This window comes from Anopheles marshallii, chromosome 2 (genome assembly GCF_943734725.1).
Source record: "Anopheles marshallii chromosome 2, idAnoMarsDA_429_01, whole genome shotgun sequence".
NCBI lineage: Eukaryota > Metazoa > Arthropoda > Insecta > Diptera > Culicidae > Anopheles > Anopheles marshallii.
In genome coordinates, this window is record NC_071326.1 from 55181753 (window position 1) to 55253841 (window position 72089).

A 72089-nucleotide genomic window follows, 5' to 3' on the forward strand; every position below is an offset into this window, starting at 1 on the left:
ACGAAAGATAATTCATTTCAATTCCTATTTCATGTCAGACCTTGAAACTAACTATCATGACTGGTATGGTTCAAAAGAAATATTTGTTGTGGTGGTAGTATTAAATGGTAAAAATTTTGGAAGTGTACGAGTAGGAATAATATAGTGATAAAATTTTATTGGTTTAATCATTATCATTCGTGAACAATCAAGTTTGATGAAGTAACAGATCTAAACTAATGCGAATTTAAAAACAATAACAATATCATAGCACATGTTTCCATATCAAAGGAATAGTTTAGTGATCTTGTACAGAAATGTTATTTTACACGTGCCAGACTGGACAAATAACCGGAACATCATCTATGGAAAAGCCGGAATAGTAGCCGATCATTTGTTGCACTTGTTCTGCCATGGAGCTCTTATGCTGCTTCATGAGGGTTTGCGAAACAAATTGTTGGATTTCGACTATAGTGTGAGGTGTTTTTTTTACTTAGGGCCTTTATAAAATAAAACAAATAAAAATAAATAAATGATATAGTAAAACTGGTTTTATTAGTATTTTGAATAGTACATTCAAGTTGAAAATACCAAAAGTTACTCAACTTTAGCTGAAACTTTAAAATGTATGTTTAATAGTTTGTTCATGAGGATTCAAATTTATAATTGGAAAATATGGACTTCCATTATCCAAATATTGAAACATGGTGGACCGATCTTGTTAATATCTACGCTACCATCAACATACCAGTATCAGTGGAAGATTATGCGCGGAATGCCTTGAATGGTTACTCGTCATCCTACCGTTGTGATCCACTAAGGGGATAGTTTAGCATCCGTAAGTATATGTTTTTTACATAAGATTTTATTGCACTTGAAAGGAGGGACCCTTGTGGCTTGCGATTATAAACTACAGAGCTAAACATATACATGGATCAGTTGTTCTCAGTCAATCAGTGGTACTCGGAACGGACATGATTGGACTAGATGGAGTCTTGTTCTCTTGCATTCTGTGACTATTGAATGTCTATTCGATCTACGTGTGTACTTGTACACGTGTATTCGTTTGTCGCAGGACTGATTGTGATCATTATATACATACTAATGTTGGGTGGAAATTTTAGATCGGGCCCGGTTATTTAATTTAGCGACAATGGTTTAACACGTTAGGACCACTGCGAAATCCTATCCGGATCAATCTCTTGTAGCAAGGACTGACTAATCGTCCGCGGGTGCTAAAGAAAATCAGAAATGGTAGGCCCAACCCTCTTGAGGTTGTGATGTTGTTTAATAAAAACAACATATTTTTTATTCAAGAAGGACAGCGGGCCGCATTGCTTAATGGATATATTTCATTGTATAAAAAATTGGTCCATATAGGCTATGAAGAAAACAACCTAATTAGTCAAAAGCAACAGAAACAGTTGTTCAATAAAGTGATAAAGTGAACACGTCATATAATTTGGTAAGTAGCATTATCGAGATTTTGGGAAAGTTTACATGAATTCTGCTTATCTGGGCGAAAGCAAAAGCAAAGGATGAAAACAAAACTGCTTTGCATCGTCCGTCCAACTGGCGTTCCGCGTGAGATAAGAACAACTCAAATGGAAACGCATCGAAAAGGACACCACGCAGGAAATATACAACGATCGTTGCGGTTCACTTCGTTTCTTCACACGTGCACGTGCGTGGGGTCGGCTAGGGTTTACGGTCAGTGTCACCGGCGACGTAATTTACCGGAAGCGCTGCCGACAAGCATCAGCGCATAACTATCCTATGGCAAAAATGTTAACACAAAGTCCTATTCTGTCTAGCAACTTCCATTATTCTAGGCTGTACATATATGTATCACCAGCGTTTATTGACATCATTAGAACGGTGGAAACGCGTACAAGCCTTGGGTTGTGTTATTTTATTTTGGGAAAAGCGTTTCATCTTTCAACCATTTGTCAGCAGCGACTGGACGATTGATCTTAGAACGGTTGTTGGAAGTTGTTATGGGACATTTGAGATTATGCTTGAAGTAGGCCCACTACATCTTAACATAATTTTTACATGTGTTTGTCCAGGTTTACGTTAGTCAGCGAAAGGAGAATCTAAAAATCCGTATTCTGCGTATTATTAATCAATGTTTTTTTTTATTCTGTATCAACTAGTTGATCAATTAATAGCATTATCAGAACTTCAACAGCAATAAATCTTTAATTTGAAAGATATCAAACAAGTAAGTTATTGGATTTAATTTTAAATGTTGGAATACGGTAGATATTTTTGAGAACCAAATAAATGTATCTTTCTTGATAATTAAATCGATCAACTGGTACATTACCATTCGCAATCGCATTAGATTGAGTTATTTACTCAGTTTCCTTCTAGACATAACTCTCACAACCTAGCAATGGTGCAAATATTCTAGAGGAAAAGAAACTCTCTACTTAATAAACGCTATTGGTTCTTACTTTATGACCGAAACATGATTTCAATGCGTGATGTCTAATGCTCCACAGAAGGAGAAATTTTGTGAAAAACGGGTTGAAATAGGAGCTGTCGCTATAACTGTCGAGACCAATTGGTTCGAACAAGAGTGTACATTCAATGCGATGCAATACGAGAGTGTTAAGAAAGACGATCCTTTTTCGGACACGTGGGCTACTGATCGCATCGATCGATGACTGCCGGCCGAAACACAGATGTGCCCTTCGATGGTGGCATCTTTTTACAAGCGTTGTAGCTGTGTTTTTGAAACCATAAAATCGATGCAGTTGGTATTGAAGTACAACTATCTTTATACTTTTAATTTGGTATAATATTTACTCATAATTCGATCATTGTTTTAAACAACGATCTATAGAAAACAACCGAAACCGCACCTGTGGACATTTTAAGATATGTTAGTTATTTTGATATTAACATTTATAATTAAAATTAACTTAAAACTGCGTTTTTGTAAATCGTGTCATCGTGGCAAAGACATGGTTCATGCTGTAATCCTATCCACTGAAACACTGGAAATATGATGTCTCAAATTACAATATCAAGCAGAAAACTAATTAAAAACTCATAAAAGTCATTGAAGTGCTAAATTGCTATGACATTATGATATTGAGTGTACGTAAGTTACACTTAGGATGTTTCATTTTTGTACTGTTCTTACAAAGGATATTCAATCAAATAGTGAATTTATAAGTGTATTAAGTGTATTTGTGTTTGCTTACACATAACATTAAAAGGTCTATCAATTTTTTGCTTTTTATTTTATTTGTTTACGGACGGTATTTTGGACCCGTGCTGTCCTGTAAAAATTTTACAGACGCTTAAGTACGAATACAAATTATATTTCATATAAACTGTATTGAAAATAAAAAACGGTTGCTCAATGACGTACTGCTTAAAGGGAAAGTATATTCACTATGAGTGATCAACAATAATCGTAAGAGTGAAAATCATCTGCTCGTTGGATCTATATCAGTTACACCTATTCTTTACTGCCTAATTAATATAGCCGGATATGTGCAAGAGTACTGTGGATAGCTACAATATAGTTTCATCGGTGAAAGTAACATCTTTGCTACCATACCTTAAGCAAGGGGAACTCTACCCTTCCTATTGTTTACCGCAGTAGCATCAAGTTTAATTATCAGGGGACCGATCACCGACAAAAGAAGGAAATAAAATGCACCGGAAGACCTTGTATCGATTAGTCATAGTCGAATAATTCCCTGCAGAGCAGTAGCATTTTAAAGCCGGTTACTTACAACATGTGACATACGTGGAGCTGGCCACTTGACAACATTGCTTCATCTCCATTGTAGGTAACATGAGACAACTGTGTCTGTTCGCTGCCTAAACAGTGAAATTTGATAATACATCCCTACACAATTTCTTTTTACACAGCCTTCCCGATGCGAGTATCTCATCATGCTGTTCATGGTTTTGATACGTTCCGCGTAATCATCAATGTCGGAGGAAAAGGAAAAAAACAACGTCATAAAAGCGAGACGAGCCTTTTTCTTGGCCCCCAGAGCTCTATAATGTCTAGATTGATTTCTTCCCATTAGTAACGTTAGTAAATTGGAACAAGTGTTTTCCACTCATACGTGCGCAACTATGGGAAGTGTTGTTTGGTCGGGCTCTAACGAGCTTGTTGATAGGTAACTGTAGCTGAAGAATTTTATATCGCTAATGTTGCCGCCAGTTATGTTCCATCTTCCAAGATTTGTGGCCAATTTGAACATTTGCGAAAATCATTTGTATAAAATTGATGTATCATGCAGTCAGCGGGAAGCTGATTGTTGAAGAAGATCAAATACCATAGAAATATTATCTCACCAGGATGAAGGACAAGGTCAAGTAACTACCGCAAAGGCAAAGAAGCAGGACGGTTTGCCATTCGTCGTCGTTTAGAAACTATACCAGGTCGAAGTAACGATGTGGTGTTAGCAACGGTAGCTAAGCCTTGCACTAACGAAGTAATATTTTTTAATGCTCTTGTGTAAGCTATCAGCTATGGGTTCGTTTACGAATAATTGCAACATGAAATAAATTTTTTGAAAGACCATTACAGTTGGCGAGTAATTTTCGATTCGTTGACATTGTATAATATTATATACAAATGCTGATGCTTATGGTTCATTCATTTTCGACATTTTCGATCGAAAAGAAATATTTTTCGTAACTGTACTTATACAATAGAACGGAGTATCTGTCGTTAATCCAAATCATGCTAATGGTAGAAAATAATTAACTGATATTGAGTTTCACAGAAAATTGTCTATTTTTCTTATTTGTGCCAGCGGTCCCGGTTAATTGAAATATATTTAAAAAGAAGACAAATATTTCTAAGCAGAGCCTTCGTTTCTTAACGTTTACTCTTTTATGCTGGGGAAATGCAAATTACGTATGTAAGCCTCGCAATCATTTCATCCTTGTATAATTGTATCGTTACCAAGATGATCGGCAACTGAACAATGACCCAAAAAGATGTCTATTAATAACGGTACTATCACAATGTATTCATCAACCAAACCTATCAGGGAACGTTAACCCCGAAGGATGTTAACAAACCAAAAGGCGTCGACAGACTAGCACGGGTTCAAATACAGATCCAAAAACTGAACAATAATTTTTCCCGTTCGCTCTTTGTGGAAGATTGCTTTCGTTTTTCTTTCTTTTTCACATTACAGGGTCCTTTGGCCGGGCTTAGGAAAGGGTAGCACAAAACAGCAAACCAGTAGAAATCCATTGGTACAGTTAGGGGAGTTGGAGTTACTTCACCCTCTATATTTCCCATTCCGTTAACCGGTTCCTAAAGCTTTTTAGTTGGTTGACCGGCTGTATTCGTTTACACAAGTGCACTCGGTGGTCACCTGGCTCTGCAATACATGCTATTAAATGCCACTGCTACATAGCACGACCCTGTTCTGTAGGCAATAACCCATCAACAGATTGATATTCGATTTGGATGTATGTGTGTATGTAATGTGGCTGATGCCGACAGTGTTGAAACCCACATTCGGTAAGTAATCTTTTAGTCCACTAGACCGCTGCCCGAGTGGCATTGCAGTCCTGGTGTGTTACCAAGGGCAACGGTAGACTACCAAACAAACGCGGTACGTCGAATTATCTCTATGTTGCACAACTCTACAAATTCATCATGTTCAAATGGGGAGCTTTCGGTGTATCTTTACTTATGAACTCAGTAAACCGTTTTTTAGTTTTTTAGTCGAAACTAATTGGTCGTTATACTAATTGCAACTAATAGTTATGATAGTTTATAGAAGGATTACTGATCCAAAGCAATAATATTAAATTGTACAAATTTCCGGACATCCCTTCCATTTGAAACGGCAATTGAATCGACCAACAAAGTTCATAATTATCATGTGATAGTACTTTTCCGATTTGAAGATTCGAGGACAAAACAAACATTTCACTAAGTTGCTTATTTTAATTTTAAATTTTACCTTATGTACAATGCCGCACAAGAAAAAAAGCAAAACCGAAGTACGTAGAAAAAAATGTTTAAAAATACCGGGGTTAAAAACGTAACAAATCTTCTCAACAGATTGAATACAATTTAATATCATATTGGATTATTTATGATATTTATAATTTTATGATGCGCTACTTGCGCTACCCTACACCAACGAACGTTGAATACTTCTCTTTATGGTGTAACACCATAATGCCCGTAATTGAACATTTCGTCGCAGGAACAGTCTAGATGAGATTCGATTCGCGTGTTTTGGTGCGTTAGACCTTCCGACAAGGCATGAACCATCGACACTGCTGATTTACTTTACTTATAGATTTTCTGGTTTCAGTCGAAAACAAACGGGTTAGGCTCAAACAGACAATAAAAATTGGAAGACGTTATGGAATTTCGGCATTTCAGGACTGAATTGCTGATGAATACTTTGAACGCTGTATCCAAAACTAAATATTAAAAAAGCTATCCTATATGTATTTGAAATGAAAACAGTGAACTATCTTTAATGTTTGAAAATCATATTTATTAAATCAGTGAGATATCGTTTTTAACTTGTTTTCATAAAGTTTACCAAATGTCTCTCGTTTACGTAAGTGCGTTCAGGTTACGGCCTATATTTCAGATTTTATTGACTATTTTTCAAAGACGATTACGATTTTCAGTTAATACTGAATAGAAACGTGTGATCGAGCAATACGGCCTGACCGTTTCTTATAACACAAAAAAAGATAAGTGGTTTTTTTCGAATAGTTGCCAAAAATATAAACGTAATACAACAAATAGGAAGGACGAACACAGCAATACGGCCTGATTGATGATGCCGACTTATCTAAATCGAAATATGAGATTGAGAAGTTTCAAAACTAAAATCGAATGAACTATGTTTCGTCCTTAGAACACGAAACAAATTCAGGTTTGAATAAGCAGGAGAAACTGTTGCAAAAGTCAAGAATGTGTGATTTGTTTTACAAATGTATTAGTTGGAAGGTATATGCATTTATGGTTCTACCATGAAGTTTACCCCTTTTTAAGTGGAGACGGGTAAGAATGCTCTCGAAAAATGGAGCGAGAGATAAAAGGATAATGCTGAACGAGAGAAAATATTGCGTAAATATTGCGTCAGTATACTACTAGAACTAGAAGAGCGAGTAGGTGAAATTCCACGAGGCCACAAGAAAACAGTAACATTATTATTGATAATATACTGCAGAGAAGCAATAGTATCGTGAACTATCGTTTTATTTAACGCGTGTTGTAATGGTTGCAGAGTGGTTATGAAATGTTTCGGATAGAAAGGTGTCCCTATACGGAGTTATGTAAAAGTGCAGGAGGTCCCTTTAAACGAGGTGCCGTGTTTGAATGCCGAATCGGACATTATTGGCTCAACTTTCGTGAACTAATTCATAGGTTGCGCAGATATTCTAACACAGTGCAGATGTTTCGTCCTGACAAAATCATCCGACAGTCGATTGCAAGTTGAACTTTCAATAAGCTCTGATGAATCGCTCAACGAATTTTGTATTCATTGGCTTACTGTGTATCTCGTCATAGAACAGTATCGAATCGTACGATGAAAATTGAATTAATGTACCGGTGTTCCTGGAGTTTCAGTTCGTTTTTCACCACTTTTCCTCGTGTTGCGGCACAGTGGGCCAACGGTGGAGTGAAAATGTCTAAGTTTTGTTGACATACAGTTATAAAAAAAGCTCTCCGATTTAAATCAAGAAAGACCGCCCTGCTTAACATAAACTTCATCTTATAATTAAGATGAAATATGAATTTCGCTAAATAATCCAGGAATTTGTACCAAAAGTCAAATTATTGATTTATTTAACAGTATAGCAACTTGTAACTGCGATAACGTAGAGGGTGACATATTATTACAATTGAAATTAATAGATTAAAAATCATTATCTCAACATAGGTTTAATGAAAACTATTCAATATGACAAGGTGAACAAAGGTACTGAACTTACCAACCTCCTATTTCACTATTTACTCCTATGTTTTAATTACTACAATAATCTTTAGATGGGGAGCAAGGAGTAAAGTACGGGTGTCAAGGTACAAACGGTTTCCAGTACGATTGAGTCTGATTACAATTTAACGGTTAACCGTTGTAAAGACATTCAAACAATATTACCAAGTATCACGTTCATATTCATATGATATAGAAGACTATGCAAAGTGAAGTGTTCCATGTAGTCAGCAACTTTTTGATTCTTACTGTTCAGTGATTTGTTTGATTAATACGGATTTTTTGTGTGTCAAATGCTGACTAGAGCACTAGTAATAGATCCTCAAATACTTTCCATTTGGGATTTTAAACCAAATATAGTAAACCAATTTTAATGTTAACGATACAGATTTGGATAACAAACTTACTTTCTTAAATCTGGTTAAAACTTTTAATCAAACAGGGTTTTGTACGACAATCGACCATTGTTCTTGTTCGATTTCCAGGCGAAAAGTGTATATCTGAGCGTCGAGCAACAAAAGAGAAAAAATCTTAGTGAGGAGCGAATTTACTCTTGAATTTCGTTTGGAAAAACCGAACACATTCCGAAAGAGAAAATGACAGCTCTCTCTCTTTATTTATTTTCATACCGCGAGGAGCAAAAGACGAGAGAATTTGATGTTGATTTCGTTCAAAAAGGGGGGAAACGAATAAGCACGCACGAGCGAGAACGCATTTCATTGGAATCGTCCATTTCGGTCTTTCTAGAGGACATTCGCACTATGGGCATGGTTTGCAGCTGGTCAAACTAGTCTCGAGTGAAATGGCAGCAGCGATATTTAGCGAACGATGATGTTTTCTCTCATTTCGGCGAGAGGTATGTTTTATAGGAGAAACAGGGAAAAAGGACAGATAAAAGAAGAGAGAAACTAACCCGACCCGACCGGGATCCGACTTGTCGCGGTGATGTTGCTTGCGTATGAAATGCGTTTGGCGCAAGAATTTCGTTCACTTCGTCGTTCTGAGAAGACCTGTCGCACCGCGTAGCGTTGCGTATCGAAGGCGATTGGCGCAAGAATTTTATCCTGCGCGGTATACGTAAGCGTTAACGAAGGTTTCAGCAGTAACGTGAACGATAAGATAATTGCGAAAGTGTTGGGGAACTTTGCAAAACAGTGAGCTGAAAAGTTTTGCTTAATTGAGTGAAAGTGAAATTTTACACAAACTCGTGCAGCCGCTGTAGTGTGCCGATGTTTAAGAACCAAGTAGGCCATCGAGAGGTTTCCTTGTGAGTGGTGAGCATGAAAAAATCAATTTTTGTGCTAGTTGCCACAGTGGTATCGACATTTTCTGCTATGTGCAGACACATTAAACGTATAAGTAATACACCGTAAAATAACGCTGGTACAGGCTAAACGTTGAAGCCTTTGATAGCATCGGGAGGGAGTCGTTTTGCATGTTAATTATATAAGCAGATTTGCATGATGCCGGACAGGCTTTTCCAAAATTTCGGTCGCAAACATTTTACAGGCTGAGAAGACTCCGATGTGTTGGACAGTGAAATATTTTGAATGGTTGAAAACATGTGCATTTTCCTAAAGCCTAGCTACGGTACAGCGAACAAGAACTCTTGGTAGTTTTCTTACATTTTTTTTCATTTTCCATTTATGCATGAAAGAAGGTTATTCTTTTGCAGAAAAATGTTCCAAATCTTAATTACCTTCAGCGATGTTCCTTAGTGCTAAAAATAGGAATGTAGTTTTGAACCAAAAGATAATAAATCGATTATTTGTGAGCAAATTGTTATACACGCGTGTATTGGCAGTGCACTAGTAAACATTGAATTGAAGGACTCTTTGCAATTAATGGCTGCGACCCAACCAACAAATGAACTAGTTTTTATAAATGTTCAATACTGCGATTTGTCATTAACGCATGTGAATAAGTATATTCAATTTTTATCAGCTGTGCCTGTGGAAAAGTGATTACAATTTCTGTTCTGTTTGAATTCAACGTCGCAAGACGTTCCCTTTGAAGCATCGTATGTTATGAAGAAACTCAACCGGCGTTTGAGAATGAAAATGAAAAAGAACAAAACACCAAAAAAATTTACCCAAAACTGGTTTTTGTAAGGTATGAAAACTCAGAATTCAGAAACTAAACCTGCATGTACCTCGGGGCTGATCTTCGAGGGCGCCATTGAAGAGGGTTATTCGTGCAAATTATCCAGCGGCACCGTTTGTCCCATCTCACAGCAAACCACCGCCAAACGCCGAACTAGGTAGGAAGCGGTTTTGACTGCATCGACGTATCCGTGTAGCGTTTTATGTGTGTGTGTGTGTATATATATATATACATATACACACGCAAACGGCATAGCAGCGAAGACTGCGGGAAAAATTAGATGAAAAAACTCGAAAAAATAAAATCCACACGAAAAGGCTGGCCCGTTCTTTAAATTGTTCGATCCAAATTGTCCAAGAAGAAAGGCCGAGAAACAAGTACGCTAATCTTATTTTCGCATGTGTTATTCCGGTTCCGCAGAAGTTCGTCGTTCGGCCAGAGAGAAGCAGATTTTGCAGCATAAGCATCGACCAGTAACATAATCGAGACGCAGAAAAGGACTGCGTAAGAGAGTTTCGAGAGGATAATGAAAATCGATCTAATAATAATAAAAAAAGAAACAGCAGAACAAATCTACAGCACCGTGCCCAAACCACCCTCCTGCATTGGATTCGATGTGATTGTTTAAGTGTGTTAGCAGTGCTCACGATTTAATTAGCTGATTTTTATTGTTTGTCCCGTGTTGCTATGTTTCAATCGGTTTCATATCGTCGAAGAATTATGATATGTGTACGGTGATGAAGTTGAAACCAATGATTAAATCAATGTGTTTGTGTTGTTGTTCCTTGCAATTCCGTGCATCAGCCAAGTGCTTCATGCCATAAAATCGGTGTCTTATTAAAATGTGCGATCAGCGTGTTACGCTTGTGAGGTGAGGTGATAGTATGTGTGCAGGGTTTTTTTTCCTTCGTTTAAGTTGAAAGATTTTCGGCGCCGTGGATTACATTTCTAACGCAATCCGTTTCGGAATCGACGTCGGTCGACAGATCCGTTTACATTGCCGTAAAGTGTGCAGGACGTCGAAGGGTGTCGAATGGTTTTGCATCAATTTCTACGGAATCGGTTCGTACGACACGAAAGGAGGATAGACGCGCAATACAGAAAGCAATTAATTTATAACGCACCGTTGAACTGTGATGGTGCTCGACGTGCAGAATTTCTATCGTAAGGAGCCCGACCGGCTGAGGCAGCCGCGATTCGTGTAGCTCTGCCATGACCAAGCAGCTCTGGAACTGCGATACATCCTGGCGATGTGTCCAGGCATTGGCAGTGATCCTGACCATCCTGCTATTGCCCGGTACAGGTAAGTGTCTCGCTTCTCTTTCGCTTTTCTCGTTCGCTAACTTGATCGTCGATCGCTCCATGTCTCAATTTTGCTCTGCTTAATCCTGGCGATAAATCATTTGTCACCGAAGTGAAATGCTAACTTCAAGCTAGCTAGGGGAAAACGAAACACCATACTCTACGATGCGTATGCCTATTAATATTAGCAGGTGATATTTCTCCAAACGAAATCATCCAAATGAGAAATTTATGAATGATAAACAAGACCTTTGCAAAGTTTTTTTTTGTTAAAGCACACAATTTTTTCTTATATCCAACATGGCATTCGTCGCTCTACCAATGCTCATTGTAGACGATTTTTTTTATTATTAGTTCTATTGCACGTCGAATGAAACCATCATGACGCACGCTTGAAACGTAAATAATTCAAAACCAAAGTCAGGTGTATTTTGTGGACAGCTTTATAGATTTCGTCTATGTAGATATATTCCTTAATTAAGCTGACCTACACTCCAATCCTCAATGTTTTCTGCGCTTCCATAATCTCCAAAAAGATTATGTACGTATTTTCGTTCATAATAAGATTTTCGTAAAATGGCTGTGATGTGTAAGGATTTTTAAACCTATCGTCAAATAACTCTAGGCCGAAAACCGTATATTAGTATGCATACGCGTTTTCGTTTGGAACGCGTTTGCGTAAAAACACTGTGCAATGCCTTACTTATCGAAAAGTCTTCAAAATCCTGCATTGGTTTGCATAAATAGGCTGATGAGCTTTATCATCAATTAAATTTCACTCGGGCCCAGGGAACGGGTGGAAGAACTTTCGGGAGGAAAAAAAGCAGCTCACCATTCTCAGCCGCCCGTTAAGCTTTTGATATGGAGAAGCAGTGGCTGGATTGAAACTGCCCAAATTATTTGGCTTCATTCGGTTTCGGTTACGGTCTGGACTTTGGCGTTTCAGCATTCGGTGCTTGTGCATCGGTTTTTAGTCGAAATGCCTTGTGCCAGCAGTATTTGTGGCAGGCACAGCAACATAGCCGTAGCACAGGGCCGTAAAGCATGGAACTAACAGTACGCGAACGTATCATTCATGAACAACCTTGGATATGTATGGGTTGTATTTGGTCTTTTTCTTTTTTTTTTGCTTGAAATGTGACCACGTGTTTGCGAAGGAAATCGAATCGCAACATGCTATGAGTCAAGCAGATACGAGGGTACGGAACATAAAATCGAGCATGAACATAACCAGAGCATAATATTGGAAAGAAGCGAGACAGGAAATGCGACCAGAACAGAAGCAACCGGGAGAGGATATGAAATACGAGAAACGAGACGACAGCTATGCTGAAAGAGCGTACGTTTGGATTTTCTCGGCTTTAAATTTTCGCGACATCTACCTAAAATTCTTCCGAGTCGACTCGCGCATTAAAACCGCCACGAACATGGTGGTGGCTTGCCTTGGCTGGAATAAAAGAAAACCAGAGCCATCAGCCTATAAGGAAGTGACTGACAATATGAACATTATATGAAGATGAGACTGGAACACAAAAAAGGGACGATGGAGAAGAACACTGTATGGTGAAGACAAGAACACGTGATGTGATGCGTTTTTTCTTCCAGCGAATCTCTTTGCACCGTTTCAGATGCTTTCGGCACCGAACGGAACGGATGGCTAGAGTGGAAGGAATTTGCAGCACGGCACGACCGCAAAACGTAAAAAAAAACGAAAGAATTCGTCCTAAGAACGTTATACGAAATCAGAAAAGAGTGCAAAACGGAGGAATTTCATCATCGCTTGAATAAATAAACGAACGACAGAGTGGCAAGGGAAAATTATACAACGAGTTTTCTAAATCAGACGGCTTCGTACCACTAGCGGAACGCATACTTAGCTACATATAAACAGTCCTGAACTGAATATAAACGTTCTCTTTTATTATACTTTAGTATGATTTCACATAGCGAGCATACAAAACTACGTCCGGGTGTCGGAAATGGATAGTGAAATATTAGGTAAAACAATACCTGGTGTATCAGCACCGGAAAGTTCTCCCTTCCAAATTTGAAATCTCATCACCGGCTTTATAATACAGCCGACAACAACCCGATCCGGAAGCGCAACATCTCGGCGAAAGCACTGAAGAGCCTTTCACACACACTTCCATATAGGAACTTATGTGTTTCAGCATTTACAATAGGGGGCTACACAATGTACAACCACACCTGTCGATGCTGACGCTAAAGGTCGATAGATATTGCACATGTACAAGGAAGGCACCTTCCAAGGCTCGAGTTGCGTCTAACCTGACGAGTCCGTTGGGCACAAACAGGCCCGATTGAAGGGTCTTCCCGTGCGTCTTGTTTTTAATACTTCCAACACCCTCACCCCCCTTAGCGGCGGAAACGACATTGAGTATTACTATTAATTGATTTTTTATTGAATTCTTATGTCTCGCTTCCTGCAGGACCAAACATCAGTTTTAAGGGTTATTTGTAAGGGCATTGTATCGTAGCGTACGTGGCGTGGGTGCTCGTTATTGAACGCCTGTGCTATGTACCATGGCAGCGGACCTTGCGTTGCTCAGGGTATTGTTAGTTGTTCTATCTTGTTTAGTTTTATCAATAAATTGCTGCGCCTTATAAAAACATAAAAATACTTATCATGTTGCTATCGATTTGACATTTTTGTATGTTACCAATTTGATTGTTATTTGGTTATGTTCTAAGGTCATCCCTTATGGACCTTGTTTTACAGCCAAATACTTTCCTTTTATTCATTTTTATCAGTTTTACAAATGTAATTCATCTCGCATCAGTAACGGAACTTATTTAGTTGTGGTATTTCACGTAGCTACAGGACAGGACATTTAAAATATTATGTTTAGCATACTTTTCCCAATAGTTTAACTAAACATAATTCAAATAGTAGTTTCACTTATAGCATTCAAGTAGCATAATCCTACCAAAAGGGGAAAGAGTTGTAAATATTGGTTTCATATTTGCACCTTAGTTTGGGTTGGTTTGGTATTTGGTCTTAATTGATACCTGATCTGACTGACGACAGTTCAATCACGGGAAATTAAAAATCACATACAGTCAAATAATTCGATAAAAAATCACACAAAGTATCGCAATTCGATATCGCAACTCCCAATCGGACGGGGGATTGAACCGTATGGGATTTTGTACCGGTCCTGTCGAGTGGCACCGGCGCTTCTAAAATAAGTATAATAAACCGTACATGGCAAGTATGAGTTACAAGTAGGTCGTTACGTAGGTCGTTAATTGATATACTAACTACTGCTGTTGGCAGTCCTGCATACGTGGGAATATTTGTGCCTGGATTTGCCCACATCTACAAAGATAGTCGAGCTTATAGCAGAAAATACTGTTTTCATTCAAACGAAAATCAATTTTTCAATCACTTAGTATTTTTGTAATAATATGATTTCTAGTTTCGTGTGCAGCAGCATGTATACTACATATTACCGAATTTACTTGAGCATGGATTAGAAGAAACCCATGTTTGTAATAAATCGTCTTTTAAATATGAAAATTAAACATCACAAGTGCCTATTACATAACCATCTAATCGTACAGATGCTGAATGCTCAAATCAATCAATCACTTCGTCGATGTGTCATTCTATGTTTTGTTGCTGAATACTTAACAACGAAAACAAATAATAATACTAACACGTAAGCAATAATATAAAAGTTTGACATTGAGATCAACATTGTTTGTTTTATAAATTTCAGAACAAAATGAATGGTTAATGTTGCAGATTTATAACCACTACCACGATATAATCTTATAATAAATTACTCTCGAAAAATTCAATTAGCAATGTACGACGGAAAATATAATACATCGCCTTCAATTAATGTTGCGAATACTTCCATAGATCATTTTTCTCTTACAGTCGCCGAATTTTGTTTCGATGTTAAAGCTGATGAAATGGGTGTTGAGTGTAAAAATTGTCGCTGCGCGATTACGTTTTTTTTTGCCCCACAACGTGAGCGTGGTGCGTTTGTGCGACCAACGAATATATGAGCGATAATTCAGAATCATGCAGAACAGCCAAAGATATCTCCCACGTTGTAGTGCTAGACTAGCCTAGAGTGATGACAGTCGCGTTAAAATGATGAAATATTTTAACCACTTTCCGAGCTGAATGAAACAAATTGGATTTGAATGAAAGTATTGAATGTTTATAAAATCAAATGACTGAATTTGGTAGAGGGTGCATAGTAAAGGAAGTACATGTGTCAGAAAGAAACTTAAACGCATGGCCATAATTTGCGTTGTTTCGCAGCTAGCAGAAGTGCGGCACCAATCGGTCATCCTTCAAATGGGGATTGATTTATCGGACACCAATTATGATGCTGAAAGGTATACTGTGTACATTTTCAACATGACAATTATGAAAACCATTGAATCTTCTTCTTCCTGCGCTCATTGGATCGAAACCGTTTGATATTTTCACACATATCGTTAGCAGAAGCTTATGAATATTCGATTGTTGAGGGGATTGATTTGAATCGTTTGTCGTGCATCGTATCAAAACGAGCCGGCTCATCAAAAAGTATCTCAGAGAACGAGACGATGCGCACTATTGTAGCGGGGGTATCATAGTTGTGTTACCACCGATTGGTCAAAAATCATTGGAGCTTTAGTATGCTAATCGGTTGAGATGTTATCTCCGCCTTTTGATTTCATACCGGGGATCGCTAACGCAGCCGCTTAATAGCTTTTTCTAAGGCTACTCTCATTCACCCGCAACCTAAGACATTTATGCCACGCATTATCCAATCGCGACAAGTTTACGTATCATTGCTGTTCAGTTATCTAGACCGGTTCCGTAGACTAGAACAAGTGTTCGAGTCTTCCTTTGCTGTGTTCGATCTGTTTTCCCTTTTTGGTTTTAGAATCCATGAACGTGACTGCAGTCATGTGTGTGTGTGTGTTTTTTTTAATAACGTATTTATAGCACGTATATTTCTAAACCTAATGGGACAATAATTCCAGAAGGTAAACACTTTCTTATACATCCATTTCATCTTCATTCATAAATACGCGTAAATGGAATTCGTTAGTTCCGACAGTGTTGCCCGAAAAACTGTTTCTTTTTTATTTATTATATTGGCACAACAACCTCAAGAGGTTTAGGCCTGCCATTTCTGGCTATTATAGATTTTACTTACCCGTAGCCTGATAGTCAGTCCAGCGTACGGAAGATTGGTCCATGTGGGATTTTGGACCGGTCCTGTGGTGTGAAGACCGGCGCCGCAACGAATAAATCACCACGCCCCACCGTAAACTACTACTACGTAAATTTTATTTCCGTTACTTACTCTCCTCTTAGGCAGTTGTTGTTCATATTCTCCCCTCTGTTTTTTATTGATCAAAGTTTTTATCCCTTCGATAAAATGAAATGAATTCCTATCGCATTATTCTAATCGATTTGCAGCAGGATGACGATTTCAAACTTTATTAATGTGTACACGAAAGGAAACTTTGCGGATTTTTGGAATATGATTCTTTAAACTATATTTCAATTAAGTTTTGATATGACAATGGCGAGATATGTATCACTTGTGTTGGCAAAATTTTTGTAGGAGGAGTTTTATATTTAAAAATTTAAATTGGAACGGTTGTGTTTACTACTCTTTGTTGTCCATTTTAATACACTACAATACAATACAATACAATACAATACACACATAATACATCGTCACGCAAAAAAAAAGGAAAAAAAATCATAAATACACTTATCCTTAAGTTATACCTCTCGAGTCACACAGAAATACACAAATAAACGCTTGGGCACAAGGGAGAGCATTTAAATAACATAATTTTACAATGAGAAACAGCGTCTAGCTAGGCTAGGATTTTTCGTTCGAGGGGAAATCAAACGAGACTTGTCAGGCACGCGATTTGCCATACGATTGAAGAAAAAAAATCCATTGAACCATAATCCAAGAATACTACAAGAATCGATACTGCTGTTTTGTTATGTCATTGTTCATTTGGTACATGTGTGTATGTGGTGAGCGCGATCCGTATGACAACCGTAAGATAAGGGGCTTTTCTCTGTATTTTATATAATCAATCGGAGAACGAAAAGTGAAAACCTTTGTTTTAATTATTGTATTCGATAAGTAAATATACAACAAATGTTCATCAAATTGTAACATAAATTTTCTGGAACGTTGCTCCGCTTGGCAACGCGCCTTTTTAGATGCAATACAAACGTTAAAATTGGACATTTTATTTAGTAGAAAAAGTAGCAAACTAAATTCTAAACCACCCGTACCAAGGCATTCATTTACAAAACTCCAAGCAATTGAGCTGAAAGTCTACCAACGACAACGGTTTGGTAATTGAAAAAAAAAAATAATGAAAGCTGCACCAAGTGGGGATCCATTTTTGTGGGATGTCTGTTTTATTCAACCGTCTGAGCGATACGAAGCTTTTTGAAAGCGCTGCTGTTACATAGCGCTGCTGGTTGCTTATCTCTATACGAGTGAACGAATAGTCAGAGAGACGTTAAGGTGAGATGCGTCGTGGTGGTTTCACTAATCCTGTTCGATGCTATTTCGTTGAGGAAGATTTTGAAACTGGCCGAATATTTAAATAATGGGTTTCGGGTAAAATCGGATCACCTTAAAACGTATTCGCAGAAGGTACCAGGGTGTGGAAAGAAAACAAAAGATACTGAAACAAAAAAAAATTAACAGGAAGAGCGACAAATTTAATTATCCCATACTCTTCCCTTGGTGTTCAGTGTTTTTAGTTTAGTTTTATATCTTGTCACACAACATCCAGATTGAGGACGATTTATTGTCCTCAGTAGATAAAGTTCACATTGACTGAAGCGTTTTTATTGTATTTTTCTCATTGCCTTTGCGTGTAGGGTGGCATGTAGGGAAATAATGCTACAAATGTGTGTATTAGCTGGTATGTAAATAACCCTCACCCAAACAACCCACAATTTTCCAAAAGTCGTGTGTTTCCGTGGTAGAGGAATTCCATTGCCCAAAAACAAAAGTAAAGCATAAACTCAACGTGCTCCAATTAGGAAGATCTCATCGATGAATTTCACAAGTATGTAAATGAGGCATCCCACCCAAACAGCGTTGAATGAACATGAAAAAGGTTTGTTCAGTTATTGACCACTTGGAATGAAACGTTGTTAGTAGTTGATTGTGGCGTGACGTTCTATGGATCACGCGTTTTAATCTCAACCACCAGATGGCGTAATGTATAATAATGTTGTGAAATTCAAATATAACTTTATGAACTTGCTACGTCTATCCGCAGAATAAAATGGTAAATTTATGGTGTGACTACACTTAGTCGCTTGGACAATGCAACTGTAAAATATCTATGGAATTGGAATAAATAATCATAATTTATGATGATTAATCAACAATAACCAAGCATGTATAGAAATACAAACATACATTTAGTATATGTGTTAGCGAGGAAGGGATTGCATGTTTATGCGTCTGAGCATGTGATGTTGTTACATAAAGTTGCTTGAGACATAATGCATGTGTACTTGAACAACAAAAAACTTATCAATCAGCATTATCTGTTTTACGTTTTTCATTTTTGCCAAAGAGCTCAGATTTTGTGCAAAGCAGTGCGAAGCGGAAGGAAATGCTAACAAAGTTCAATCGATTTCGTTAACGAAAAATGTTGTCATCAGAATGTGACAGTAAAAATCGAAGAACACAACCGCAACGGTGGTCTCATTTTGAGTCTCTTAGCAAAAGTTTTTCAGTTGGTTACTGTGCAAAAAGTTGCACCGCGCTGCATAAAACAATCGTGAAGTGGAAATTAAACCATATGCTCTTTTGACGATCACATAGTGCATGCCAATAAAAGGCATTTATCATTATTCAACGTCACCATGCAACGGGTACATGTTGGAAAATAGAAGATAAGCGCCAAAAGAAGCGCCATTCGCTTGCACTTTTGAATTTGATTTATGTAGGCAAAAAGATAAGCAGATTAATAATGCACCAACAATGGACAATCGAAAAATAACACGAGCTACATACAACCCAGATAAGCTTTATCTTTAGATATCATCTGTAACTTGCAATCTGTATTACCTATGTACTATTCACATCTACGGTTGATCATTTAATCCTTTGAATGATTTGAAAATTTAATAAAAAACAATCCTCGTCATATGCGGAAACTTTACGTACATTGCGTAGTCATAATAATAAAGACTAATTCCGTTTTTCGTAAACATTGTGGGCAAAAAGTGTTAAAATAAAATATCAGCTTCTTCATATGTCATTTCTATTCCAAAAGCTGCCAAAACATTTATGTTTTCATGTAATGTCGTTATTGATGATTGAATTGAATGATATGCGAATTTCGTAATTATGATATATTTATTGATATAGATATCATATTCGCAATATATTTCAATCTAACTGTCTAACTATATCCAATTGTTTTAAAATTACTTGTTCAATAGCACCTTTCATTCTTAATAAAACGTGCAGCATCGTTTGAGTGAACAACGCACTAGCAAGCATAATGATATCATCACGGAAAACTGAAACTCGAAAATTGAAATTGGGACCTTAACCAAAATTAAGTTACAATAAAAAAACTCGCCTTCAAAACGTGGACAAGAACTATAGTGTGCGTGGCCTATATAATGACACTACCATATCTCGCTGAAAGTTTTACGGTTATGCAGCTCTATTCATCAGAAGCCTTAGCCGACACCTACCGAAGCAAAGGGGGCAACTTTATCCCGAACTCTTTTTGACCGGTTTGGAACGAATAGTAAAATCTCCGACGGAAGCATAAATTCTTCCTCATTAATAAAGAGAGCTTTAAAAATCGTGCATCGTTTCAGGCTCTTCTTTGCTTTTTTGTTCGTTGTTTTGAGGCGACTTTGTTGGTGGCCTTGGGATTCCATTTTCTAGTCAAGATTTTCATTGCCAAAGATTCAAATTATTGCAATGCGAGTTTTGTGCAAAATTTCACTCCTCATTAAAAACACTTGGCCAAATAAGTTAGTTAGTTAGCCCTAATTGTTATGTAACAAACCACCCGCTGTACAACATTATCTATATTTTAAGGCCCGATTCTACACTCAGGGCGAAGTCCACTACATATTTGTAATTTGTATTAAACAATTTAAAATACCATAAATAGCTATAAAACGCTATCTCACTTAAGTCTTGTAGTTAACTAATATGCAGTCGAAAATTATTCCCAAATCGCTGCGAGTGTTTTACGATGCAATTAAATATATAAAACAATTTCAATGCTTATATAAACAAATATTTAAATACAAATATTACAAATGAATTAATAAAACAATTAATTTAATAACTAAACGATTAATTAATTGCCAACTTAAACATATTTTAAAAATATATAATTTTGAACTTATATTTCCGTTAATCTCTATGGTTTTTTTTCATTTCTAAACAAAAATTGGAAGTTGTTCATTAAAAGCTTATTCAGCTAGTCATCTGAGCCACGATGAACTATCGCACTAAGTACACCTTTTCCTTTTCAGTATTTTCATTGTAATAACAACATGCGTCTTCCCATTTTGTCTACTGCTACTCATCTAGCATTTCTAACAGGATTTCCCAATATTTGTTATGCAAATGATTTAGGAGCTACATGTATTTATGAAGCATAATGTGTCTCGATTTCCAAAGGCATTTGTTGAGTGTACTTTCCTTTCCCATTGGCACATGCACAATTATTGTGCGTTCTTTGCACATATAAATGCCCAGTCTGCTGACAGCATTGTGCCGCTTGACAAATTTCTCTATTTTTCTTAATCTTGAGGAAAAGGTGATTCAGGCAAACAATGACATTCATCGATTGTGTTTTTCAATAGGCGTATATGATTGCTAAGTCAAGCCTCGTCAACTTAATTTAAACCCTACAGTTGGCCGGCGTAAACAAGTGGAGAGAGAGAAAGATACTTCTTATGCAGAATGATTGATGTGGTTATTTTATATGACAGCATATGTGTGTTCGCGACAGACGTCTTTGCAAATACTTCGATTGGTCATTAGCACCACACAGCGACGCTGCCGTTGGCATAAGAAACCAGAGTACGACGTATCTTGCTCATTCCAGATTCGTCAATAGTTAACGGTTGGAAAGAACATGTACGATCTCAGGAAGACTCTTGGGTGATTTGTTAGTCTCATAGACTACGGGCAAATCGCCGTGTCAAGATTTATCATATACACTCTGAGTCGTGTTGTGGTCACCTATGAAGTGGTTGGATTTTTTCAAACCGTTTTCATTGGCATTTCTCTTGGTATTGAAATTTTACTGCCTCTAGAGAAGTGTGCTCAAAAACATGTTGCGAGCAATAAGAAAAACCTCAGCTTGTGCATATCTAATCGTGTCGCACATGAGTAATTGCTGGATATAATAATGGATTTTAGCGCCCGTGAACGTTTTCCTGGGAAAATGATCAGTTTCCCCAATGCGTGTCAACAAAGGTTTGTGTTTACTTTTCGTTCAGCACCTTATGGTCATTCCCTTTCTAGACGCCATTAGCATGACAAAGTATATGTGAAGTGCAACTAGTTAAGCTATCTCAAAGTATCAGTTTTTGGTTTACTTAACTATGCCTATTACGGCTATATCGGGTTAAAATGTATATTAAATAATATAATAAAGTTTAAGTGTAAAAATCGTAAAATGCAAGGCCTGCATACAAGAATAATGGATTATCTTTGGTTCCTACAAATAATTTAGAATGGATAATTAATTAAAATACAAACAGAAACTTAAAACATCATTGCATTACCCATTCTTAAGGGTTCATTACGATTGCTAATTACGCAAATTTAAAAATCTACGATTTATGATGGTTAATTGCAAAATAATGACACAACACGACAGTACACCGATGACAGCTATCGCATTGCACTAATCGATATATAATTGATTTATGTCTTCTTTACGTTAAGACACATGTGAACCGAAACATAACTCCCTTCGCTGGTGCTACAGTTTCATGGCGGAACAGATAAACAGGTTACTTTACCTGCGTTGTGCATTTTCATGCTGCATTTACAGGTGTATCCATTATTTTGTTTACAATTGCTGCCAGTAGTTAGTGAAAGCTTTTAGTATGTTAAATATTGATTTCATTGTAACAGTTTTAATTAACAAAAAGGTATATACAGACAGACGATGTTAATTTATGTACAGGAAAAGCTCCTCCCCGATGGAATATTCATGTTTTTAAATATTTTTTTTTATTAAATAAGAACGGGTCTAGCCGTATTGCCAAATTTTTTGTGTTATTTGGTAGAAAATATAACAAATTTTGTCCTGGAGATATTTTTTTACAGTATAAATCATGCTTATAAATTTAAAAAAATCTATCTACAGCTTCTCAGCAAACAACAACAAACAGTTGCTCTCAGCAAAACAATAGGAATTGTGAGGCTTTTTGGTAAAAGTTGATTATTTTACAATATTAAGAAATCAGTTTGAAATTAATGATTCGAAGGTCTTAAGAAAAGTCGATATTTAATGATCAAATAGCTTTATAATTTTAGAATGAGCATATTTTTATTTCAGATGTATAAGAAGTGAGTATAAAGCCGATCATATTCACAATAGGAACTAAAGCCTTAATTAAGCCATTTACCGTATACAAATAGGGGTTCGTACAAAATCAAATGTCTTTTTATTTTAAAATGTTGCAATTTTGTGGGTAAATGTACCCTTAAGTACCAAAACCATCAGAGTTACGCTATGTTACCAATCGGTTTGTTTGACGGTCTACTGCAAATGAGTAGCACATTCTTAGGCACGATAATGTCCATAGGTCACGTGATGTCTGGTTATAAATTTGTCCACGCCACAAAAATCAACTGATAAAAGTAATAGAAACAATTTCTCATACCATGTCTGCTGTACCATTTCTGTCAGAAAGAAATAGAATATGTGTACAGTATTGGTTCTGTATGTTTGCTAAATGTTTTAATTCACCTACCCGTTATCAATTCTGTTGGAATCTTTATTCTGGAAAAAGTGAGCATATGTTTCCTTTGGGCGAAAGTTTAACCAGACAAGTTCATTTGATAGGGAAAAAGCAAAACTGAAAGGAAAGTTGTTTGCTATCGACGACATTTTAGGGGAAACCCTATTTTAGGAGCGTAACAGGTACGATTGTGTGCCGATCTGAATGAGTCTCCAGAGGCTCATCGATATTCCCTAGCATAAATTCCCGTATCGGCTATCAATGGACCCAGGTACCGTTTCTGTTTACGAGACGGCGAATAAAAATTTAATTAAGAGAATTAACCAATATCAATAAATCTTATTTTTTATTGATTGACTTCGGTTCTTAATAGTTTGGCACATGTCCGAATCGATGTTGAATATTTCCTATGGGGATTAGAGCCATAACAATATCAACCTGTGGAGTGTAATAAGAAGCGGTTGACTTATTGTATAGTGTCAATATTGTATAGGTTGAGTTTGAAAACGCTTCACGATTGTCACTATTGTCGTCTATTGTTCCATCTATTGTTATCCAACTTGTTACAGTTGGAATATTAACTTGTTACATTATCTTTTCCTCGTAGTTTCGTTTAACTAAAGTATTTTTCTGGAATTTATCCATTTTGGCATTTATCGAAATTAATAATAAACTTGCATTACCTTATTGGCTGCATTGTTAAACAGCCATTAATTGTTTTCAGAACACTTAAGAAATTTACGATTTTATCGTTGTCTTTAGCTGAGCCGTTTAGCCTTTAGCTTTTAAGATTTGAATAAAGGTGGTCCATTATCAAAAGTGGAGTGATAATTAAAACATAAAAAAAAATACTTGAAGAGCATGGATTAAGAAAATATAAGAGAAGATGTCAGATTATGATAATCTTTAAATCAGCAAGCCAGCTCAAAACTTCCTTCATTCTCATTGAGCACATTTTTAATATGGAGATCAAATTCATTTTCGGTAGTTTGTTGAGCTATTGTTCAGTTTTGTGCGGGAAAAGTTATATGACATGTATTTTTACGGCGTTTATCGCTTAATTGGTGAATGAAGGTTTGATATGTTAGCCGGTATTCCACATTACCACTAATCCACCTGGATGTAATGGGATATCGTAAAAATCATTTACGATATTTAAACGGATGAGTGTGAAAGCAAGAGTTGTAAACTAACCACATTAAAGCCACCTCTGAATAAACAAATTCATTGGATGTGACACAGAAGTGAGCCGATTTTGGGACAATTATTTTCACATACATTTCGCAAACTTGCCGCTAACCATATTTAAATCAGTCAGCAAAAACAATGAATATTCATATGTTTTAAACGTATGCATAAAATACACAAAGACAACCCTAAGACTAAGGTGGTTAAACTTGGTGGAGCCTTAAGGTGGAGACAAAAAAATCTGAGAGCATTAATTAGGTTGGATTTGATTTTACGAAGTTACAATTCAGAATAGTTTTACCAAGTAGACGTGGCACGGTGAAGATGTATCTAATATGCTATTCCTTTGGCAAAATAAGCAATGCCAATAAAGTGAGTTCCTGTAGTCCCATTTTGAATAAGCTGTAGCCGAACCAGTTTACCTTGCCCTCTAGAGGGGATTTGAACCAACGACAGATTCATTATCTAGCATTTTAGTACTATACTGAATTGGATTACGGTAAAGTTGATGTTGCTTTACATAAAGGTATTACGACCTACTAACACACAGTGCAATGAAGCGGAAAATAAAACTGAAGATCGAGCAGCTATTGCAAAATTGCATGCTTATAAAGATTGTGACTTGGCTCAGACCGCTTTCTTCCAGCTAAATAAGATAGGTATCCAACTTAATACTGCGATAATTATGGTATCATAAATCAGAATCTTAGCTTCTTAGAGTCTCTGCTTTTGTTAAGCCTCTGCTAAACTAGTAAGAATGTGTGGATAAAATAAGCAATAAGAAAACGTATAAACGAAAGCAACAGAGGTGAAGTTTGAGAAGATATCGATGCGAGGAAATCAAGATTGTCTTCGTTGTTTGCTTTGCTAAAAGGCTCAACGATGCTGGATACTTTTTGTTTGTTATCGATCGTGTGTTGTTTTATGTGAAACCCTGAAACTGAGCAAGGCATGTCATCAACATCAGATTGCTTCTGAAGGTAGAAAGAGCAAGATTGTTTTTTTTTTCACTAAATTAAATGGTAAACCAGCAACAACAAAAAACCCAAACTGATGAAGATGGTCTGCATTGGGACGATCGCACTCAACAGTGCGAGCGTCTGGATCTGTTGTCAGGTTTTGGTGCCCTTTTTTACATAAGTTAACGGTGCGTTAGGCTGTCGAATGGAATCCGGACGAATCCTTATCTCTACTGCCGTCGAGCTGTTATTTTATGGCGCTATACTACGTTGTCGGTGACTTGTGAGAATAAATGTTGACGGTGGACCTAGCGGAAACAGCAACAAATAACTAAGTGGTAAACTATCTAAACCGCAACGAAATGATGATCCACAGACTCTGGTGCGAGATCTGCTCTAACAGGTAGATGCGTTACTTGTCCGAATGCTGTCCTGTAAAGCGATGTTGGAAGCGCGGTTTTGAAAATGGAAAGAAATATGATATGATCACAAATTAGCACCCTTGTGCGTCATTTTATGTGCCGCCCAACAAACGGCATAGGGGATTGCCCTTCTTTGCCTTGCGTTTGGTTGATCGCTGAGCGACGATTGATGATCGTATTTTATAGTCCAATCGAGGACACCTGCTGTGCTTGCTGAAATGCTTGAGCACAAAGTTGAAATATGTTCCATCATGTTTACATTCAAGTTGCGAATAATGACTTATAATTCATTGAAATACTGAACATTTGCATTATAACTAAGTGATACGATTGCTTTATCACGTATCGAAGCATTTAATAGATTTCTCATACCACAGAGCCACGTGATTTGCTCCCATGGCGTTATGACCAAGAATCAATAAACAAATGTATAGCTCCGGACTGCATGCAATTCAAACATGCAACATGCAATGATAATTTTGAACCCACAAAATTGAACTTACTTATCTATCAGGTCAGATTGGGGAATCCCGGTGGTGGTGTATTTGTTAGCGGTGACGGACTTCTCACGATAGAACCGGTCCAAAATCCCATCCAGACCCAGAACCTACGCAGGGCTGAGTATACAGCTAATTAATAAATAAATCAAAGAAAGCCAGAAATGACAGGCCTACACCTCCGAGATGTCGCTAAAAAGAAGAAGAATCTATCAAATTGTTAAAAGTTTGATTATCACATAGCACGGTTTTAATAAGGTGTTTTATGCGTAATGGTTGTTTTTTTTTTAGTTTATACTTATGACAAAACTTCTCAAATGGGTTTACAAAATATTACCAATCCAAAGGCATGATTTTCAATCTTGAACAGTAACGAAGCACTTATTATGAATAATTTTTAAACGCAAACTTTTATAGGACGAGATCGTAATGTCGAGGATAAAGAAAATTAATATCGTAAAGCCCAAACTGGACCATTTCATTTCGAGTTTTGCTTTTCTCACCAATAAAATAGTATGGTCGCTTCATTAACGCAGTTCATAATTAAAAGATTAACGAACTTTTCAAGTCTATTACGTTTTATAATCTACATAAAATGCAATAGTCTGAACTCGTGAAAGGTATAAATAGATGCAAAAAATAATAATAATGGCTTAATGTGCTGATTGAAGTTGATCCGTTTTGATGATATTGCATAAACAAGTTGTTTATATATACATTGAAACCATACTACTGGCTACTGACCTCACCGCATGATAGTTAACTTTCTGTAGAGTTGAATACTTTTAACTTTACCTTTAAAATGAAGTCTCCCATTCAATTGTTGTATTTGACCCGTGTTGGATTTAGCTGGATAGCCAGTCCATATTACGGATTGGAGCATGCCGTGTATAAGCATGAATGTTTAGCATGACGAAAAGGTGTTATGGATTCCTCCGTATTCCAACATCGTTTGCGCCAAGTTGTAAAGTTTATTCCTCGTGGGAAAGAAACCTGTCCACTTCTAGAAATACTGCTTCGTTTTAAAATACTTGTTATTCAACTATTTAATGAGATGGCTTACGAGAAGCCTCACCTTGCATGACTGCAAATGAGGTATTGATATGAAAGGTAGTTAGTGACAAATAAGTTTATTGGTACAACCGCAAATTCAACCGATGCTATGGTACGCTTTATATAAAAAAAAAGAATAATTAACGCTGTTAAACTATTACGACTACTTCAAACTGCATAACGATAAATAAGATAGATAAGAGAGATAGATAGAAGCTTAGATTTGTTTTTTGTTTGTTTCTCTACACTAATAATGCGGGTTTTTATATCATATTTTTCCCCGCGCAACTAATCGTGAGAACGCCTGAACTAAAACCTGCATCGATAGGCTCAGATTAAATTTTTTAGGAATAAAAACAAATGACAGATTCGAACCCGTCAAAAATTATAATTAAAATTGTACACTACACTAAAAAATGTCGCATTCAAATATATTATTTTTCTACTTCTCACTTCAAACTGCCGGTGATGGCATATGCTCCATATATGGCATATATGGTCATGGCATAAGGTTACCGGTAAAGCAGTACACAAAATCAAGATTTCGTAAGCGATAGTAAGTAAAGTCCTTTTGGCCAATCAAACATATATGGTGAATAAACTAAGCCGCCAAATTAGATTGTTATAGAGTACAGAATAAATGACGAATAGTTGAGATATAAAAATTACAGGTAAGCTCAAACTCGTTATAATTATTTTTAACTTTTGTTTAATACTACATTTCCAAAAGTTTGCTGCTAAATATATTTTATTTAGGTTAAATATTGAATGACGACTTTTTAATTCCTATTAATAAAGAAAATTTCCTGTACTTTCAGCTACGGTGTATGAGTTCAAGGCGAATGATATCCAAAACAAATTTGGATAAATTTTTGCTTTTTGCTACATATGAAATGATTTACGATTGGGGCGATCCGGAAGCATGATGGTAGCGGCGTCGGTCTTCACACGAACTGACCGGACCAAAATCCCATCCGGACAAATCCCCCGTACGCAGGATAGACTATCCAGCTGTGGATAAATAAAGTCACACAAAGCCCAGAAATGGCAGGCCTAGACCTCTGGAAGTTGTTGGAAATTGCCGTGTTGTTCCAGAATGAATATGACTCTTGCTCCAGAATATAGATGTATGAGGTTCGGACTCATAACTCTAGTGACAGAGATCTCACAAATATTCATTTAGGATATCGTAATATATTACGTCATTGCCGTGTGAACAACTTACTTGTAAGCATGTATTTGCATCAAGAAATACACGGTGAAAATGGGACAAAATGTTATTACCTCAGGCAAACACAAATCCGATAGTTACAATTACTAGAAACATGTTCGAACAGGGACTTTCAAAAAAGTAAAAGTAAAAAAAGTAAAGTAAAAGATACACTGATTGTTAAATAACCCATTTGATAGCAAAATAATACATGGCTAGACAAGCTTAAAAGCAACTGGAGTCTGAATTAACGTTGCAAAGTTTTTCCCAATGTTATGGTTATTGCTATGCACAATAAGATCTCTGAAGGATAAGCATCATCAACACAGAAAGTCTTTCGTTGGCGGAAACTACTGCAAAGTAGCTACATCATGAGGTATCAGTAACACAAATTGGCGCCCCAAGGGCGACCATAAACCGATTTATTGTAGTGTTGGGAGTTTTCTTTTGCCTCTGTTGATTCTACTTTTACTTATTTCCTGTTTGAATCATCATTGCATTATTAAATGTTCTGTTTGTAGTGTGACAAGGACTGGCTAAGGCTCTGTGGTTAGATTTTTTTTCCATCGCATTGAATCTAACGTAGATACGTGGTATGTCCAAAAACAGATTTGCAACGAAGGAATTGAAACTTCACTAGAAAGTATTTGTGCATAAGCGTAATTTAGGTTTAGGTGATGTTTTTGCTTTAAATAAACGGAAAACAAAGCAAAAATATAAATATAATTACCGTTATGGAACTATGAAGCACAAGGGTCAAACGCTACACTATGATTTTCAATTATCTGGAAGTTCTATCTTTTCCATTAGCTTAGCCTTAAAGGTTATATGTAATAACTCTGTGTGTTCAATGTGATCTGATAATTTTTGATAAACATTCTTCTGACTAGACATATCATAAGCATGTCTGCAAAACAAGGGAACGCCGAACGACATAAATCATAACAATAACAACACGGAAGTGATATAAGCTTGTGTAGGATACGCATTTTGGCGAGACCGTTTACGATCGCGATGGCGTCATTGTCGATATGCTTCAGAATCCTCAAGTCTTTGTGCCTACCATATTCTTGCTATCTTTAGCGAAATGTTATCCGTTTTTCGTTAATCTTCGCTTGTTGCACATTCCTGCCACTTGTTTATTGATAAGAATACGTGTGTTTTTCTTGTTTTTTTGTAATATTGAAAATGTTACTCTGATAAATATATTCAGCACTACTTTATTGTTCGAACAGAATAGGTAAATATAGGTAAAAGATTACATAAGGCCAACTTCACCTTGCTTTAAAGTTTGCGAGTTTCAGTAGGACGACCAGGCACACACTATCAATTGCTGAAAAAGCTATGATACAATCACATATAGCTACAATCTTTGTGTGACAGATTTAATTGATTTATTAACAATGTCTAGAATCTGAGCCCAATGATGTCATTGTTTAATTTTCATTTTGATTTGCGTACATGTTTGTATACGTGTGTGCTGTACACAGGTTCAATTATTTTATCATGTTTGTATCATGTTAGCCAAGCATTTATCCATTGTACCATCACCACGCTGGGAATGCATTGGGTGACATGTAATAAATATAGCAATTGATAAAACCTGGAAACGATTGTACAAGATGGGTATGATATGGCCTTTCGCCTATCTCCCGTGACTTTATTTGATTGATATGATTGTTAAATGTATCTTTTATTTATACCAGAAAATATCTTCCTTGGAATTATCATAATTCAGTTATACGCTAACAGCTCATGTTGATTATTTCAGATCGTACGTAATGATTTGTTAGTTTTATTTCTTTATGTTCTGTCCATATATCCAGTTCTTAGGTTCTTGTATCTAAAAAATCCAAAAAGCAAAAAGCAATCTTTGACAAGAGAGTAAACCAAAGTATTTAACTATATTTAACTATATGACAATCGTATTGTTTTTATATTTCATGAAGTTTGCAACTTACACTTAAATTTTTTTTCTTACAGGTGGTGCGCTGGATCCCGGCATCGATTTATTGGACGCTTTAAATCTACACTCAAACTTGTCCCAATACCCAGGTGTAACGATTACACCTTCCAGAGTTTTTCATTTGTCAGGTAAGATCTCATTATATGATTTTAGCCTCAATGATCTATCAAGAGCCAATAAAAAAAAATAATCTATTAATTATGTAAATATTTACACCTGATTGTTGTTGAGTTGTGTAATGGAAATTAAGACCATTGGTCGGCAAAGTGTGGCCCGTGGACCAAATACAGCCCGCCAATAGATTTTATCCGGCCCGATAGTTAACCATCGTTAATTCAATCAGGTTCTTCGGGAAATGCTGGTTCTTGGGGCCGCATAAAACTCTGCCCTCCCCCCCTGTCATAATGTAACGATTATCGATTATCGATCGATGTGATGGGAATTTAGAACCTCGGAGTTTAGTTAATGATTTCAAAATCTGGTTGAACGGCCTCACTTTATTTTTCGAACTCTAACGATTATAAGCCAAGCAGTTTTGAAACGAAAAGCAAGTATAACACATTCAGTAGTTTGTAATTAACATTTGTTCAGTACGATCACGAAGAAAACCGATGCAGCTTGAATAATTTATACGACGATTTTTACAATGGTTATATGATATCATCTATGTCGAACTTCAACTTCAGAATTGTTTCTACTAACTGGTCGTATTCGTGAAATGTATGCCGATCCCGTTGCTTGAGCCGATGTTTTACGCGAAAAACATAGTACCTCGAAAACGGACCATTGATTGTTTATGCACGTACTTACCGGTAAGCATAATAGAGATTGATTTGGGAAGATTTAAGTTCAAGCACATTCGTCTCTTGACAGTAAAAACAAATGCGAACACATAACAAAATTCCACCTACAACATATAATTAAACAGCTCAATCAATTAAACAGCTAAGCTTACCATTCGTTTGGCATACCTATTTCGCTAGCCGAGGGCGGCATAAAAGTATCGGCCAGAACATTCATATCAGCCGAGTTTTGCAACAGATATTTTTCCGTGGTTTATGTATATTATATTGACCGGCACTGGCGTCCATACCTCTATACTTCCAGGAAGAAGTCTAGACAATGACACCACTACGCTTGTGCACTTTGCGATCACGTCTAGACTTCGTCTATGTTTTTTGCCGCATATACTAGTGATTCTGCGACATTTTTTCTATGCGTTGGCGACACGTTGCTCACGTAAGATGCGTTGCAAAATATGTACGTAGCGAAGTAGGATTGTTGATATAGTTTACAATTACCAACGTATCGGTGGGTAGCATGTTTGCTTGATAAAAAAAGCTACTTTACCGATAAACCAAGGAATAATAATCAACTATTGGGGTGATACCGATTTTGTCTAGCTAAAACTATCAACGATGTATATCAGATAATATATTTGAATGGGCCTTGTCGTTAAAGCAACATCGCGAAAACAACTCGCGAAATTTCATTTTAAAATCTGTATATTTCACTTTAGGAAAAATACTTGCAGATCTAAGTTTTGTTTGTATATCAATGTTAACAAACATCACAAAATAAACAGAAAAGTTCAGCATTCAACCATACCACAACCGCAAAATATCATAATATCCATCAGCAGTAAACATTAGTTATATAATTTCCTATGGAGGCGATCATACTGTACGAAAATTGGTTTTTGATTTAGTTTGTGATAAATGTATGTTCCAAGAATTGTGGACATACTAAATTATACTCATTTTCATTATCCTTGGTACACATATAAACAGAAATTGAATTTAGTTTTTAACAAAAAACTTGCTGGTTTTCAAATATTTTTAAAGTAATACCCACTGTTGTCCAAAGTCTAATGTACTTTTTGATTAAAACAACTCAATACATTCGAACTTCACAGTCGAGATGTTGTGTTGATGCCGACTAGGAAATGGTACCGTTTGCATTGCTGCCTTAATAAATCATCACGGTGACAGTTGCGACCGATTTGGGACCATTACGGGAATTATCAATATAAACACTACAGTGCGTGTCATAACAGTAAAGAGGTCCATTGTTTGTTGAATTGAGTCGATTGTTGAAACCTGAAACAAGTTTAGCAACAATGCCTGAAACAATACAAAACTGTACTCGAACTTATTTGGATTTAAAGTTAGTTTAAAACAACATGAAGACACATAACAACAACCTTTTTTTTCAACCTTCACATTTGGTGCTAGGTTGTTTATTGAATCTGATTAATTCATCATGCAGAGAATAATGCTAATTCATCACAATGCCTTTTTTAAACAGTTTGTTTGTGACAAACCCGGGGCTTTGAATATTTTGTTACATTTTATACTTTCTGTTTATTGGTTTCTTGTCTGTCGCAACTTTTATGTTATGAAATTAAATGTATTTATTTTCTATTATGACGGCTCTTTGCTGTATTGTGCCGCAACCTTCAAAATTCTAAATCAGTTATTTAGTATGAAACACTAATTTTAAAAACATCGCTGTTATCGTGAACTTAAAACTTTATCCCAAACCGTCAACTATCACTTCACCTCAATCAACGTTAGCTAAACCGGAGCAATGCTCGGACGCATTAGCTCATACAAGACTAGTTAATCTGTCTCCCTTCCATCAACTTGGTCAGTATTCTTGTACTCCTCGACTGGGCTTGACGATGATTTTGATTTAGTGTAGAGAAGCACCGCTTACAAATGAGAAAATTATGGCACATTGTGATGATATTTATCACATTTTTGATAACCGTGTGGCGTGTGGCAGCTCCCAGCAGTTTGCAGCTCAACAACATTCTCTATATAAGTGCCGTTGCATCGCCGAGTCATTTTCTATGGTAAGAGCTAATTAGAGTGCAAACATACTTTACATTGTGTTACAGTGCATTTAATACCTTTGTAGGAGTCAACAGTTATCGAAAATTCTTGCCAATACTGGACATAACGTTAGCTTACTGAGCATTTACAAAGAAGGAAAAGAACATAATCTGCACTTTCTTAAGCTGGACGGAGTTGATGAAGCACTATCGAAGGATCATACCGTCGATTATCTTTCAATGCACTCGATGTCCCCTGCGGAACTGTTGACATCATTTGTTGAACTAGAGCATTTGGTTTGCAGACATGCAATAACATCGAAACAATTGCTGAACTTGCTCAACTATCCGAAGAACTTCACATTTCATCTGGTTATTCACGACCATCTTGCAGGTCCGTGTTTGCTTTTGCTTCTAGAACGATTCCAGTTCCCGCCTTTAGTGATGGCAACTGCATCTAATGTTTTTGCGAGTGTGGAATGCATCTTAGGATCGCCCGTGTATCCTGGGTTTATTCCTAATTATCTGCTAGATACGCCACCGTCGTTTGGATATTTCCACAGACTGCATAGCTTCATGTTAAAAGTGTACGAAATGTTGATCAAACGATATTATAGCAATCCCCAAATTGACCTTTTAGTCAAAAGCCACTTTCAAACTGTATCTTCCGTTTCACGCTTGGAATCAAAAGCTATAATTGTTTTGATGAATTCCATAGATCTTTTTGATCCACCGGAACCTCGTGTTTGGCGTGTAGCAAACGTAGGAGGATTACATATAAGTGATCCGAAGCCTTTGCGTGCGCTGTTCTTTCCATATCGAAATACAACATACGATAAGTGTGTTTATATATCATTTGGAAGCAATGTGAAGATGTATGATTTGAAAAATCACCTAGCTCAAAGCATAATTACCACAGCACGATTGTTGCCACATATAAAATTTTTGTGGAAAGTTGATACTTCTTCAGATAATGAAATCATCCCAGGAAATGTGATAACCTTCGATTGGTTTCCTCAAAACGATCTTCTAGGCAGTGGAACGATCGATGCATTTATCACACATGGTGGGCTTCTAAGTGTGCAAGAGGCAATTTGGTACGGAATACCTATGCTGGGTATTCCTAATTATGGAGACCAATACCAAAACGTTCGGCGAATCGAACGGATGGGAATCGGCAAAAAGTTACTTCTTGAAGATGTCAACCAAGATTCATTAAAGAAGCATTTGCTGGACGTGATAAACGAGGAAAGGTATGTACATTTTCAAATATATTACCTACATTGAACTGCGCACATACTCATTCCAATTCCATTCGAATTTTTGTTATAGGTTCAAACAGAGTGCAGCAGCGGTGTCACGAATCATTCGTGACAAACATATAACACCGCAGATGAAGGCACTTTGGGTTGTGGACTGGGTGCTAAGAAATCACAATAAAACTTTAAACATGCTTGATGACCTTAATGATGTGGGATACATACAAAAGTATTCGATTGACGTATTATCCACCATCATACTGATGACTTGTTTGGTCATTTCATTGGCATATCGAGCCACGGTGGGATTCGTTTGTTTTCTGCTTGTCAAAAATCCTAGGAAAAGCAAAACTGATTAATTTACAAAACATTGCTAATGAATTAAATCTAATATTATGTAGTAACATTAAAGAAAATAACTATACATGACAATAAACTGAGGTACAATCAAAGGCTAACATTTCCTTGTAGTTTTCAATTTCTAATATTCTTCCCGGATATGACAAAAATTACACATTATGTAAAGCTGTAGTAAGCGAACCGTTAAACATACTTTCTGTGTCCATGGCACCGTGAAGTGAAAGACATAATTCATTTCTACCAAACGTGCTAGAAGTGTTATAAATCCTCTCACGTTTAATTTCCTGAAGCTGACTATTCATTGTGACATCGCCATGTTTTGCTCGTTTCAACGGTTAGATTTTACATTGCTAGCCATGCTTTGTCGAATGAGGATTTTGTTAAGGACGTGAGATTTTAAAATTGTTTTGTTATGTTACTATTGCTATACATAAAGTTACCGAATGTTACCGTACGAGGTTCATGCCCACATGGTTGTTGCAAAATAACAGCAGCAAAATTCCACAGCCATTGACATTTTACCTTTTTAGTTCACGTGAATGTCAGACTACCGCTAAATCGTTCAACTAAAACTATGTTTATCAAATCGTTTATCACTGACTTGTCATACATACTTATTTATATATATATTGCATGTTAGTAAGTCGTTTCGGTCGTAGTACATTATGCGCTCTAGCAGCTTTTAAGCTATATAGCGTCAAAAATTGGAAACGAATGCTAGGTGGTGATGTTTGTTTGCTAAAATTTGCAGCTTATTTTATTTGTTTATTTGATACGAATTTTGCAGAATACTTCAAACCCCTGCCACATCAATATGTTGGGCACGGAACACTTAGACGAAAAGGCATTCTGTTAAAACACTAAACACCCGCGTATAGTACCTCTGTACAGGTTGATGTGCTACTGTTAATTATTCATGGTCAATGAACACATCAGAGTGACCTTTTAACAGCTTAACTTAGTCTTGGTGAATATCTTAAAGTACCAATTACATTAAAGGGTGACAGTTTTCTAGCTACTATTTATTTTTAAGATAACACAATCCGGTCGCGTCCGGTGTAAAAATGTCAAATCTTGGTTATATCTATTCCGTAATTCTGTGGCGCACAATGCCATCACAAAGCTGGCAAACGAATGGACTGGACACTAATAAATAATATCGCGTGAATAATGTCCGTCTATGTTGTGGACATTATTTGCGGCACCGTTGTATTGTTTACCGTTTAGTCACCTATGCTAGCGACATATGGCACAGGTTTATTGCGTTTATCATGCATTTAAAACTAAAATAGGACAGCACTGGACATGAGAGTGCGGGCATGAATATATTGCATGTGCGGAAGCAATTCGTTTGAATGTATACACCTTTTCGTACTGTCCTTAGAGCTACCTAATATTATCTATGGTGGCATTTCACGTCAAAATCAATTTGATGTTATCACCGAACCGTTGTATACTTTGCCGGTCGGTTGTACTGTTATTTTAACAGTAAATTATTGTAATTTACAAATGATGTTTCGATAACTTTTCAATACGGTATCCATGATGTAAACCTCTTTACCATGAAATTATGAAAATATCAGCATTTTTCTTTAACACATTTGTTTTTTATGTTTCTACATTATGTTTCATGTTACATTTCTCGATTACAGGTCTCGATCGAAATCTTGTTCTTCCGGCTGCGGTTTTTCACCGGGCAGTCGAGCAGATGAAAAAATCACCAGAGTTCACCTTTTCCGTTGTCCTCAAACAAGAGCAGTCAAACTCTGGGACCATAATATCATTTTCCAACGGAATTAATAGGTAGGTTTCAAAGTTCAAAGTTACAGTTTTTTCCTATCCTTTGTTTTTTCCCCTCTATGTCCCTATTACAACTCACCTTACCTAATGCGTTCATGGCAAAAAATATCCAAAGTTTTGCAAAGTAAAAAATTTTCACATTTCGAACAAGGTAACATATTCCGAAAAGCATAAGTAATTTTCAATTGTTTATTTTTTATTGCAGTGTGTTTTTGTGTCACCGCTTTGAGTGATTTATATTTTTATTTATTTATTCTACATTACACTGCTATGTTAGAAAAAATCAATAGTTTTCCTTTTCTGTTATGGCCTTAAAACACTTACATTTGTTGCACACTGCTATATCACTCAAGGATATGCATTTTGTTGAATATTCTTTGTTTTCCTTTTGTTTATTATTTTGACGCAAACATACATCCCAGATCCTTTTATTCTGTTTTGTCCAGTTTTTTCTCCATGTACTTTTCATCTTCTTTTTCTCTAATCCTAATCGAAACATTGTAATAATTAATATTAATGTTAAGGTATTTAGAATTACAATCAAGTGGAAGACGTGACGAAATACGTTTTCATTACACACACATAACAGCAGCGGGTGCAACGCAGATTCTAACGGAAACGTTTCCGTATCGACTAGCGGACGATATCGAGCACAAGGTGTCGCTTACAGTCAGCGGCACTGAAATGCAACTATTCATCGACTGCCATCCACTGTATAAAAGAGTGACACATTTTTTACCAGATAGAAATTTTAGTGCTTCCAATATGCAATTATTCGTCGGACAAAGAAACTCAAATAGTCATTATTTATTTAAGGTAAGCAATAGTAAACCAGAGTGCGGATCTACAGCAGATACTAACTTACTGTTTTGATTTTGGCATTGTAACCTAACGTTCGTTTCATCAACACAGGGAGAAATAAAAGATTTACGTCTTATCACTGGGTCTTATGGTTATTTATCTCAATGCGAGTTGATGGACGCACAATGTCCTACCTGTGGACAGTTCTTAGAGTTAGAAAATGCTTTATTAGAATTAAAACAAACAATGTCGCTGTTAACAAAAAGGGTAAGTCTTTTTACTGCAATGTTCGTCTCACCGAATCTTTTGCTAATTCTCATTTACGTCTGTTGCAGCTAGTGGAAGCAGAGAAGCGCGTCTCATATATTGAGGAATGTGATTGTAAAAAATCATGCTTAATAAATGGTACAACTAAAAATGATGGTGATGCCTGGGATATTGGGTGCAGTCGATGTGAATGCAAACAAGGCATAGTCAAATGTGGTCCAAGACCATGTCCAGAAGTTAAATGTAAACATCCAGTATTAAAAGAGGGCGAATGTTGTCCTGTCTGTTTGAGTAAGTATTTACTAATCCTAAAACCTTGTTGTTCTATAAATTAGATCTTTTAATGCCGTTATTTGATTGAGATGAAAAGGATAAGAAGTTATTTAATGTATAATAATGAAAACAGTTGGACTTGAGCATTACTGAGGTGCAACAAGCCTAGAGTAAAAAAGAAAAACCTGTTAAAAAGAGTAGAGTAAAAATGAAAGTGATATCACTTGTTTCTTTTTGAACGTCCTGTACCCCGTTCTGAGATTGTTAACGCTCGTAATAATCATGCGTTTATCACTGGTCTCGAAGGAACAGGTTACCATTATATGAAGGTAACTTATGGCTGAAGTCTATCATTGTTACGGCTGTTATTGATATGGAGCTAAATCTGTAATAAATTGTTCATGGACACATCACGGAACGGTATTCTCGGTTTGTGCAATGGCTTCATTAACTAGTGTAACGTGTCTACCGGTAGTGGCAGAATCAAGTTAATTCATACAATGACACAAAACAAGGAAATATTCTTCAATGGATGAAAAACCGGTTGCATACACATCACTTTCGAGCTATGTATCGTAGATTATTATTCAGTAACTTCGTAAGCATTTTTCTTCATAAATTGCTAGTATGTATTATTTTTGAAACATAATTCGTCATTTTTTTTTGTTTGAATACTTTATACGTAAACAAACATCAGAACAATCGATTCTGAATAAGTAAAGCTCTCGATACTGTAGACCACTACAGAATATGATAAAACATTAGAAACGAAACTTAGTATTACGCAACATCATGAGATCAACATAAGACGTGCAAACGGGACACTAGGACTAATCTTTAAAACAACCAGAGATTTTGATGATCTTCTATTTAAAGATCGCTTTACTGTGCGCTAATCAGACCGATCGTAGAATATGATGCGATTATATCTTGTCCTTACTCAGAACGATGAAATAAGTTTACAAGATACGCGATTCCGCGCTTGCCCTGGAGAATAATCCTGTCGTGTTTAATATAAAACAATAAAGAAATAAGTAAATGGAGTAATGAATGTGTCAGTAAATAAATGAATTAATTATATCACTTATTTATTTATTTATCAATTCTTCTTCCACTGTTTTATTTGCAGAATCTTGTTACATTACTAAGAAAGACTTTGAGCATGGCGAAATCCAAATCCTTGGTTGTAGAAACTGTTCGTGCGTTGATGGTAACATGCACTGCGAATTCCTGCAATGTCCCGAGCTAAAATGTCCACCGGAGCAACAAATGTCTGTGACGGATGAATGCTGCAAATTTTGTCAAGGTATTTCGTCGTTCCCATTAATAGTACCATCTCAAGATCACATTTTCTTGGGAGACCATCATCAGCAGCCCCGGCAACAGCATCAACCCCAGCATCATCAGGGAACTATTAACCGTCACAGAGACCAAGAGCAGAATTCCTTTCAAGTGAACCATTTTCAACAGCATGAACACAACGAACGTGCAAACTTCCATAACTCATCCGACAAAACAGAATTCAACGGGAATGTTAATTCCCTTGCAGAAAATGACAATGATGGAAGAACGATGGCCGATGGCTTCGATGTTGACAGTAATTCTCAATTTATTAGGGAATTTCTCATCGATCAGAAAAACAGCAATGGAAAAACTGATCATGAAGAAACTGTCGACAAAACTGTGACTGATGCAGATCAACCTATAAACAAGGATGATCAAATTCTCTCAATGCTAATCATCACTAATGATCGCTCGCATGCTCAGATGGATTTCCTTAATGATCAACGTGATCAAATACAGCGGCAGGATAAGCACTTGGCTTTGGCACAAAAAAAGAAGGAAACGGAAATTGAAAAAAGCGACAATTTACATTTGGGAAAATTCACAAGAGAGTCCGACGCATTTCGATGACTACTAACACTGATGCAAACGTTATTTGTGTATTGTGCTCTAGTCGAATGTAATCTCTTGGAGATGAAATACCTCACAACTGTCTGGAAGTTTATGTACTCAGTATTAACACTAAAAACAACATCGTACGACAATGGCTGGAAGAAACCCACCCTACCCATAGCACCATAGTTTTACAAATTTTCATTCAAACCGTCAATTTTGCGCTTCCCATCATCGCGTATATTTCATTAACGTGAACACCGAAGAAATACGAAAAGCATTAGCTGTACGTAGCTGTTAATATGCTAAACGTTCACAAGCGATAATCATCCGTACATTGCATTCATTTACCAATCAAACAGGAAACACAGCTGTACTTGGTTTAGTTGTATCTAATACTGCTTCTCAACTGGTCTCCTCTACTACTTGCTGCTCTCTAATGCTCTAAAACTCTTGTGCTGTGTAATTCATTCTATGATCTATTTGCTTTTGACGTTGAATCAGTTTAAAAAATGAACATCCTTGATGTCTTTGGTGCCATATAAGCACTTTCTTTTCTGCAGCTGATAAAGGCAAATGTTTAAAGAAATCTAATCTATTACTATCAAACATTTCTTTTTTTCTTTTCATGTCTGACCTAAAAATCATTTCGAATCCTTTCTGATCGAATCTGCAACAATTTACTTTCTTTGCCTTTGAACCCGGCTGTGAATAATTACTGCTTGGAATCTGGAACTAACATTCATCAATATAACTCATTACTACTTTACGACGCTTTACTAATGATACTTGGCAAATGTAATGCTTTCCATCCAACTTTCTACTTCACCCGTTATACGCCCTAACATACATGCCAGGTGTGGATTACTGTTCAAAGGGCCATGCATGTCATAATAACGCTACGTGTCTTAACCTTAACACCAAGTACACGTGTACCTGTCGTTCGGGCTTCCACGGAGATGGGTATCAATGTTTCGGTAAGTAGTGGTTTAATCACCTAACAATCTTATCATATCCATTCATTCATACAAACGCAACATGAAAAATATGTGATACTCTAGGTAACGCTTAGATATTTTACTTCTATTTTTGTTGTGCAGTATAATTGCAAAACCTTTCGTTAATCAACTAGTTTGGGGACAGAATCAAATTTCTGCCTTCATCGCTCGTGTGAGGTAGTCGTTTTAAATGAAACATACAAATGTAAATATTTTTAAATATTAATGTCACACCACCGTTAATGTGTGAGTGAATGTTATTGTTTGTGCCTTTCGTCCTATCTCAAATTCATTTTTTTTTGTTTTTTTTAGAGTTTAATAATATGCACAGCATGTTCACATTAGAAAAGTCCTACCATTGCTATTTCGCCTCTGTACATCAATCGTTAAATCTGTTTTCATCGTTTAATATTATATATTTCTCATACTGTACATCAATCTATTACTGTTGCAGTTTTTTTTTCATAAATAACGTGTGCTATAACATATATTATTGCAACATGCCTTGGTTCATAGGTATAATTTGAAACGAATGAAGTTTAAAAAGAATCATTTTTACTATGCATAAAAAAACAATTGCGTCTGTTAGAAATTTCATTTATGCAATACCGTCCTTGACTTTCAAACCTATCATTAATTGGATGCAGTCCAAAGTTACGATGCAGCCCATACGAATTAACACTATTAATGAACACATTATCATATAGCACAAATATACTAGAAAATTTTTCTGTTTTGCAATTTCGATTCTCGGTCAATTGCTGCCACAAAATAGAAACATTTGATATGTGGCCAATAAATTGGAAAAAGGGGTCTTATGTCTTAATCTCAAAACAAGAGCGACACTTTTTTTTTTTTTTTTTTCGTTAGAACGGCCTGGCCGTATCGACTTATTTTACCACGTAGCCGGATAGTCAGTCCTTGCTACGGGGGATTGGCCCGGATGGGATTTTGGTCCGGTCCGTTCGTGTGAAGACCGGCTCCGCTACCATCACGCCACCGGGCCGCCCTTCAAGAGCGACACTTGCCAGCAGGAGCGACACTTGCCAGCAGAGGATTGAGGCGATTTGTTGGCGCATGTTTGGTCCAATCCAATCCAATCCATTCAATTGGTTAATGAATTGGTTTATAACTCGATAAGACAATCAATTGGAAGACGTTGTTAACTGCATAAGTTTACCATATCCATCACTATCACAACCATTATTACAGTCAGTCGATGCTGGGTTTCTAGATGTAAGTGATTAGAAACAGTTTAATGCATGCTTGATTGAAGAAACATTTAGTCAAATCAAGTATACTCGACGTCCTTAAGTGTTTTAGACAACGTTTAACTAATTACTCAATATTGTGATCAACAAACAAGCTGCTAATGACCGACAACAGTTTATTTCACTCCTCCTGAACTTTATTTTCGTCATAAGAAAATTCAATAAATAAATTCAATAATTTAGATACTCCACATAGGCGAAAAGTACGGCCACACAAGCGACCGCATGGCGGTGGTGGTGGCGGCGGCGGTGGTAATAGGAGACAACACCACAAGAATTCTACTCACAGAAACAAACATTCAAAGAAAAAGAAGCACGAACAAGCATTACAGTTGCAAACAACCGAAGGTGAAATATTGTGTCTTTTGTTTGATTTTAAGTTCTAATATAAATGATCTAATTACGTTTTTTATTCATACACATGATTTTTTAACATATAGTTGAGCACATGTACACAGGCGTTAAAGAGGCCCATTCTAACAAATAATACAGTACATTGTCATTTAACAGCAATACACATAAACACGAGCTTAACCATGAGGAAGATAACTCACAGCAACAGTCACACGGCACACCTTAAGAAAGCTTTACTAATAGCATTTTTGTTGTTGTTATGGTTTAGATATTTCATTGTGAATTTTTGAACTCTTCACAATTGGTTGAAAACATTGTTGCATTTCATATTTCAAATTATAACTGTTTAAAAGCAATTATACCATTTCGTCTTAAGACGTTTGTGACTAAAAAAGGAAACAACAAAATCCACATAATGCACTAACGATAGGAATCGGGATTGGATGGATATGACGTTTGAGTGATTAATGTGTTTGCAAAAAACTAGAACATTTGCCAAAACTGATTTTCTATTTTCACTATATTTCCTTTGATATTGCCAACACCAATCAGATGTGGATGAGTGCACTCAGCAGGGTGGTCTTAATGGTAACCACTGTCATCTGAACACGCGATGTGTGAACACGTTTGGTTCGTATATTTGCGAATGTTTACCTGGCTACCGAAGACAAGACAAGTTTAACTGCGTGGAGATGGACGAATGCAAATCTGGCGAGCACAATTGCCACGAGAATGCCGATTGCATTAACACATTAGGTTCTTACCATTGCCAATGTAAGGAGGGCTACACAGGCAACGGACGCGATTGTAAACGTAAGTCAATGAGCCAACGAGTCTATGGTTGATGGACTCGGAAATGAGATTTGAAAATACATTTATCATCTTTGTCATTTTAGCCATGTGCAATCAAACTTGCTTGAATGGTGGCGAATGCCGCTCACCTAATGTCTGTACATGTCGCACGGGATACATTGGTGAATCGTGTGAAAAAGACCTGGACGAGTGTGCAACAGGTCTGCATCGATGTAAGGACACGACGGATTGTGTAAATATGCCGGGCTGGTGAGTATGTGAAAAAGTAAAACACATCAAAATGTACTACTTAAACTTTCTCATTACTCACTTCAATACCACTAGTTATATTCAGGAAATATTTTTCACTGTAAAAAAAATGCTATGCAACGTGTTTGGCCATTTGTTAACTAGTGTCACACATTTAAAATGTTCAACCATAAAATATGTTACTATCTTATTCACATTCGTTCATGCTACGAATCTGCATACGTTTAAGATTTGTCTTGATCCACAATATTGTCTTTTGGCCATTCAAACGTTCCTTATTCTGCATGAAATTTAATCTAACCGTAACTTATCTGCCATTTCAGGTATTTCTGCAAGTGCAAGGCTGGATTCGAAACCAAAGGCAAAGAATGTGTAGATATAGATGAGTGTTACCTCAATACGCATAGCTGTCATCCGACAGCCCGGTGCGTTAACACACCGGGACATTTCAAATGTGAATGTCCGTCCGAAGGCGATCCGGAATGTAGATTAAGTTGTATGTTCGAAGACCGTGAACTGCGAGATGGTGACAAAGTATCACCCAGTAACGCGCCATGCAAAATCTGTACCTGCTCAAAAGGTGTGATCAGCTGTGTGGAGCCTCCGTGCAACTGTTCTTCATGGCACCCAGGGGTCGTCAGTGAGTTATGTTGCCCACAATGCGATCCAAAACAATCTTGCCAGCATCAGGAGCTACAGCATGTCACGTTTCGCAGTGGCGAGCAGTGGATATATCAATGTCAAACATGTGAATGTTTGGTAATTATAAAGCAAAACACTCCTGACAAATGCGTGCGTAAATGTTCAATATCTTCGTTTTCTTTCAACGTTTTAGTATGGCGAATTTGACTGTTGGAAACTTGATTGTCCTCCACTCACATGTGATAATCCGATGCCGGCCGGACCGGCAGACTGCTGTCCACGATGTCCAGATGACAGGTGTGGGTTTGAGAACCTTACCAAACTAATCGCGAGCAATAGCGCTGAAGAAGTCGGTGTCGGAACAACATGCTTGTACGGAAATCACGTATACCCGCCTGGACCATTTAAATATCCGTCCAGAGAATGTACCACCTGTTCCTGTAAGGTAAGTGTCCGTTACTTTGCCGAGACGTATTACATATTGGTAGCACCGCAGAAACCACAGCAATTAGAACTTTTTAATATTTTCAGTTGCTTTATACAGTTAGAAAAGATCAAGTCAGGGTTCAGCAAAAGTTTATCATTTGTTCCAAAAATAAAGTCTGAACCCAATCGCAAATGTGTACCTATTAGAACAAAATATTACATTTTACTGTATTTGTTGTGGAGTCAACATTCTCGTATTACTATTAAGGTGGCTTAACCCTACTTGTGAATGGGCAAGATTCTACTGTTTGGTAATCTAATTGATGCTTGACGTTTCACCTAACAATACTAAAGTCGCCGAACTTGCAGAGTTATTCGGAAATGTTACTAAGAAACCACGATATGCGAAAAAATACAAAGGTCGATGTTTTTTTTTATTCTATGAATTACTCTAAAGGTCTAGACATATCAATTGAATCGAATTGAATCATGCTTAATAACACGTTTTTATTTCTTTTTGCATGAAATTCTAGTATTTCTTGTGACATTACATCATGTGTATTGCTTGTAACACATGTTGGACGATGTTCGATCCAATACATGTTTAATCATTAAAAATACTTCGTCAGTATAAGATGCGAATATTCTATAGTTCACAACTTTCATTTACAATGATTTTACAACGATCGTCGAAACATGTTTTATATGAAATAATCCAATATTTTAGGCAAATATGTTTTACCTTTTAAGAACTTTATATACGAAGCTTACGTATTGTATTGTAAAATATTGCTTTCATTTATTGTTTCGTTGGCAACAGTTACATTGAAACGATTATGGATGTTGTAATTTTTTGAACTTTTTTTAGCTAGTAGTAATATTTTAGGATAACAGAATTTTGGTTTATCCGACGATAGCAAGATACAAACTGTATCCAATTTGTGTGTCATGTGGCACTTGTTTGAAGTTTCAATGTTACGGTAATGTGAAATAATGTTATTATGTTTACTGAATAATGTGAACATCACATAGTGCCAAAGCGATTAATTTACTTAGCAACTTCCGAACTCGAATCTGCACGTGTGTCAATGAAGTACTTCTTAATAATTGACTGCAAATGTTTAATTGTTAGCTTTGCTGCTAACTAATACAGTGTTTATTTTTTTCTAATTTTGGGAAAAAAGTCTGTCCTAACATTAACTGCTAATTATACGCTTGACTCCATTGACATTCATAACAGTAGAACTAGTAATGATTTGACAAACATTGATATTATTTCCATTTTTTACTTTTTATATATAGCGTTCAAACGTCTTTATGTACTTTCTTGTAACTAGTGCTGCTATTTTTCACAGCTCTTTAGTCGATGTTAACATTACAACCATAATAAACTACATGACTTAACTAATTTAACCCTGTAACCTGCGAACAAATTACATTCCAGGTCCCCTACTGTGCCCTACTGGTGAGCAATTCCGCGTGTTGTGTGCATCGGTAAAAAATCACTCTTTAAATACACTAACATTCGAGTTAATCGTATGATTTCGGTTATTTCTTTTGTCGATGATATTTGTTTGAATTTGTGTTAATTTTTTGACAATCGTTGTGTTTTTCATTTAATTTTTTTCAATGTATTTATTGTTGATTATTGCTGTCCTTGTTTGCCAACAGTATTTTGTTTATATTTTGGCTAAACTATATTTTTTATTTTTTAATAACGTTTTTTTCACAGTTAATGTGAATTTGCCATATACTATAAGAACAAAACATCATCAGATGTAATCAAATATAATAAAAATACACATGCTGAAGTGAATCGAAGCAATAGCTTGCAAGCCCTTAGCTAGTCTTCAAAATAAAGCAAAAACCAATCGTTGAAAGTATTATTCGAATACCACTCAGTACCACTCAACTCAATTCTTTGTCAAGCAAATAGATTTTAGGACAATAGGCTGTTTTTTAAGCTCTCATTGTAATATCTATACAAGAGTTTGCAAGTTATGTCTTTTCAGTCACATATCGAACATGTATGCGCATAATGCCGATCATGCAGTAGTACATTACCCGCACTTCATTTACCCCTCCGCATTACTCTGCAAATATGCTCATGTATGGATTTACATACTCAATCGTAAGAACTTGTGCTAATGTATAATCTTTAAATCTTCGTTTCACCGTTTTCATACAACAAAACCTTGTTCATATTCGTTAAACTCTGCAATACCTTTTATGTTCAATGCAACTACAAGGCAACTTACCTAAACATTAACATTGTTCTTAATATTGTAACAAAAAATATTCGTATTTGGGTGTATAGGGTTTTCCTCTATACAATGTGCATACACCTATTACAGAATGAGCTCATGTTTACTTAAGTTTATAAAAGTCATTATGCTATGTTTCAATTAAACCTCAATTAATTTTATTACCACATATGGTTTGATTAAGTTAAGTTAAACAAAAACATTCCGCACCAATCACGTATAGCAATTTTGTAATTGGGAAAACACATTACTTTCCTTCAAAACATATATTCTATTCCACTTCGATTATCTTACTGTTGTGGGCACTATTTACTATTTTATATGCACTTATTGCAATCCCTTTGAGGTTACTGTTCCTGTACCACTGTTCACATGTACATTAAAACTTTTACTCAATATTTCTGTAACCTAATTGCCATCTGTATTCGTATTTGAGTGCACAATTTAGTTAGTCCAACTTTACGTTACACGTTATGACTTCCTTCATGATATGGATGTTGTAGCAACCCGTTTGGAAAAGTAACATACATATATTGATTGGTTTGTAATTTGAAACATGGTGCACAAATGGTTTGAATGAGATTGATTTTAATGCAAATTCGCTTAACATCGTACAATCTTTCAAGTACAAATTATCACGCATCATTGGTATTTTTAATGAGCTTAGTTTACAATTATGCTACACATGTTTCTTTAGACAAACATGCGTTTTGTAGTTTGCATATCAATGAACTACAAAAACCATAAAATTTAATAATTTTTAGATTTATAACCCAGCATATATTGTATGTTTAGGGTGATTTGCAACTATGTTTTTATTTATAGTTTCCGTTTTTTCTGACTTTTTTTCGTTTCAGTATTACCTAATGCACCATTTGTTTGATGTTTTCGTAGTTGAATTCCGTTAGATGCCTCAAGCTAATAGTGATTATAATTTGTGTTTAAGTAGAACAGAAAAAGAGCATGTTGTAATCGTTTTTGCACGCCTAGTAAATGATTGTTCACTCCATTCGATGCAATGAAATGTATAACTTTATAGTTACATTACGATACATACGTTTATAGCAATCTATCCGTATGAAACTATTAGAATATTCAAGAACTCAATTTCTAAATCTAATATAGCCACGGAAACATTAAGATTCTGAAAATGTACAATAGGAAACACCATATAAATATGTTATATTTATACATAAAAATTTATTTACCAACAATATATATATATCTATATATACCAAAATGCATGCAACATATCAAATGAAAGAATATCAAACGCACAATTAATTCCAAACAAATTACTTTGACAAAAGAAAAGACAGAAAAGTTGCTATGTATGATATGTTGCAAAAAAAAGTTCTTAAATATTGCAAAATCAAAGTTTGTACTAGCAAATATGTTTCTTTTTTGCCAATAAGTTTGTAGGATAAGTAGTAGTTACGAGTGTACACATAATACTAGTGTATTTAATATAATTCTGTCTTTTTTTATTTTATTCTTTCCCTTTTCAAACGCTACATCGTCGCGCGTGTTTCACATTTCTGGGTTTTATCTACACAATCGATACATGCACGCACATCGGTGATCAACACCATCAACATGACCACTTAAATTATGCCCAACACAATACACGAACATACATGTGAACAACGATATGGAAACTTTTACTAAAACTACTTGCCAACCTTACAACGCTAACGTCTTCTTTTCAAAACGGATGCGCGTGCACTTGCTACACTTCCTTTGGTACTTTCATGGACTGAAATGCACCAATATTTGCACCTGTTCCACACAAAAAAAAAACGAATTCATAATATTAATGAATTATTGCACCCGAATTTCATACCAACCTTCAACTCAACCGATGCACACATTTTTAATCAATACGAAATTAACTGCATCATGCGCTACATGCACTTGTTGATCCTAACATCGTTTCGCTTTTAAACAATTTAAACAATATCAAACATACCAACTCAATCATCAATCCTTCGTTCTCCAATACGTGCTACATTACGGGAAACTGTTGATCGCGTGGCGCTACTTATACCCGGGAAACTCGCATTTCTGGTGTTGAAAATGCAGAACGGCAAAATCACCTGTCATTACGACGATAACTGCAGTATTGCTGACAATCGTGGTGCACTACGAATGGTGGAAGAGCTTAATGCGAACAATAGGCTCAACCCTAGCTCTTCTAATTATAAATCATCGCAAGCAGCGACCCCAAAGATGTTGGTGCACTCACAACAGCAGCATCATCATTTGCCACACAGGACTGCAGCGATCAATAGTTTATCAAAAGCAGCTAGCCGGCCTGGCAGAAGCAACAAAGCAATGCCAACAGAAGCAGCAAAGGCAGGAGATGCAACTTCAACTAGTACGGCAACAACATTTGAAAGAAGCACAATTAGTAGTAAACAACATTTTAATCACGCATCAGATGAAACATCAATTGCGCGGACTTTCGCTATCGGCTGGTCTAAGATCAATGCAGATTTCAGTGCAGAACCAGTCGAATCACAGTATGCCGCAGGATCCATTACAGTTCCAGCAGCAACCAGCGGTTCTGGACATTCTACTAAAGCAGATGTACCATCGGGCGACGAAAACATACTGCTCACGGCACCGGCAAAAACGAATCATATACAACATAATCCTGACAATGGAGGACTTACAATTGAAGCTGAAGACGGATCATCTTCTAGAAGGCAACAAGCAGCCAACACTGTTGCAACAACGCCACAGACCCCAGCAACGAATACACACAAAAAACGATCATTACTGCAAATGTTCCCAATTTTCGATTCGATTAGTGATTTGGACGGTGATTTAGTAGCCCCAACCCGGCGTAATACGAAGCACAGAGAACGTGGATAAGAGAATTTAAATTTCACAAACAAACCTGTTATTCGAACGCAAACCAAAACTATTCCAAAATTAATTTACTATATTATCGAGAAACACGTATCCATACAACGAAAAGAATAATAATTCAAGGTTAAACAAGGAGTGAGTTTGCACGATTTTTGTACACGATACTATCATATGCACATGGTTCAATAATCTATTGCATACAACAATGAAGGTACGCAGTATTTATAGTGCAAAACAACATTTGGTAATTATTAACAGTTCATTAACAGTACAATTTCAAATTAACTCTGATCAAAATCGCATACCTGAAATAATATCGAGATTAATCAGGTTTTGACATTTTACCGTTCAAGTGTTAAAAATTCCTGCGACATTGACCTACAGATATTCTAAAAAGCATTCCTCTCCAATTCAGCCTTCATACCAAAATGTACACACACACACATACATAAACACGTACATACATACCCCCATTCGATGCAATAAAGAACAGGTTTATGGAAATTATCCCGTAATCCCGTAATTAAATTAATCTCAACGTTAAAAATTATGGAATCTCCAGCAGATGCAGAGCGCTAAGAGTAAAACAGCAATTTTATTCGGTCTAAATCGAGGTAGCATCATCGCGGAAGTAATTTAACAATGAAATATGCAACTACGTCAATAGAACAAAAGATTCTGGTTTTTTGCATACGTTTGACACCAACGAAGCAGGTTGTTAGTTCATAATGGGCTATATAAATAGTGTAATGTGTACAAAATAGCAAACTATACTGAAGAATCATTCAACGGATTGCGGAATGTAATGTTTCGTCCGAATTGTACTATGTGTTCGTTAGTTTGGTGGATAATCAGTACTTACTTATCTCACTGTAAGCAGTTAATGTATGTTTGGGCAGAATTAAAAGATGATAGAACTTAAATAGGAATAGGTCAAGTAGATAGTTTAAAGTAATTGTATAAAATGTGACACAATGTTTAACAAATTGCTTGGTTCTAGTCATTGACGAAAGGGAACTTTAAGGAACACTTATTTATTTCAATTCATTACTCTGCTTGTGTTTGTTACTCAATAATGATTCTATCTGATTAAGATCGACCATTAAATTCCTTCTGGGCAAGGATAACAATCATTCTTGATTTGTATGACAAAGGTAATTGAAACAAAAAAGGCGTTCTTCTATTTATTCATTCGACGAATCTGCTTCATAACAAAGCACAGGGCAAACACATTATATGAAATGTTTGATCATACCTTTTAGCATTATATAAATCAAATTAGCGTGTAACCAATTTTGTGAGATTTTATTGAGTTTAGTTTCTATACAATTAAACGAAACATAAGCGTAATGAAATTTACTGTTTTTAACTTTTTACCAGCCTTAGAGAAGATGACATACCGATGCATCTCATGATGCCTTGGAATATGCTAGGAAAAAAATACTAAATGTAACTTTAAAAATCTGTAATGGGCATACTGTGACTTTAAAACAGTATATAAATTAGACCAGATTAAACTTCATACCGAGATAATGCTAAATAAACATAAAGGAGAAAAAAGGGCTGCGACTAAAACTGTACGCCGTTTAGGAAAATGAGTACCAACACAATAAGACGATCATACACGTTTATTACCTCGTTGAATAAACGAAACAAGTGAAACAATGACAACGACAACGACTAGAACCACAATAACGAGCATTGCATGAAATTTTGAGTTGATCACGCATAACACAAACAAAAAATATAATAGTTCGTTCAGTTTAAATTATTTACACATTTCTACGAACTGCTAGCATTTAACCAGATTATCGAAAAGTAGTCAAGAAAACAATAAAGAAATAATTTTTAAACATGGCAATAGATTCATGATAACAAGTTTGTCATGCATATTGTTAATACTTATAACTGTGACGTGAATGAACGCGCTTAAAATACCGACCATTGTTTTTTTATAAAATAAAGACATTTGCAAACAACTGTAACTAGCACTAGAGTGCCAGAAGAATTATCAGTGAACGAATAGCTTGATACATTAACAGTAGAAACATAGAAGCTTCAAATTATCTACTTCAAATCGCAAAATTTTAAAATAAAAAAAAATCTTAAGTAAGTACCGATACGCTGCGTAAGATTCCGCTTTCTATATCTAAAACAAAGCGCAAATAGCAGCAGAATTGTTGATAAGAAAGTAGTCAAACGATGGAATAAAAATATGAAATTAATGTTTTCGGTCATATGTTTATAATTGTTTAGTGCGAGTTTTCTGTGTTTTAAGTTTTGATTTCAATGTATTCATATTCTACACTGTATATACAATTATATAAACCGTACATTAATTTCGACATAAATTAATCAACAGAATTAAGAGCTGAAAAGACGAATAAACACTCTTAGGTTCCCATTTAAATGTCCTTATTAGTGCATTCGAAGTTATAGAAATTAATAATAATAAAATACAAGCATCGACGTTTATCAGCTGCGTTAACGAAAGCTAGTGAGCCTGCATGGGTCTCTTAATGACTGGAAATTAAATATGTATTTGTATGTCTTTATATTTTATATATCTCTATTCATAAAACATATATCTAAAGATATATAGAACATAAAGACCATATTATGCATGTATTTATATATATATATATACATATATATATGATATATACATATATCCTATATATATATATATATATAAATATATATATATATATATATATATAAATGAATGTAATTTATATATTATATATATATATATATATATATATATATATATATATATATATATATATATATATATATATATATATATATATATATATATATATATATATATATATATATATATATATATATATATATATATATATATATATATATATATATATATATATATATATATATATATATATATATATATATATATATATATATATACATATAGCCTACGCATTGTAACTTAATATGCTTAGATTAGTTTAAAAACTTTTAGGATAACCAAGAGAATCTTATGTACATAGGTAGTTAACAACGAAGACTACATACTAAATAATTAAACATTAGGAAAACAGCAAAACTAAAATAGTAGCAATTGAAAACAATTGAGAAGTTGAATGAAGAATGTATCTCAAAAAAATGAACCGTATCGCATTAAGTTTAACATTAATGAAAGAAAGAAACAGAAATTAAAAGCAAACGTATGGATATGGATGAAATTAAACTTCCAGACAAACACAATTTGCCATAGTAAAATAAAGCCAATCAATTTAGGATCAACGTTTTCAGAATACAACGCAACATTACATAAAATCAGGTACCATAAAACTACCAGGAGTGTATTTCAATAACTCCATAGGCATGAAATGAATTACAATTAAAAAACAACAGAAAAGTACACACATGTTCCAAAAGATAAACAGAATTGTAATATAGCAGTTAACGAGATAAAACAAATCATGCGAATAAGTTGAATCATGTAATTTTAAGATTTGTTTAACATACTTTTGGATAATAATTTAAAGTGATCCAAAATGCAAGTTTGAATCCAAAAAATCCAACTCTACTGCAAATTTTTTTTTTCATAATTTTATCACACATCTCGAAAAAAACTTATCATAGTTCCCAAGTTAAACGACAACGTTTATTACAATATAATCTTCATTTGCATTGGCTAACAAGTCTTTGGTAAATTGTGAACATTTGACATCTTTTTGGGTTTTATTTCTTTAATTTTAGCATTTATTTTATTATTTCATTATGTAGCGTATGCTGCCATTGGTTAGGACTTTTATATCCAGTGCAGTGAAACAAGAAATTTTACACTATACGACAATCTCTTTGTACATACATGTGTAACTATCCTGATTTAGAACAGATACGTGTGTAATATGTTTATAATAGCTGTTTTGTTTGACAACTAAACATACAATCAAAATCCTGTTTGATTATTTAAAAACATAGCATTCATGTTACCTACTACATACTATAATTCATTCGCACCATATAATGATTGTTTTGCTTTGTATCGTTTGTTAAAACTTCGTTTAACTACGGCTTGGCTAACCGCTGGATCAACATGAGATCCGTGTGAGATACGGAGGTTAGGATTGTAGAAAGTAATTACAACGTTTACTACAGCAACTATTATGAAACGAAAAGCTCGCACAACTGAGGAAAAATCTTAAATGGAATATTTTAATTGGGCCAAGACTATGAATACATCCGTTACGGTATGGTGAATCATAGACAAAAGAATTGGGAATAGAAAAGGTTAGAAATATTTATGGACGCACACAAGGAAACGAAAGTCAACATTAAATCGAAACTAGTAAACCAATTATATAATTGCAACGGTACCAGCAAAACCTATTAGGAGAGAATATTAAATTAAAAAAATGAGTGATTGATTGTGCTGCAACATACACAAAAAGAACCTCGGAGATATATTAAAAACTGTGCATGTTACAACTAAAACACATTCGTACAACAGAAAACATTTAACACAAAGCCCAAGCAATAGAAGAAATAAACAAACAAGGAATATAAACGGTACCGTGATTTGAATTTCTATTAGTTTCGCTGATTAGATATGTCATCGGCTTAAAAGAACATTTGCAGTCTTAATTCGATTCTTTCACTCATTATTACTGTACTATTAAACCCATAACGCAGCGATCCGAGTATCTGTTTACATGGTTTGTTTTGCGATTCCCTGACTCAACTACCAACACTGGGGCAATAATGCATCCGCAATTTGGTAACTCAGACGTTATTTCCATCTATTACTGTTCGAGCGATGCTTACCATTGTTACTATTTTGCATATTATCGTCCTGTGCAGCAATTTCTTCGTCTATCAGCAAATCAAAATTTCCCAGCATATCTGGGCTAGGAATTTTATTCCAACGCACGCTATATTGAGTAAGGTTGGGTTGCGAGTTATTCTTTTAAATATCGATTGATGAATGATTTACTTACTCTGGTACTCCATCGGGCGGCAAAACAATGTTGAGAATGTTGTCTATCAGCTTGTATTTGAGTATTCGATCATTGGCCGTAGTCGAAGTTAGTGACGGCGAAGCATTCACTTCGACCAGCCACGGTTTCAATGTATTATCTATAATGATATCGTAACCGTAGCATTCGAAGCAGTGCCTATCACTGGCCATAACACTTGAAACTGCCTTTAATGAGTGTACTATAAGCCAAGTGATGGACCCAAATAACTTATCCGTTACTTCCTTCCCACGTGTGCCCTCGAGATAGAGACGTAGATTTTGCACACTCCACTTACCCCCGTGGTGATTATTATATTCACCCTGAAATTATACGATTGTGTGAAATTAGTACATTACTGCAAAAGATTCTCCTCCAATAATACTTACACCATGCTTCTGCACGCTGACGTTTGTAAGATGAACGTACATGTTGTCCAACTCCGTAACACTTGTATCATATTTTACAGTGCAAAATCGACAGAACCCCAAACGAAACAGGTATGCTTTCAGTGGGCGAAACGATGTTACAAGAACGTAAAGGCGTAAGTCAAATTTCTTACCACCTATCAGCAGCGGATTCTCGATGTACCTGTGCGTATACACGAAATCGGTTAGCATGTTTGAATAGAATAATCCTTGCGACTAGCGTTAGTGAACGGTACCTTGAAATAACGTAGCTTTCTTTACCGATTTGAGGATGAAATGAGGTTTTTGCTTCTCTGGACCAGCGTTTCAGTTTGGAAAGCTTGTTGATTAGAAAAATGCCTGCTCCCTGGGACTTGCCGCATGGTTTCATAATCCACGTGCTTTGTGGATTTTTGCGGTATTCTTCCACGAACATGTTATAATCAGCTGGCAAGACGAAAGTGATAGGTATGAAATCTAGATACAGATATTTTGAACCTCCTGGTATATTTGCTTCCGTTTTTTCCGCCAATGGATTTCCGTCTCGTTCGAGGTCCTTACGATAGCGCTTGATATTCTTTACTAGCAAATCCTTTCGCGACAGCTCGTAATGGTTCGGGAAGTGATTAATTAGCTGGTTATCGTGCATCCGGTATCCACTGTCTACGCTAAAGATGTTTCGACAGGTGCCCGTGCCAGCCCAATAGAAATTCCAGTCGTCATCCGCTGTCACTTGCACCCAGCCACGTTTTTCAAAGTTGCTTATGAGCACCGACTTGTCCAGATCGGTGCAGAAGCAAATCTTCATCCGTTCATGACCTGTGGCAAGCCTGGCATATGTTAACGTTCGTGTCCAAAGAAATTGCCGGAAAAATATCAAGAGAAAAAAACGTATCTAGTACACTACAAACAATTTGCACACACCTTTTCGCATTTTTCGCTGATATTTGCTGCCCTCCATCTACTCTTCATCGCGGCTGGCGCTTTACTGCGCGAGAAAAGTGCAGCATGAATGTGACTATCCTACTAGAAATCATGAAGACACTTTAAGGGCCTTGGAATTGCAAGAGTGTACAACATTGGCATGTTCGTTATATAGAGCATTGCCCTTTCGATTTAGGTTGTGTTTGTGCCCCTTTCATCATACTGATTTATACACGTTGTGCACGTCGTTAACTCGGAGGAGTTGCTAGAACCAAACATCTGAAAGCACCTTATGCATGCTATGACCTCAAATCAACAAATACTCTTCCAGCCACCATTGCAACCTTTCTGAACAATTGACTTGTGACTTACCTTCCATACATGGTGGCTAAGTTCGTTGATACTCTTTTTGGTTCCATCGACATCTATTGTACACGGTACAAATAAAAAAAAAAGATAGCTTGATAGTCTCAAGTACTACGGAACTTCAAAAACGCAGCATGTCTCTACCAGCAAGTCGGTTACCAGCGAATCTCAACTAATCAAACGCACTACTATTTTTAAACGCCAAGCACGCAATCTTTCGGTAGTTAATGTTTCACATCCAATGCTTCATATATTGAAGCACTCTGATTTTATATTCATTTTCGACTGTGATTTCCAATTATACAATAAATAAGTAATTCATTTAAAAAAAACAGATTGATAACACAAGTGGAAGAATTGTAAATGTGGATTCAATAGCGAGCAATTTCGCTCAAAAGAAATCTACTATACATAATAACAAAAGATGAAATCAATATAGAAGTAAACAACTGCACGTACATCAGTTACCACGGCGACAGCGACTATCGATTGGATGTATTGCAATGAAACTGTGGCGTTTAATCCACATTATACAATAATCTAGAAAAAGATATCCGTTTAAGAAGATATTTTTTAATTTGCTGCAATAGTTACAGTAAATATTTTGTAAATAAATTTAAACAATATAATTCACAAATGGGAAAATCGAAAGAATTGCTAACATTTTACTTACAGCACATTAGGCACATTTGAATAATAAACAGTATTTCAGGGAGTTTTATCCACATTATAAACAAAAAAATCACTAAAACAGGAAAGAAAGTATGCGCCAACTTTCAACCAAAAACCCCGATCCGATTATTACAACGATTACCGTTTCTCACAGCAAAATTTTTACGATTCCATCACATTTTGAATATGTTTATTAGGTTCCTATCATGCCTTAGTGCGACACGTTTTTAAACGTGCCAAAGCATTAACTCGGTATTTAGCTTAGGAATCGTTCTCAAATTCGGCAGGATTCTTACGATTCAACTGGGTGTGCAAATTTTCAACGTAGTTGTAAATCATGTATCCCATGACGAATGCTGCAGATATAAAGATGGTGAAAATATTAAAATGCTGTTCTATTTTATTCGAAAACCGATCCATACGGACTATTGTCCGATACAAGAATAAAACACTTACGCGGAGCTACGATGAAAATTTGCGAGCGAATTCGTCGGAGCGTATTCGGTACACCTTTGCTGATCACATTCGCAAAGGCGCGTTGCTCAAAGGGGGAGATCTTGTGCGTGACAATTCCGCGTACTTTCGCGAGCTCACCAAATCCGTGACCCATGTTGTTTAGATGATTGGTCCGAAATCACTCAAAACTTCAATAAGTTTGCTGAAAGCATGAGAAAAACAGTCACATATTATATAACTCCGTAGAGGTTCGAGATATCATTTCAGGAACAGATGAATGGCGTTAGAAGATATGAGCTACAGCGCTTGAGTGGAGGTAGACCTTAGTTTTCTGCAATTTTACCGTTTTTAATTAGTTTCGTAAGTTCGTGCACTCCTACAATTTCACAACATAAAAATCACAAACCATGGAGCCAAATTTTCATTGAGAGCCGATGGTGACAGCGACGATGACACTTGATGGGAACGAAATTTGGCCGAGCACACCTAGCCAAATCGCATAGTTAGTTATGGCTTGGTATGTCGCACATTTGCCCGTGGTGAAGCATTTTTCCCATATTTTACTTAGACCGCATTGCGGGAGGTTATCGGACATATTTTGTGTAAAACGTGAACCAAAAATAAAACTTTTATCGTTCGCAGATGGATAAATGAAGTGAATATAATTCATTTCAGCAAAAAATTTTCCTGCGAAAAACGCAGGAAAATATCCTGCGACGTTTTGAATACATAGTTTAATTGCATGCTTTTGCATGGATGACCATCGTTGTGGCAATGTTGTACGCAAATTGGATAAAAGATTTTTGTAGTCCCCCCCTATAGGGTTTGAAGCTACCCTGGACATATTTGTTGCACTACGGGCTTGAGTTGGTCATGTATAGGTAAAAATTCAAGTTTTATGAGGTATGTTTTAATTTTTGTTTCCGTGGCTGTAATAGTTAAAAACAATGGTGGTTATAAAAATTATGACAAAATAAGGAAATATTAAAAAAAAACATAATACTATCAGAGATTAACTTATAATATATTTATGATTTCAGGATAGTTATCATATAAAAAGACTTTCATTTTTATTTTGTTTTCCTTCATGACTACGTTCAGCCCATAGTGGCATGTCAAATTTTTGTCCAGGGTAGCTTCAAACCTTATAGGGGGGGACTACAAAAATCTTTTACCGCAAATTGTATTATCAGAATAAATTATTAAAATGTTTGCAGTGTATACGCGAGCTTCAGTGCCCCACAGACAAGGTTTACAATGTCATCAATCCAATTCTAGAATGGTGTAGTTACCTTGGCAGGTTGTTATATAAATGTCAGCACTTAATGTTTACCTCTGATTTGACGAAATTCGTGGTTCTTTGATAAACAAAAGTAATTTCTAATTAACATTTAGGCACGATGTCAACCCGATGGTATCCTATTTATCAACGCGGTAATCCCCAACTGCGAGTATTTTTGCCTAATTTTTGGTTGAAGCTCTTGCGGCCTGAATGCAAACAGCCTCCCAACGTTGTGCAGTTCGAGTGTTCCATGGAAATGACCCGGCACGATGTGAAAAACTACTTAGAAAAGTTATACAAAGTTCCCGTCGTAAGCGTCCGTACGCGCATTGCTTTAGGCAAAACCAAGCGAGACCTGGTACTGGGATACATCACGAAGGAAGAGGATGCCAAGCTTGCCTATGTCACTTTGGTAAGGGTTTCAATCTCATACTGGATGCCACTTGTAGGGCAGTTGTCTAATGTTTCTGCATTCTTTTAGCCAAATACTGTGAAATTTGAATTTCCGGACATCTTTCCAACAGACGCAAAGCAGAAAATCGAGGACGATAAGAAATCCCTTGAGGATGCAAAGAAAAATCACAAAAAGTTTTTGGATAAAAATAAAGACCGGCCCGGCACACCTGGTTGGTTTTCCATATAATGTCAAACTAATACACACTTTCTTGGTTTAAACGAGAGCATTGTTATAGCAAACTAATAAAATTGGCTATATTTCTGCTTGTTATTTCGATGCTTGTCACAAATTTGATAGCAGTATACACTTCAAAACAAAGCTACATAGTTAAACAGAGAAACGCGTCGGAACTGCTCGCCCCAGCTTTCGAAAAGTTTCATAGTCGATTGGAAGTTCCTCCAGGTCCTTCGTTGGTCCCTTACACGTTGAACAGGTTCGGATATCGTAAAGAAACGCGACCTATGAAAAAACACAACGCTGTTACTTTACATGCAAGTGCACAACATTCACACCAACTACACCTTACCTTAGGATGCGACGGGCAGGAACGGAATTTTCTGCCGAAACACAAATGACCACATCGCGAACATTGGACTGTGGTGTTCTTACGTTCGCAAATGCATGCTGCCAAACGCTTGGCTTCGGCTTCACGATCCTCCTCCGTAAATATTGGATCTTTTCGAGTGGTCTGCATAACCGGGGATGGTTTTGAATTCGTTTGGCTGTTGCGTTTCATCGTTCTTAACAAAATTCGATACTCGTCTACGAAAAAAGCTATTTATCTAGCGCAACCTACTGCGAAACTATTTTTTCTAGCGCTTCCACTCACGTCAAATGTGTAACTGAAAAATGGCGTCCCACAAAAAGCAGCACCGAAATGTGTACCTGTGTCCAGGGTATTGCAAGCGAGTAAAGAAGCAAAGAAAAAAGGATATGTGAGAGTGTGCGAACGAGATAATGGTTATTCTTTTATTCCAGTCATTCTCGGAACTAGCTTAGTCTACGTCTAAACGTTGTCGGGACTGACGTTGAATTTTTCGTTTCTTCATAAATGTGTCGCTTGTGGTTGCTTTTGCCTCTGGTGGTACGTGGTCGATGACTTTTTCCTTGAATTTGGGTTCCACTTTTTCCGGCTGTGCACTTGGAACGTACAAAGGAGCTGGTGCCACTGGTAGTTGTAAATCCATCGGTTGTTCATGCCTGCAGGTGAGCAATATATAAATATTAAGCTACGCCTATTTAATTGTACGGTATGAATGCATAACTAGCTCTGGAGCATAATCTTACTTGATTTTGACCGATTCCCAGCGGCCGTACGGGTTTTTGGATCGTTCAATTTCGGCATTGGTCGCTGCTTCACGTCCATGTTCAACCTTTTTCTCGATTTCTTCTTTGATTTTTCTATTGTGTTTGAAAATATGGGCCATATTTTCGCGGCGAACTCGGGCAGCAATTTCGTCCGCATTTTCCAATTCGTACTTTGCCTCGAGAGCAGCATTTTCCTTTTGTTTTTGCCAAGCGATTTTGGACAAATTTTCATACTCGTCCTTCTTCATATACCCTTCCTTGGGTGGTTCCCAAACGGATTCCCCAGTTTTAACGTTCCAATAGTAAGGAAACCCTTCATCGTTTTCTGCTTCCACCCACATCGATCCAGTGTCTACTTTCGCAATGTCCTCTAACCGACGCTTCTTTGCCATCGCTTTTCCTTTGGATGATTCTGGATCCTCGTCACTGTCAAGACCTGGCATGTACAATGGATCCGCTTCGCGGCCCTTTTTCGTCTTCGGTCGTCTGCTATCCGTTGTGCCGGAACTGTTTACCGAAGGACCGGCACATGGACCGATTTGATCTGCATTTTCATTGACTTGTTCAAGCTTTTGCTTTTCGCACAACTCTCGCGAGCTGATATCGGCAGCCGCGCTTATATCCAGCATGTACGCCTTCATAGCTGCGTCATTCATCTTCTTTAAATCAGCGTCTATCTTGTTTTGTTCATGCTGAGCTTTATAACTATTGCGGCTGATCTCAGAAATACGTTTCTGTACGTTCATCTGATGTCGCTTTCCATTTTCATGGAATTGTACGCTCTGTAAAGATCGAAGTTCCTTATTATCGATTGCTATGCACGGATCTTTTATACTTACGGATTTATTATCCGCTATCCAGCACTTGCAAAAGTCACAATATTTTCGTTCGTTAGACTTCCAGTAATCCGTCCTATTTTATGTGAAGAAAAAGATTATGGTGTTAACGAAAGCGATCATCAAAACGATAATCACCCATAAATAACTTACATTATGAGCTGTTCCACGAGTACAGAATGTGTGTTTGAGCAATTCTTTGTACTTTACTAGTTTCGAAATATTAATTTAAATCGTGTCCAATAATAAATTTAGCTTTATATTTTATTAAATTAACGCAGTTTTTAGCTGGTAGCGAATGTTGGTAAACAAATTGCAGTTCAGTGGCAGTCTAATTTGACACACGCAAACATAATACAGGTGGTACACGAGGTACGCGGTACTCATATGCATAGATCAGCAGATACTCGGTTTTGAATAGGTTTTCAATATTTTAATTTATGTAAATAGACTTAAAACCCATCACATGCTTGAAAAAAAGGTGTACAATAGAAGATCAATTATATGGGCAATTGCGGGCGCCAGCTAAGCGATATCCACTGAGAATAGGCCCTAGAGTTTTGTACGTGCAATATTTTAAGATAAAATTCAATGGTTAACATTAAAAACATTTATATGTATTAAAAATAATAGTTAATTATCGTTGTGGAATATTTTCCTAGGAGTAGGAATAATTAATATGATTCTACTTTCTGCACTGTAATGGTGTAGTATCTCTCGAATCTCTCGAAAGCCTCTCGAAGGTCTCATAGGCTCGCCTACTCAACTCCTATTCTGTCGCATCCTCGTCGTGCAGAGTGGTAACATGTGTCACCGCATACCCAAGCTGGGATACACGGGCTAGTCACAACCCCTTGGACGGTTGGTGGCACATGACAAAACAGGTGGAGGGTGGGTAGTCCAATTCTCTGGGCTACCTGTACGTCGGAGGGACAACAAGACGCTAAACTAAGCTGTCAAGAGATCCTCCAGAGGTACTTGGGGGCTTGAGCGCAGGGCCAGTCACCCTGCCTCAAGTAACACAGTGACTACGGAAAGCTTAAGGAATAAGAATCGAAACGGACTCAACGGTATACGACCCACCTACGCCCCCAGGCTGCGATTTTTATGGGCTCATGGTACGTACGCACTCAGTATAAAGCCGGAGCCTTGAAACCACTGAATGACGCCCTAGCCACCCTCAATATGGATCTCGTAGCTCTACAAGAAATACGGTGGTCAGGGAACGGTGTGGGCTACTATAGCTGCCATGACCGCCACCACATGTTCGGTTTCGCCGTAGGTCTATTGACGACCGTCTATGCACCCTGCGTATACGAGGCAGATTCTTCAACATCAGCCTCATTAACGTTCACGCCCATACCAAAGACAAGGACGAAGAAGGGAAGGACCTGATTACAGTCACCTCACTAAAACCATTGACCAGTATTCCAGGCATGACCTTAAAATCATCCTGGGTGTCTTCAATGCTAAAATCAGTAAGGAACCAATGTACCGCCAATACATTGGTAGTCACAGTCGACATTAGCACAGTAATGACAATGGTAGTCCATTGGTCCTGTTTGCAGCAGCAAGCAATCTGGTTGTTGGAAGTACAAAATTTGCACATCGGGATATCCACAAATTCATGTGGGTATCCCCGGATGGAGCCACCAGCAATCAGATTGACCACGTGTTAATAAGCCGCCGAAGACAATCCAGGACTGTTACACGTCAGAACATATCGAGGTACCAACAACGATTCCGATCACTATTTGGTTGGCCTTGTGATACGTTGCAGAACGCTCGCCCCCGCGCCGATTAGGGTGAAGTAAACACGCAGGCCCGACTCAACACGTACTCTCTAAAGGACAGCAATGTCCAACAGGTTTTCGCAACAGCCATAAGGTTCTGCTACTAGAAAATGCATACTCAACTACGAGAGAAAAGTGGAACGCTTTAAAAACGAATATCATCAACTGTGCCAATGCCACTATCCCACCACGTTGGAGCAACGCCTGATCTGGCTGGTTCAACGAAGAATGTAGACAAGTGACCGAACGTAAGAACTGCGCTTACCGAGCAATGCAGCAACGGCATAGAACGCGGGCATGCGCAGATGAATATACACGGCTCAGATGGGAAGAGAAAAAAAGTTCGCCGCACCAAGAAACAACTCTGGGAGGAACAGCAGATGCGGGAACTTCAAGAAATCAGATTGCGTTACGAACCCGGAAGAAAGTTTTACCAAGAGATAGCAGGTCACCGAAACAACTTCAGATCTCAGGTGACCTGTTGTCGAAATAAGGACGGAAATCTGGTCAGTTACCAGCCAGAGATCCGCTCGCGATGGGCTAACTATTTTGATGATTTTTTAAACGTTCAGCTCAACGAGTTACTAGAGGCTCCACTAGCAGATGATATCATGCTACTGCCACCTAGCATTGACAAAACCCCAAAAGGGCGCAAGAATAACAAGGCACCAGGCACCCGGCACCGATGGAATAGTAGCCGGACTAATCAAAAATGGAGATGCAGCACTAGAAAATTAAATTAATCAAATTATTACTGAGATATGGGATAGTGAATCTATGCCTTGTGAATGGAGTCTTGGTATCATCTATCCCATATAAGGGAGATAAGCCGGTGTGCAGCAATTATAAAGGTATTACGGTGTTGAATCGATCGGTTTCGATTACAGAAATGGATCATTTTGGCCATAAGTAGTAACGCGGGCTGGAGTGAGCAGAGGCGGACGTGATCTGAGATGACAATATAGGACCGTATAGGTTTAATGAAGATGCTACAATTGGGGCATCAACATTGTTGAGGAGAATCTTAGCAATGAAAATAGCTTGCGCATGTGAGAGGTGTGGTTTAACATCTGCAATTCGCAACGTACAACATTGTACAACGGATAGGGTAGGGAGGTGTCGAGACTTTAGAATGTCGAATCAGTGATCTAAATGCTATTTGCGTGAACTTTTTTGAATAATAACTATTCGTTAAAGTGCGGTGATACCGGCTAGAGCCCAGATATCACAGGCATATACAATTACCGATTTAACCCAGCAGCAATACAGTGCCGGCTAATCCTCTATTCGAAAGAATTGACTATCCAATTATGGGTATATAAAGTCAAAGAAAGCCAGAAATGGCAGTTCTAGAACTCTTAAGGTTGTTGTGCCGATAAAGAAGAAGAAGAATTAGTTGATTGTTCAACGAACCGCAAGGCCCACTCGATAGCGCACAGCAAATACAAGCATTGATACAGTTAATAGCTCAGAGAACGAAGCACACAGGACATTTGCTGTGTTATTAACAAATAACGTGTTTGACATGCCCGACTCGAATTTATCACAAACATCGTTTGGGTTTTGGCATATGAGCAGGAACAGCTTGGAAGATATAAACGCTGTGCGTTGATCATCCATCGCCCTTAAGGACCGTGCTCGTAAGGCACAGACAGGTACGTCAATGTTAATGACCGCGAGTAGCGCAGAAGACTCAACGTGACCAATCAATAATTCCGTCACGAACAATTGCCTGACATTTAGCACCCTTTCCTTGAGGGACAAAAGTCCTAGTAACAAACATGTGATGCGATAATCGAGAAAATAATCTCAGGAGCGCAGGACGAAGCTAGGAACCTTTCGCTGTATGAACTCAAGTTGTACAAGTGGCCGGCAGTAGGTCATCAAACGATAATGGCATACTCGGGCACAGACTGCAGAGCAGGTATTCTTTCATCAATTTAACCAATGAATATTCGTTTGAAAAACCGTTATTTATTGTAGGTGTTGAAAATATCATTAATATTATTTTAATAAGTCAATATAATTGTAGTTTTGTATTACCATTCTGTTTCTGAATTCACAATTCATTCGTTACTTTTTTTTAACCATCACCATCGTCTTATAGTAATCATATTCGATTCTTAGTATTTCCATGCAGTGAATGTATAAACGACGATGTTTTTGTATTTACTAGTCACATTATTATATGTTTATATAACGTGTTTATGGATGCATGTGTGTACTTGAGAATGGTGTAGAATAGAATTCGAAATTGTTTGTCTCACTGCATAACCTCTTGAGGTAGGTTAATGCTGTTCTGAAGCATAACATTTGTTTACATGTTGCCTTAACTCCCTATAAGAAATTTGCGGTTTATAGTCAAAATTATCTCCTCTATTACCTCATTGAACGAAGAGCAATAGTGTGTGGGTTTGGTTGTAATTTGTAAATATATCGGTTTTTGTGTTTTGCTTTTACTCGTTTCAGCTAGCTTTCAATTAGGTACCTTTATGTTCGCTAAGAATTTACTTTATGCTTACGGTATTAAAAAAACACACACACACAACGTATCTAGCATTCTGTATTATGTTTTCAAATTTCCTTATCACTTTCTAGCTTGTTCTACTTTCCAGTTTTCCAGTCCCAGCTTCATGTTTTGTCTTTACGCGCGAAACAAAAATACTTGACTTTGCTCTTTATTTGTGAAACCGACCGACCCACAGGCGACAGTACTGTCAATTTGCTTAACTAAACAATTCACACTAAAAAAAAAAATGAACACGTATATATTTCTTGTGAAATTGATCTAGTATGAACAAACAAATCACAGTATAAAGTATTAAGTTTTAACAATAAAAACAATACATTCAAAAAAAAATAATTTTAATACAGCAGTGCTTTTGTGTTTTTTTTTTGCAAACCATAGACAAGAACAGCAAAGCCAAAAAAATTTACAAAACCAAAAAAAGGAAACAAACAAACACAATCTTTACATTATATATGCATCACATTCCCGTTAAGTCGTTGTATGTAGTACATCCTGCAATTACATTTGTAATGAAGGCAAAAAAGGAACAACTGAATAGTATGCACATTAAATGTGGACAACAATTCATGTGGTTGTTTGCAGCATGCACAGTAATGTAGAAACTAAACAGTAACAATGCATTTTCACGTGTTACCTCGTGCATTCCTTACTGGAAACAAACCATTGAATTTATAATAAATCTAATAATTATTATAGAAAACAATAGCACACATTACAACCTATGCACAACATCCTCCGTGAATCACATTAAGACGGAATGTTTGGGTTACGTTTGTGTTTGTTGTTATTTGTCTGCATTTTGCTTGTGTTATTGTACACCTAAGAAAAGGTTGGTTGTTTTTTCTTTTGTAAAATATGCATTTGTTGTTTTGTTTCGTATTCCAATTCAATTCTTTTTTTTTAGGCAATGCTGCCAGATAATAAAACGAAAACTTCAAAGGTCTTTTTAAGATCTTTTATGTGTGTTGGTTTTCCTTGCTGCTGGCTCGTGTGAACATTTGTGTGTCGGAGAAATGTACTGGAAAATATAGGTGTAATTAGTAATTGGTAAAACAAATTGTCAGATTATTATTGTAATCTTTTTGTTTCGCTGTCCTGTGTCCTGCGTAAAAGGTTGTTTGATCCTGTTTAGGTTTTCTCACTTTCGGTTCTCTTCCTGTTTATTCTTGCTTCACATTAGTATGCTTACTGGTGCGTATGCTTTCTTTGCTATGTCTCGAGGTATATTGGCATGAGATATTTGATTTCATTTTTAAGTTTCCGATGGATACATACAATGGTGGTACGCAAACGCATGTATTTTTCTCCAATTGTACTGTGGTACTAGTTTGCAGGTTTTGTAGAACTTTGGAAAGCTATGTTTTATGTGTTTGTACGCTGCATTTTTTATGTTTTGTCATAAGGCCTGAATTTGTGTTAAAAATTTGCTACGCTTACTTGACCTTATATGCTTCTCGTTTGCCACATCCATTGTATTTAGTTTCGTTCACCTATAATTCCTGGTACATGTTGTATCACACAAGCATTCATGCCTTTCTCACGCCGTTTCCTTATTTCTATACTAAGCTACAATACATAGGTTTTTTTTTCCTGTCCAATTTGTCAACATGCACTTACTGTGCAACGTTTGCGCTACAATTGAAAAACCATTTGTTTCGCTTATAAGGTAGACTAATGCATTTCTTAAATTTGTTCTGCCTGCGAGTTTGGTTTATGTGTGTTTAATTTTCAATTCGAAATATATTCTTGTCTATCTACTTTTTTGTTTTCATTATCAACAGTACATCTTACTTACATTTCTTTTCCATCATAACCCACCATTTCTTTGACTATAATTAGCTCTTTGTGTCATTTTTTGTCTTAGCTTGCACATTAATCCCATTTTGCCTGTTTAATTTTGATACAATCTATTTGATAAACTTACTCTGTATCAAGGTAGTTATGTTTAAACATTTTAGTTTTCCTATTCTATTGTTGGGCTGATGGCTATTGGCTCATGTTGCATGTTCAGTTTTTTTTATTAGATTTGACGTTATACACTAAATCCTATTTTTTTAGTCAACCAGGTATTTGTTGAGGCAAGTTGTTGCTGGCTTGATAATTTTTTTTGTATGGGTTAGACATAACCGTCTTCCATTAAGTTTTTCACTATTTATACATGTTTTCATTCAAAGGCACCCTTTTTATTTTGACTAATTTGCGTTATCTATTGTTTTGTTTTAATATCCGTTGTATTGGAAAGTTGTTATCTATTGAAGAGCTATATGTTTGGAGTTGACTCTATACTGGTGAATTGTGAAATTTGACTTTTGGATGCTTATCAATTGGTAAACTTTTGTTGAAGTGTGTGACTGTCGACTTTTTTCGTACCATTCATCAATGAAGATTACTGAAACTAGAATAGTTTCAGTATGTATTGAAAGCGAGGGATGATTCATTCAAACTAGTGTAAATTTTTGTTTTACAAACGCACGCCATACGCTGGATTGTTGAGGGAATCTTTAGACACACATTTTTTATTTGCTTTGTACTCATCTTACACTTTGTGTTCTTTCATTGCTACATCCATAATCAGTTCAGCAATTCATAACTTTTGATGATCAGAAGAAGCTATATGCCTTAAACATTACTAACAGCTCGGTGCACAGCGGTAACTATTTATTGTTTTGATCTATAAACATTACCGTTAAATTTAATTGCAGTGCATGATGCACACATGTGCAACGTAGTAAGTGTTATTTACATATTCGTCATTTGAAAACATTTCAAATTGTTGGAATTTCAATGGATGCTTGAACTTTTGTAGTGACAGAATTTATAAAGTGCCCATAATATAAGATGAACTCGACACGGGATGCCGCTGCTATGCATGGTTCTGTGAGATGGAAGAAAGAAGTGCGTACGAAACATGTTTTCATTCGTCGTAAACTTGCCAATCATTAACTGTGTATTGTTAAATTTTAAATATTTTGCAAAGTTACATTGCCATTTAGATCAGAATTTTGTGTAGCATTTGTAAAGATATAAATTTTAACGTGAGTTGAATTTCTTTTCGTTAATATCAAGCGATAAGAAGACGAATGTAATCGTTATAACTGGTCAATTATCATAGTTTAGAATGAATATTTGTAACATGAACATTCCAAGTTGTACACATTTGGAACTGGTTGCAATGGGTACAAGCGCATTCATTATGCTTGTTTTGGGTACATGCGTATGCGGTATGGTCTGCTTGCCAATACATACCAAACTTTGTTTGATCTAGTTTATCTATGTTTTGTTCGTTTATTTTCCTTAATTTTGTAAGTAGCACACGTAAAAGTACAAGTCTAGCCTTGGTTTAGATACTATGCATTTTTTGGTAAACCACTTAGAGGAAACCAGAATATTTAGGAAAGAGATTTTTGAACAAGATGTGTGTGATAAATGAATGCCCTTGGTTTGAACGGTCCAGTTATCCCATGAGAGTCCTTTTATCTGGTTGACACGCCCAGATTTTTCAACGCCTTGTATTTTCTTCATTTCAAATTTTCAAAATTCAAAATACAACTTTGTTGTGTTTTTACATTTTCTATGCTGCTGCTGTTTCATTGTCCCTGTACACCCAACTAATTTAACTTTTCTTTTCACCATGGATTGAACTGTGGGATAGTCAATTATGTTCCCATTATTCAAAACATCTATAAAATATGTTAGAAAATGTTTTTGTAATTTTATGCCATGATTTCTATAGTATGCATTAATTTACTGTGTTAGGTACTGATAGGTAAGCTAAAGTTGTTGCATTTGCTGCATTTGTTTTTTTTTCAATGATAGCAAAATACTCATCGCTTCTCTCTAAATTTCTTTCTCTTTATTCTGAGATTGTTGTACTTTTTTCAGTTGCCTTAGACTGTGGCAAAATTTTGTAATTTAGTAATCCTGTCGATACAATTGATTAGATATCTAAGTTCTTAAGAAGTTTCGTGTGTTATTGTAAGGTGAACTGTTACACTTCTGTAAACGTATATGAGCAATCAAATATGTTTGTCACACCACATCCATAATGAAAGGTTTGAAAAAAGTGGATTTTGACAGGTCTTTTAACATAAATAAAATTTATGCAAATAAACAAAATGGATTTTTTATTTAGCAACCATGTAAACTGTATGTGTGGAACTATCTATTATAGAAGTGACAAAAGCAAACTTCAATAAACTTCGTAATAATTCATTGAACTGGGAGTCATATGTGCTGCGACATGTTTTTCGAAATTTCCTTCCTGTGAATGGTGTAACTTGGGCCTAATATTTTGTTAAAACGTAACTAATTAGAGTTAGGGGATAAATTATGCCAGATCTGAACCAGTTTGACTCGCAATTCGAGTTGTTTAGGAAGTGAAACAATTGTGCCTTGATTTACATCTATTTCCAAATTTTCTTCCTCGATTCGAACGTTTCGATAACAACAACAACGAGAATTTGTATAAATATAATTGTATTTTTGTCCTGTCCAGTTGTTTACATCCTTCGTAACTTTTAGCTAGTATAACAACGCGCTCCTACCTTAAAATTTGAACAAATTTATTTTATGTCAACACTGTACCTATCGTAATTCCTCTCACAACATGGAAGAGGTCGTTGAACTAATAAAAAACCAACCAATTCCAAAATCTGGGAAATACAGGAAACTATGCTATCTTATTCCTCCCGGAGCTTATTGATATAGCAGTAAAAGTACTTTTTTACATGAAACAAGCAGGTAAAATTAATTCTAACACAAAATAAAGCTGATCAAGGGGCAATGAAAGAACGAAAAGCAAAACACACAAACCAACTTATATGAGGATTTTAGAAACGAAAAAACAGCAAACATTACATTCCATAATACACACATGCCAATAAACACATTCACATATAGGCATATGTGATGAAAAGAAAAGTATATATGTGTAGGTAAACCCACAAGAAATCACTCGTTAGACAAACACTTCGAAGATATCAATCAGAGAATCTTTATCCAAAGCAGTAGGAGAATTTTTCTTGCATAGTATTGAATCGTGTTGAATGTTTTGTTTCTCTAGCTGTTATGATGTAGGCGTGCCGATGTAAGGTAATTGGGATTGTGGAACACGAAGAAATTAACAAAATCAAATAACAAACAAAATCATTTACATATTGTAGATCTATTCCTAGCTTCTTGGCCAAACAAAATCAAACCAAAAGTCATTATGCCAAGTGCAGCTAAATCTCAAATATTATATTATATTACTAAAGGTAGACTTTGTGTGTTTTTCTCATTTACAGTGAAATCGGTTGCGCAACGGTGGTACTGAAGCACACAAATGGTGGTTTCTTGTGTTCAGATCATTGCTGTTCAGCTCTTAATCTGACCAACTATGGATCTTTTCGTTTCCATCTTTGCGGTCTTACGAATTATAGCGAAGAATACTATTTTGTAACCCTTCGTAGCCCCTTCCCTTCACCGACTTGAACAGTTTAATGTTTGGATGCATTCTGGAATAATGTGAGATGCATATTGAAAGCCCTGAAACCTGTAAACCACCAACCACTGCAGTTGGCTTACTGGTGTTGCAAACTTTCCCAATAACAAATGAGCTGACTATGATTGCGACTCGATTACAATTTCGATGTTTACAAAATGGGTGATGCTGCAAAACCAACTGCAGTGTTGTGCGAGTAACAACTACAAAACCGATAGCGTTGCGGCGCAGGCAAACACAACGGATCATGAACGTCTCTAACGTTTATATACTTTTCTCTCCAGTTGCTTTTCTTTTCCTGCTTCACATAGTTTGTGCTTTGGCTATAATCTGTATGTTTCACAGACGCGTCGCTGTGCGATGCTACTTCGAATAAGAAAATCATAAATCCTTGGTGGCTTCCACTCAGCTATTGCTTCATCAGTTTCCTAGCTGTGGTTCCTAGCCAGTTGTTTCTAGTTCTTCACTTAACACTCATGCTGCACACCATGGACAGTGCTCAAATTGCGACGTGTTACTACTTGCTTATACTTCGCTTTAAAGTCTACTGGACGGACT

The 72089-nt window shown here is 36.4% G+C and overlaps 7 protein-coding genes across 7 annotated transcripts; 3 read left to right on the top strand and 4 right to left on the bottom strand.

Moving 5' to 3' along the window:
- The first annotated feature begins 11261 nt into the window (after positions 1 to 11261).
- LOC128707613 (protein kinase C-binding protein NELL1-like) lies at positions 11262 to 50030 on the top strand. The gene is made up of 14 exons (XM_053802572.1): positions 11262 to 11352; positions 30662 to 30772; positions 36752 to 36902; positions 37424 to 37715; positions 37812 to 37967; positions 38036 to 38258; positions 39370 to 39546; positions 42589 to 42753; positions 43312 to 43572; positions 43656 to 43821; positions 44145 to 44580; positions 44657 to 44908; positions 46334 to 46354; positions 49236 to 50030. Exons 1-14 carry the CDS (start codon positions 11262 to 11264, stop codon positions 50028 to 50030), a joined length of 3297 nt encoding a protein of 1098 aa, XP_053658547.1.
- Positions 33365 to 35098, top strand: LOC128707614 (UDP-glucosyltransferase 2-like). Its single transcript, XM_053802573.1, has 3 exons — positions 33365 to 33501; positions 33567 to 34733; positions 34813 to 35098. The coding sequence occupies exons 1-3, from the start codon at positions 33365 to 33367 to the stop codon at positions 35096 to 35098; spliced, it is 1590 nt and encodes a 529-aa protein (XP_053658548.1).
- A 4762-nt stretch (positions 50031 to 54792) lies between the features above and the next one.
- LOC128706775 (polyglutamylase complex subunit TTLL1) lies at positions 54793 to 56768 on the bottom strand. Its single transcript, XM_053801718.1, has 5 exons — positions 56722 to 56768; positions 55683 to 56255; positions 55408 to 55609; positions 55001 to 55341; positions 54793 to 54934 (listed from the first exon to the last, which is right to left on the bottom strand). The coding sequence occupies exons 1-5, from the start codon at positions 56766 to 56768 to the stop codon at positions 54793 to 54795; spliced, it is 1305 nt and encodes a 434-aa protein (XP_053657693.1).
- Positions 56769 to 57648: 880 nt separating this feature from the next.
- Positions 57649 to 57997, bottom strand: LOC128719673 (cytochrome b-c1 complex subunit 8). Its single transcript, XM_053813300.1, has 2 exons — positions 57844 to 57997; positions 57649 to 57743 (listed from the first exon to the last, which is right to left on the bottom strand). Exons 1-2 carry the CDS (start codon positions 57995 to 57997, stop codon positions 57649 to 57651), a joined length of 249 nt encoding a protein of 82 aa, XP_053669275.1.
- Positions 57998 to 59243: 1246 nt separating this feature from the next.
- Positions 59244 to 59768, top strand: LOC128706680 (probable 39S ribosomal protein L23, mitochondrial). Its single transcript, XM_053801620.1, has 2 exons — positions 59244 to 59537; positions 59607 to 59768. The coding sequence occupies exons 1-2, from the start codon at positions 59244 to 59246 to the stop codon at positions 59766 to 59768; spliced, it is 456 nt and encodes a 151-aa protein (XP_053657595.1).
- Positions 59769 to 59909: 141 nt separating this feature from the next.
- Positions 59910 to 60318, bottom strand: LOC128709298 (uncharacterized protein CG13380). The gene is made up of 2 exons (XM_053804285.1): positions 60109 to 60318; positions 59910 to 60041 (listed from the first exon to the last, which is right to left on the bottom strand). The coding sequence occupies exons 1-2, from the start codon at positions 60316 to 60318 to the stop codon at positions 59910 to 59912; spliced, it is 342 nt and encodes a 113-aa protein (XP_053660260.1).
- Positions 60319 to 60577: 259 nt separating this feature from the next.
- Positions 60578 to 61795, bottom strand: LOC128706970 (WW domain-binding protein 4). Its single transcript, XM_053801915.1, has 3 exons — positions 61730 to 61795; positions 60870 to 61672; positions 60578 to 60782 (listed from the first exon to the last, which is right to left on the bottom strand). The coding sequence occupies exons 2-3, from the start codon at positions 61634 to 61636 to the stop codon at positions 60578 to 60580; spliced, it is 972 nt and encodes a 323-aa protein (XP_053657890.1). The 5' UTR covers positions 61637 to 61672; positions 61730 to 61795.
- Between the last annotated feature and the right edge of the window lie 10294 nt (positions 61796 to 72089).

What these genes read in the sequence shown, in the direction of transcription:
- LOC128707613 (XM_053802572.1), top strand. Translation starts at nt 11,262, where the DNA reads ATGACCAAGCAGCTCTGGAACTGCGATACATCCTGGCGATGTGTCCAG. An exon ending in ATGCTGCAAATTTTGTCAAG is followed by an intron (nt 39,547 to 42,588) that starts GTATTTCGTCGT and finishes TCAATAATTTAG; the next exon opens with ATACTCCACATAGGCGAAAA. An exon ending in GTCAAACATGTGAATGTTTG is followed by an intron (nt 44,581 to 44,656) that starts GTAATTATAAAG and finishes TCAACGTTTTAG; the next exon opens with TATGGCGAATTTGACTGTTG.
- LOC128707614 (XM_053802573.1), top strand. Translation starts at nt 33,365, where the DNA reads ATGAGAAAATTATGGCACATTGTGATGATATTTATCACATTTTTGATA. An exon ending in TCGCCGAGTCATTTTCTATG is followed by an intron (nt 33,502 to 33,566) that starts GTAAGAGCTAAT and finishes ATACCTTTGTAG; the next exon opens with GAGTCAACAGTTATCGAAAA. An exon ending in GACGTGATAAACGAGGAAAG is followed by an intron (nt 34,734 to 34,812) that starts GTATGTACATTT and finishes TTTTTGTTATAG; the next exon opens with GTTCAAACAGAGTGCAGCAG.
- LOC128706775 (XM_053801718.1), bottom strand. Translation starts at nt 56,768, where the DNA reads ATGGAACCAAAAAGAGTATCAACGAACTTAGCCACCATGTATGGAAG. An exon ending in TTAGCCACCATGTATGGAAG is followed by an intron (nt 56,256 to 56,721) that starts GTAAGTCACAAG and finishes AACATATGCCAG; the next exon opens with GCTTGCCACAGGTCATGAAC. An exon ending in GAAAGCTACGTTATTTCAAG is followed by an intron (nt 55,610 to 55,682) that starts GTACCGTTCACT and finishes GTATACGCACAG; the next exon opens with GTACATCGAGAATCCGCTGC.
- LOC128719673 (XM_053813300.1), bottom strand. Translation starts at nt 57,997, where the DNA reads ATGGGTCACGGATTTGGTGAGCTCGCGAAAGTACGCGGAATTGTCACG. An exon ending in AATTTTCATCGTAGCTCCGC is followed by an intron (nt 57,744 to 57,843) that starts GTAAGTGTTTTA and finishes TTATATCTGCAG; the next exon opens with CATTCGTCATGGGATACATG.
- LOC128706680 (XM_053801620.1), top strand. Translation starts at nt 59,244, where the DNA reads ATGTCAACCCGATGGTATCCTATTTATCAACGCGGTAATCCCCAACTG. An exon ending in AGCTTGCCTATGTCACTTTG is followed by an intron (nt 59,538 to 59,606) that starts GTAAGGGTTTCA and finishes GCATTCTTTTAG; the next exon opens with CCAAATACTGTGAAATTTGA.
- LOC128709298 (XM_053804285.1), bottom strand. Translation starts at nt 60,318, where the DNA reads ATGAAACGCAACAGCCAAACGAATTCAAAACCATCCCCGGTTATGCAG. An exon ending in CCTGCCCGTCGCATCCTAAG is followed by an intron (nt 60,042 to 60,108) that starts GTAAGGTGTAGT and finishes GTTTTTTCATAG; the next exon opens with GTCGCGTTTCTTTACGATAT.
- LOC128706970 (XM_053801915.1), bottom strand. Translation starts at nt 61,636, where the DNA reads ATGAACGTACAGAAACGTATTTCTGAGATCAGCCGCAATAGTTATAAA. An exon ending in TGGGAATCGGTCAAAATCAA is followed by an intron (nt 60,783 to 60,869) that starts GTAAGATTATGC and finishes GCTCACCTGCAG; the next exon opens with GCATGAACAACCGATGGATT.